A 69734-nucleotide genomic window follows, 5' to 3' on the forward strand; every position below is an offset into this window, starting at 1 on the left:
AGGGTGGTAGATTTTGCACATGCCTTGTTGAATCAAAATAGCCAAATTCCTTTCTTGCAGTTGGCCAATGCTAAGCAAATTATTCTTTAATTCAGGGATGTAAAATACCTCACTAATCACTTGAGTTGTCCCATCAATTTGAAGCCTTATGCATCCTCTCCCCATCACTGCCATTTTCATGTTGTTGCCAAGCTTCACTACATGCCGGAATGACTCATCAAGATTAAAAAACCATTGTTTGTTGCCACTCATGTGATTGCTACATCCTGAATCGAGGAACCAAACTTCTTCTCTCCTTGAATTGTGTAGCTCTACATACGCCATTAGTAGCATCTCCTGCTCTTCATCAAGCTCTGCATAGTTTGCACCTTTCTCCCAGCTAGGGCACTCATATTGATAGTGTCCCAGCTTGTGACACTTGAAACATTCCACTAGGGCTTTGTTGAATGGCTGCCTTCCACGACCCCTACCTCTTCCTTGATACATGCCTCGACCTCTGCCTCTGACTCCAACCCTCTCCTCATAGCTGACCTTCAGAGCTTGTTCTTCATTTCCATGCCCATTCATCCTTTGCTCATGGACTAATAGACTACTCTGTAGTTCATCTATTGTCAGGGTATCCAAATCATTGGATTCTTCCACAGAACATACCACATAGTCAAATTTTGTGGTCATGGACCTCAAAATTTTCTCAATGATGACAACCTGCTCCATTCTTTCTCCGTGGATCTTCATCTTGTTGGCAATTGTGAGAGTCCTGGCAAAGTAATCGTCTACTTTCTCCCCTTCCTTCATCTGCAAGACCTCAAACTCTTTCCTGAGGGCTTGGAGTTGTGCACGTTTAACCCTAGTTGAGCCTTGATATTTTTGTCTCATGGAATCCCAGATATGCTTGGCTGTATCTTTATGAAGGATGGTTTCCATGATTGTGCGATCAATGGCCTGGAAGAGGTAGTTCTTCACTTTGAGGTCTTTCAGCCTTTGATCCTCCATAGATTTACGTTGAGCTTCTGTCAACTCAACCCCTTCCACTGCTGCTGTGATTCCATTCTCAATCAATCCCCAATACTCCTTCGAGCGCAGAAAATTCTCCATCAACATGGCCCAGTGATCATAGTGGCCATCAAACTTTGGAATGGCCGGTTGCACAAAGCTACCCTCGGTACTCATTCTCACTCACTCTTTCTTTGCTACTTTTCTTCTTTCTCACTCAGTAATCTACCTTTGGTCAGGCTCCGTGGTGGAGCTCTGATACCACTTGTTAGAAACCTGTAATCTAACTCTTCTCACAACACAATATGGAGCTCAAAAGCTTCTACATTATTGAATGAAAACAATCGGCTATAAATAAGCCTAGCAATACAGGAATCATAATAGATAACAACCACATTTGCATGACCTAAAATGTGGGGCATTAGTTGAGGAATAATTCAAACCTAATCTAAACCCTAAAGACTAGGGCTTTATTAACAGACTACGTAGAACAAGATAATGAATGTGAATAAGTCAAAGTGACTTAATCACCAAGCAACAAATCCTAACATATGGTGCAGTGAAATGAAGGAGTCATTTTGTATGAAAGCTTTGGTGGAATAAAAGCAAGAACAGATCGAGAAAACCACAAAGAACTAAAGTAATAGCACTCTCAGGCCACCCCATGCCAAGACAATACAGTACTCTTTTATGCTTTATGTTACAAATTAAACTTAGACCACTCTTGTATGCCGGCTGGGAGTGAAATTATGCAGGACATGGGGATACGGGAAAGTTAGTGATGGTCACGGTAACAGCTCATCTCTCTCCTATGGATCAATCAATGGTTGCTTTTGAGCTAGGATTGATAAAGAAGAGAAAAGAAAAACAATCCGTTCAAAATCTCCATTGTAGAACATGGACCGTGGTTTCATTATGCAGTTGATTTAGGGAATCCAAAGGTACTAGATTGTTCAAATAACGAATATTACAATCTCAAGGAAAGCACGTAATCCTGAATAAAACCAGCAGGCTGATGGAACCAATATTAATTAGAAAAGGGGAAATCCTAAAAATAAGCATTGTTTCGGGTCATAATTGGGCTATAAATCGGCTTCAGTGGTATTGTAGATGAGAAATTTTGATGAGAGAAAAGAAAGAACACAGAGTACAACAAAATGCATCATGACTAAAAAAACGTACGTACAGGTACAGCACTCTTACTTTAGATCACTCTTGTATGCTTTCCAGAGTGATGGCCGGTTACCGCATACACCATCTCGATCATGGAGCAATCTATGGCTCCATATCCCTACCCACCAACGTATGCATTGGGCTCCAGGCTGTTGGAAAGTGCATATCTACTTCCTAACAATATTTTGGCCTGGTGTGGGACTGGGGACGTCGTTTTAATTCCAGATTTGGTCCGCAAGTTTATGTATGTTGTTACGCCTGCATGGGGTCTAGTACGTCTACGGTGGCGACTGTGATCGGGAAGCCCCCGAAATCTCGTTTCAAGTTGATCAAATAACCAATTCTCTTCAAAATTTGATCAAAGAACCAGCCCGTTCCCCTTCATCTACACCAATTTCTAGGCTAGCAATTGAAGCTGGCTCGAACCTTATGAGAAAGGAACAACCAAAATATATTACACTTAACCACTAGGTCGGGAACAAAAAAAAAAACAAAAACAAAAAAACAAAAACAAAAAAAAACAAAAAAGAGGTCCTTTATTAAGGTGAACTGGCGGTATATATAGTTTACGCCTGATGTCCGATTATCTTCATGTTAGGATTGTTCATGAGTTCGATCCTAGATATATGGAGGAAGGGGTCATTCCCCAAGTCTCTAACCCTGTTGTGAAGGTTTCTTTAACGTAGGAGAAGCTGGTGAGCCATTGCTCTAGGTTTGACCTACTCGTACACTTTTTCGAGGGTTGTCCAATTTCATCTTCAATACATATACCATGGTTCCGTTCAACTAGTGCAACTGCAACTACAGAGAAACCATCAAATATCGTATCTCCGCTTCTAGAAATGGAGGCCTCAAATTTGGTGTCAAAATGTTCATCAAAACTGAAGTTCTACAAAATTGCCCATGAAAAAGATAAAAGCCACTTATGCATGCATTCTCATTTTGTGAATACAAAACGAAATCAGTAAGTGTGTTTTATCATCAATTTGTCATCCCATTTAACTGAATATATGATTGAAAAATCTAGCTACTTTTGATTCTTTTGAAGGATGAACATGAGTACGGAAACAAAACACATGAATTTCAATAAAGTTTTTGATAAATTGACATTTAAAAGCTCCCAATTATGGATATAAATCCTATTTAGGATTCTTTCTGGGAGGGCTAATAGCACTTTTGAGATGATAAATAAAATAAGTTACAAGTACAACAAAGTTGCTGTATCTTGATTGCGTTTTAGAAATGTGAATTTGAGAAACACGTCAGGCATGTATTTTATTTACACTCCGGCAATACATGCTTACTATTTTGTTTTCTTTACACTTTTGTTTCTCTTCCTAATCCAAGCACAATACATTCTGGTTGAGCTTCGTCAATAAACATGCTTTTTTAATTTTTGAAAAGCGTTTGTAGGCCTTTCAGAATCAATCTTAAACAAGATCATATTGAATCCACACTTGTGAAGATATATTTAAATATTATTTTTATTAAATTTAATTAGAAAAATACCTTTGAGTAGATATTGTGACATTGTGTTATATTACTGATGAGAAAGACAGAATCACAGAAACTTAGACTTGGGCAAGAAAGATTCAACCATAGTTCACGGTGGTATTAGACATTAACATATGCATTAATAGGAAGCCATATGTCAAGCATGAAACACTAAGTGAGAAAAACTCGTCAATTTAAAGTGTAAACTTATATATATGGTCATGATATACAAGTAAACAACTAAACATGCAATGATAACAATTTTTTTTTTTTTCTTCTTCCGACCATAGTGGTCTTCAGTTTCTATGCTGAATTCCATTGCTTTCAATTTTTCTGCTCATGGTTTTGCAAATTTACGGTTAGTCCTGTTATATAACCCAGATTCACGTCATCTTTGATGGTGTGCCATCAGAATTCTAGAATGCTCCAACATTGTTGTTAAAATGACAAAAACACCAGGATCAAACTTGATCCATACCCGCTATAAAACGTGGATATGGCACTAAGCACGACAAAGTAAAGGCAAACAATGTTCAGAGTTTTTTGTATGCCAGTCATGGGGATGACTTGGATGTACAATGATGTAATATAATTTGGTGCGCAACTGTGTATACACTTTTTAATAAATGCAACTGTGCATACACTTTTTAATAAATGCAAAATAATTTGGTGCGCAACTGTGTATACACATTATGCCGTTAAGCATGTATTGTGCTTGGATTGAGAAGGGAAACAGAAACAAAATGAAGGTATTGCAGTGTGCCACAAAACTGTTAAAACAGTGTCACTTAACAACTCACCATGTCGTCTGCTTTGGCAGAAAAAATCAGTGCATCATACCTGGACATGAGGGTTAAAAATGCTCACACTTTAAAAAAGTATCTGCATAATCAATTTGACTTCATGTTGGTGGCTGCCATGTCCCTGGCTTGAATGTTTGACCAGATCCTGTAGGCTCTGTAGACCTGCAAAGAAGTTCAAAAGAGCACAATCATTAATATAGCACGCACTAGGAAATTGAATTGATTTCAACTTATCAGAATATAATCTTATGAATTTTGGGTTCCTTTCTTTTAAGATTTCGGAGCAAGAGGATTCTTCACATTTCTACTTTATTCATGATTTTAAGGTGCAAGTAGGACATACTCCGAAAGCTTTTCTTTTTCTGCCTCTTTCTCTTTGGGCAGCCTGCAAACACAATAATGTGGACAAAAGACAATTAGAACTCCTCCATTGAGAGATATGAAGTATTTAACCAAATATGAAATATGAGTGAAAGAACAAACTGGTGTGAGACTATTGGATCGAGAAGAAAATTGGTCAAACATATTTATGAACAACAGAATGCTTACACTCCCTATCAATAAGTCAAAATGTACAGCAACTTGCATAGAGTGCTCTAACTCTCAGCGTAAGTGCTTATTCCTAATATTTATAATTCATAACGCATCTGTATAAATCTTAGAAGACCCACCTCACTTCATCCATCTCATTGGTTTCTTCCTTGTGTTCGTCACCTTTAAAGATAAACAAGGAAGGGATAAGTTAAGAATCAAAATAACTTGGCACAATCTATGAAGGAACACCATTAATGCAAACGTTCAACAGGACAATACTGAATAATGATTCTGCAATCTGAAAGATAAGCCTAAAAGTAAAATCCTGATTCTAAATACATGTTACTTTTTGCATAACTTGCACTAAAGCAACAATCATTAACATATGACAGCGAAAATTTAGAGGATTGATACCGAATAAGGATCACACAATCTAACAAAGAGCATCAAAACAAAAACCTCATCCTAACCACGGTTTATCTAGAGGAAAATAAAAATAAAGTACCTTCTAAGGACCCAGGAAATTGGCGAATGAAACTTCTCAAGTCTGGGCCTCCAGCTCTACCTATACACATGAAGTATAAGTATGCATTAATCATTGCATGGGCATAATATTAAAGAGACCATAACACATTCTTGTAAGAAGCTTACCAGTATTTACGACTTTGCGTGTAGTGCCTTCTCTTGCTTTTCTTTCCTCTTCTTCTTTCTTCAGAACTTTTGCAAAATTAGAAAAACAAGTGTTTATTTTCCAAAAATAAAAATAAAAAGAAGTGTTTCTTCATATATATCTGCTGTTTCTCTTAACTTTGAAATTTATAACAAATATCCTATGGTAGTATACAATTTCTAACTATTCCATGCCCATTTACTCGATGATCCTATAAATTCACAAGTTCAACAATAATTTTGTAAGGAAAAGTTCAATTTAGTAAACCAACATCTCTATTGTTCAAAAAGAGCCAGAAAGTAGCAGCAGAAACAAAACACAACTGTTAAATATTGATAAGAAAGATGCTTACGAGCAACATTTTGCCGGACTCTTTCACGCTTTGCTTCCAATTCTATCATTTCCTGAAGGGGCAGAAAAAATTGTCAAAGTGCAGAAAATGTCTCTTAAGCGAGAAATAGATTCAATATGAGAAAAAGGGGGTCGGAATAACATCAAATTTAAGATGACGAACCCATGGTAATCTGATAATTTAATGGTGATAGAAAAGTAGTCACATTTGCACTAAAATAAAGTTGTCTTTAGTTTTTCTTTTCAAATCAAGGGTGATGAGAAGGGGAACCAACAAAGCAAAGAATTAAAGAGAGACAGATGTAAGACCTAGATTTACCTCTGTCGTTGGAGCCTTTTTCCGCTGCCCGTTGAGCCAACATATCCATTCAACTAAAACGATCAAATGGTGATCATCAAGGGAGTACAAGAAACAATAAAGCCAGAGTAAGAATGTGTGCATACTCATATGTCTATATAGTCAAAATATATATTGATGGGCAGCTATGTCATATTTCAACAGCTCAAAGAGAGTACTTGCTGATTTGATTAATAAAAAATAAATTAAAATAAAAACTGTAACCAAGTGAACCAATACTGCAAAACTGACAGAAAGTTATATTAGGCTAAAAGGAATTACCTGGAACAGAGGTTGGGTCCTCCTCCCCCTTGAATACCACCCATCTTTTCTCTTTCACTAATGCATCAAGAAGAAGGAGAAAAAAAGAAAGACAACAGAAAGAGAATTAGATGACCTTTGAATATAGTGAATCGGCCAAGTGAATTGACCACATGATAATAATCTCACACAAATTCAAATACAGCTCTATATTTACAGTATATCACATTGACTCCCCCAAACTACCTTGTATGCAATTATATCTCTGGGATCAGACTCAATAACGAATCATTACAAAATTTAGTATTTGGTATACAGAGAGAAAAGTGCTCAGCTGTTCACCAAAGGAAGAAAAGATAAACAAAATTTAAAAAAAATGTTTAGCCAAGCTAATCAAAATCTGTATTACCAAAGTTTTAGTGGACAATAGGAGATATTAAGCTTATTATCTTTCATGCTTCCAAATTGTGATTTAATCAGATTAGGCATAGTGTATATCCTGATATCACTGAGGGCAAAAGTCTCGTCCATAAGCGTCTCGTCCATAAGCAGGAGTCATTGAAGAAGAAATTAAAAGCACTATTTTCGAGAAAGATCCAGGGGACAAACTATGCTGGATTGAAGCTCTCTCATCTGTGGGTTGTCTGTTGCTTTACTCTGCGAAACTATGGGAGATGTTAGTTCAGTCAAAACCATTTAGGGAGTTTTGGAAAGATTTGCTAAAGTTGCTGCTTGAGGGAAATCTCACATTGTCCTTTCTCCAGCATTAGGATCATTGCAAGAGACACAATCTTGAGTAAGATAGATTTAAAAAATGGAATTTGCCATGGTAGGTACTTAAGAGTAGCTCTGACTTCAGACAAGCACTCCAGTAAAGATTGCATCCCCACTAGGCTCCTATCTTCATTTTCCCCAAGAAAGTTAAAGGAAAGGTTCTACTGATATGAAAGATGAATATTTGCTTGATGCATTTTGTGCAACCGCAAAAGAGAAAGTGGTATGGGACTTAGAAGATTAGAATAAGGCCTGAAATTTAAGAAACATTTGAAAGTTGGAACTGGTTCTCTGTGGATGGTTTAGGTAAGGAGTCATGTGCTGCAAGCAACAAGCTTTCCAATGGTCTTCGGGATGGAAGATGATATTACATTAAAACATCCTACTAGACATGCTAGGAGAACTAATCTGTGACTTCAGCACTGGCATCAGAAGGGGACTTCATTGGATTCTTTTGGTAGAAGAATTATTTATAACCGAGCTAGCTCTATAAATGCTAAACTTGGTTCAGTAAATGCAGCAAGATAATTGTTCCTGCACTCCAGCGATATCTGAACCTTCAAGTGACTATTCAAGCTCACTGTGTTCTAATTCATCCCAGTCATTCTGTTTAAGACAATGTTTCCTAGATTGCTTTTAACACGGGAGCTAATAGAGGTACTAAAACTAGGGGTTGTATCAGAAGTATGTTGTCTGCAGGGGATTGTATGGTACCGTCTGGTCTAATCCCAAAGACCAACACCGGTTAGTTAGAGACTTAGAGTGAGGTGAGCCCAATGGTTTTCCCTGCATGCTACCTACTTATCTATTTGCTACAGATTTCTGTCTCCTAAAGATTGTCCGGTTCGACAGGAGGCCTAGTTTCAAGCCGGGGTCTGCAAAGCTAAAAGGAATTGGTAATACTTTCTGTATGAGGTGGAATGAACAGGTGAATGACTGGTTTTCCAACTGCTATCACTAAATTAGGTCAGAATGTCTTGCTACTAAATGTTTAGTTTTGCAGTGGCAGTTTCCTCAGATGATATTTATCAGTAGTTGTGATTTCTGAGTGCGAGTTCCCCTCCTAGATTTGTTATCTGAAATGCGCTATATTCAGCTATACTTCTGTTTGTAATGTGCTCATCTTTTCCTAATGATTTCATGCATTTTCTTTGAACCCCACGAAGCTAATTTGAAGTGCAATGCAGTATAATCAAAACCCAATTGGAAAAATCCAGAGATGCAACACAAAAAGTGACCAAAATGATAATCTGAACAGAACCCAAGAAGTCAAGAACCGAATAGGAATAAAAAAGCCAAACACTTACAGACGCCATCAACTTCATCTTTTCTGGTGAAGAAACGGTTCCCGGCCTTGTCCTTTCCGACCATACTCCGACTTCTGAACAGCCCAGCAATCCTCCCCAACCACTTCGACATTTCTCTCCCCAATAAAAATCCGATCAAATGGGCTTCACCCTTAACAATCCAATCCAATGTTCATGGGTGCTTTACGACAGTCGTTTCCACTCTGCATCCTCACAAAGAATACAACTTTCTGGGTTTTTCTAACACCTCACTGGTGCAAATGACTCTTTTCCTGAGCATACAACGAATGAAACGGCAAGTCGTTTTTTGTGAACGAGAAAAGCACATAAAACGACATTTCGCGGAGACCGACTTCACCCTTCCTTGTATTGACTTGTCGGACTCAACAGGGGTTTAAGCCTCGCCGGAGATTCCACCGCCGGTCCACGTAAGCCGATCAGTTTTTACTTTCAACTCTAAAAATCTATGTCTTTTGGTTTCCATCAACAAAATCGTTTTGCAGAGATTCCAAGTTTCAATTTCGATGAAAAAAAGTTTCCAACTTTAAACCCATTTGCTCAATCTCTTGCAAAACCCAAGCAACACAAAATCAAAGCCAATGGCTTTATCCATGTGGGTCTCTTTAAAACCTTCATTTCTGCAAAACCCAAATCCTCTTTCGCCCCAAATCTCACGCCCAACTCGTCACTCCCAATCTTCACGAACCCCAGCAATCCGCTGTGGTCTGCGTGAGCTCCGAGAGCGAATTGATTCCATTAAGAGCACCCAGAAAATCACAGAGGCCATGAAGCTCGTAGCGGCTGCCAGGGTTCGAAGAGCTCAAGAAGCAGTCATCGATGGCCGACCCTTCTCCGAGACCCTTGTGGAGGTTCTATGCGACATCAATGAGCAGCTTCAAGGTGAAGACGTTGATATCCCTCTCACTAATGTTAGACCTGTCAAGAAAGTAGCCCTTGTGGTCATTACTAGTGATAGAGGTCTGTGTGGTGGTTTCAACAATGCATTGACTAAGAAAGCGCAGACCCGAATTGTGGAGTTGAGGAAATTTGGATTGGAGGTGGTTCTGATCAGCGTTGGGAAGAAGGGTAACTCGTATTTTACGCGTAGGCCGGAGATTAAGGTGGATAGGTTGATGGAAGGAGGGGCGTTTCCGACGGTGAAAGAGGCTCAGGTGATTGCTGATGATGTGTTTTCCCTGTTTGTTGGCGAGGAGGTTGATAAGGTTGAGCTTGTGTACACTAAATTCGTGTCGTTGGTGAAGTCCGAGCCGGTGATTCATACATTGCTTCCATTGTCACCTAGGGGTGAGGTTGTTGATGTGAATGGGAATTGTGTTGATGCAATGGGGGATGAGTTGTTTAGGCTGACTAGTAAGGAAGGGAAGCTGGCATTGAAGAGGGACAGTGATAAGAAGAAAGAGAGAAAAGAAATGTCGCCGCTTATGGAATTTGAACAAGACCCTGTTCAGATTCTTGATGCCATGATGCCTCTCTACTTGAACAGTCAGATTCTGAGGGCATTGCAGGAGTCAACAGCAAGTGAGCTTGCGGCGAGAATGAATGCTATGAGTAATGCCACGGATAATGCAGTTGAGTTGAAGAAGACTCTATCGAGATCTTATAATCGAGCACGACAGGCAAAGGTTACTGGGGAGTTATTGGAGATTGTTGCTGGAGCTGAGGCACTAAGAGAGTCTGAGTAATCTCTGGATCTTCCTCTTCTTCTATTTTGTTCTTTCTGTGCCATATTCTTCATGGTAAAAGTTTTGTGACTCGCTCATTTTTCAACATGCTTAGCTATAGAGTTTCTTAATTGTAATAGTTTTCTGAGTTCCAAAGTTGGGAACTAGATATTGAAAATTTATGAAAGATACCCCATTCTTGTTCTAGCAGTGAAGCAATATTTCTATTTTTCGTTTGTTCGAATTGTTGATTATATAAAGTATGGCTAGGAGGCAGTACAAATTTGTTACTGAATTCAAACTAATTCTTAAACCAAGCCCAAAACTGATAGGAATAATTGATGGTTCTTTCTGGTATTTGTAACTTAGAATCATAGTTGAAGTGATTTGTGGTTAGAATGGGAAATCTTTGTGGATCAGCGTCTCACCTCTATTTCTTTGACCAAACTTACTATTCCTTTGAAAGGTTATCACTTAGGTATATCACTTGGAAATAAAGCTAGTGCTCACTTCCTTAGCCCAGATCTTTAGCATTTAAGTGTAATATTGAATCCCTGATTGTGTCCATTGATTAGCAATGTGGAGTTGCAGACTATATCAACAGGCACAGGTATGTACGAGTTCCTTCTGTAATTAGAAAATCATTGTAGAGGAACTCAATCAGGAGAAGTAGGAATAAATTTTAGGCCTTCTTGGTGGAATGGTGGGGAACTCATATCAGGAAGTTATCATTTGGATAATAGAACTCATTTTTTTAGCCTATTTAGCCTATCTGTTCCTGAAAAAATGCAGAAACAGAAACAGAAACTTGTAGCTCCTTAATTCTCACAGCAGTGTTGAAGGTGATCGCTGAGTATATATTTTGAAGCCAAGGTGTTTCTTCAGTAATAATATAACTCTTAGGCAGCTTTCTAGAATATATGATCTTGTGAAGATCTCCTCCTCCTAATATAAGGCATTAAGACATACACTCAAATAGATTAGCATACAACATCACAATCATTTATGAGTCAGATTCTTATTTTTTTCTTGGTGGAATGCTAAGTTCGATATCTGTCTATTTCTTCATTTTCCTCCTTTGCTGATTGAAAAGTCCAAAAATTACAGCAGTAAAAGTTTTTCCAGAGACCCATTGTTCACAGTTGACTGCAGACGAAAAATGCCTAGAATAAGTTTTGCTTCAAGTTTATGGTGCTAATTTGATGTCGGCTGCACACTTTGAGATCCCACTGCGTAACTTTATGGCCACAGCTCTAGTGCACTACACTACTGAACAGTTGAGTTTCAGTAATTTTGAATCTGGCCTCTCTAATTAGTAAACAATTTTGGAAACTTTCGTAAGATTCTCGGTGCATTTAAAGAAATCTTAGAAGGTTGTATCAGTGAGAGGCATTGAGAAAGCTTACTGGCGTTTTGTCATGCCAATGGTGATTGATCTGTTTTATTCCTCTGAGATGCTACTTGGGAGCCAAATGCATTGAATGGCGGCTTATCAGTACTACATGTGCTGCGCAACAGTACCTTCAAAAAAAAAAACACGGTTTTCGCTTTCATTGAACAAGTTTGTCTTCATCCATTTCTTTAATTTCTTCTTCCCAATTACATGCCTCATTTTTTTGTCTGTCCCAAAATGTCCTATACGGCTGGAAATTTTCCACAAACTACCGAAATTCTTCCTTTGGATCTCCCCCTGTTTTTAAAGATACAATGATTTGCATGCTTTCTTTGGATCTTTTGCAGCTGATGCATATCTCTTTTCTCTTTAATATAATTTATTTATGTTCTTTTTCGTCATACCTTTCTCTGTTTCTTGATAGTAACTGAACTCTGTGCAGTAAAAATCAAGATCGGTGGCCACTGCTATTGCCTATACCACCATTACAGGCTCAGTTATTATTTAGACTGAAGTTTTCCGGCTTTCTCTAGTTTGTATGCCCCTCTGAAATAAATGTGGGTTAGATTCGTAGGATGGAAGAAGGGATATAATAATGGGTACAAATTTGTCAATGCCCCACAAATTTCTGTCTTTGCCTGAGCTACTTGAGTCACAACTATTGACTCTCTGTCATTGAGAATGAATTTAAAATCTATAGTTGGAGAATATGTTTTGATTGTTTTACAAATTTAACACGTGCATATCTGCAGTTCTGCACCAAACAGGTTTGGAAACTCAGAAAAATGGGAATAATCTGAGAAGTGGCAGAAGGCATAGAAGCTTTACTGTACGATAGTATGACACGCACTCCAACCCCACCACACGTTTGTAAGAACCAATCAAATGAGTTGATGATATAACTTGGTTGTTCCATTCTCAAATCCAAGTGGGCTTAAAAAAAAGCATCCACTAGGTAGAACTAATCAATTCAGATCCCTCATTCCTTGACTGTCATTTGTTGTGTGCATCTTTTCTACTTCTTTTTAAGAGAAAACCTCCTATCTCTAAATAGGAAAGAACTAGCATCACCTTAGAAGATCCACACTGGCAAGATAACCTTAGAAAGAAATTTGTTTGGTCATTTTTCCTTTTAGGTCTTTTTTAATTTGAGGTGTGTGCTTGCTTACAATTTACACAGAAAGTTAATAGAATAAAAATCTCTCTCTCTCTTTCTTTTTTTTCCTTCATTCTTCTTTTTAGTCTTACCACTCTCCTTCAATAGTCAGACTTTCTTGGGGACCAGAAGTAATATACATGAAAATCCATCAATTTGGAGATCAACGAAAGGCAGGTCTGTCTTTTTCATGTCACTTTTCACTGCCCTATAGTACCTGAGTCTGCTTGGGTTCTCCATAAATCTCCCCTTGGTGGAACTCTTTCAATCATCTTCAGGTAAGACCTAGTATAGAGAAGATATAGGATTCTCCTCAAAACCATTTTGTCTTCCTTATTCTTTTTCCAAGCTTTGGGAGAAGGAAGAGAAAAGAAATCCATCTGAATACACTTTCTCTTTTACTGAATTTCTTTCACCATGTTGCAGATACCCCTTTGGAATCTTGGGAAAGTTGGTGGTGCTTGGTGGTGCTTCTCAATCAGAGAAAGGTAGATTCTTATTTCCCTCATCAGAGACACCTTTATGGGTTTTGCTTTTGGATTCTTGATTAATCTTAATAATATCCCTCCTCTTTTTCTCTTTTCAACTTGTATTCATGTTTTGGTATAACAATTTCTTTTGTCTAGAGATGAACCACATCTGAAATTCTGGTATATATATCAACTGCTTTTGTTATCTTTCGACAGGTAAGCAACCACCAATGGAGGATATGTATCTATCAAGGCAGGGAAGTGGAGTTTGGAGGTCTTTGAGAGATGGAGATTTTGAGGAAGAAGATGTTTGGAATGTTTTAAGAGATAGAAAAACTTCAAACACCATGACTGGTAGATCCAAAGAATCCTCAGTTTCTGTTCCGAGACGCCTCCCAACCGCTTCAAGGATGATACCAAGAGCTAGCAGCCACAATTATGGTAGTGGAAGTAGCTGTAGCAGTAGCAACAACACTCATGAAGCCAAAATTGTGCAACAATCTGCACCTGTTCACATTCCCAACTGGTCAAAAGCATATGGCCAGGAATCAAAGAAGGGTTTCAAAAATAGTTCATGGCATAATGAGTGTGACGATGCTGATCATGATAATGAAGACGGGGATCTTGATGATGAGGATGAAGAGGAGGAGGAGGATGACTACGATTCAAAGGAACCCCCACATGAATTTATTGCCAGGAGGCTTGCAAGAAGTCAGATTTCTTCTTTTTCAGTTTGTGAAGGTGCTGGGAGGACCCTAAAAGGGAGGGACCTCAGCAAAGTGAGGAATGCTGTTTTGATAAAAACTGGTTTCCTTGAATCATTGTAACCGATTGTAGGTCTCAATTAACTCCCATGGAATCATGGAAGTGTTGTTATTGTCATGTTATTTCTGTGTGATGGTTGCTTAGTCAGAGATTGTCTTGTAGTTAATGTCCAAGGTGTAAGAAATCAAAATTTAGTGTATAGAATTTCCATGAAGTTCATCTCTTGGTCCCATCATTTGTCTTCTAATTGCACATTTCCATATGTTTGACTGTTCTATAGAGGATTTAATGAAGAGTTATTGCCCCTAAGATCACCAAGATCAATAGCATAATGTTACTGGTTTTTCTGGGTGCCATTCAATTAAGGAGTTACAGTCATTTGCTACAGATTAACATGAACTCAGCAATGTCAAAACAAGAATGATGAAAAGCATTATTACCTTTATGCAGTAGCACTTGATCACATCATCCATGAAGTTGGACCACAGAGCCAAACATGAGTGATTCATTTTGAAACTGCCAGTGACATTATGGTGATTCTCACTGTACCTTATGGATGTGCCAAAATTGACTCATCCTATTTGTTTAGTTGCAAGGGATGCCCCCAAAAATAACATCTAATTAACAAAGGTTAGGTCATTGTTGGCCTGGACATATTAGAAAATTCCATCAACATTGGCCAGACCAAAATATTTCTTTTATATATAATTGCATTACATCAAAATTCGAGTATTGTCATCCAGAAAAATCACAATCGACACAATCAACACTCTACATCCGTGATAATCCAAAAGTAATAGTAATTAACAAACTTAGCAGTAATTAATTCAGGGTTTCTCAAGTTAATTTTTCGATGAATTAACTTTCGTTAATGATTTAGTCTAGCTCTCGGTAGTGGTGATAATCACAATGTACTAGTAACTAACTAACTATATTAGCAATGTTTAATGTTTCGATGTATAGACTCTCTCTATGCTGGTAGACAACATTATATTATTAGAAACTAGTCTATATATAACTGCATGAAGTTGATCTACTATGTAAAAAACATACAATCGTCAGAAAGTTAATGCATTAATGCATCGTAAACGTTTCTGCTAGTTCAATCTATAATCTCCATACAGACAATTACCTCTAGCATGCCATATCGACAATGATACGGTAAAAAGGGTTTTAACCTTTGAATGCCCCCAATTATTGTCACCGTACGTTCTCAGCTGGCTCTCAGATCATATGAAAGAACGGCCTCACCAGACTGATGAAGTTGAGAATTGAAAAAGACATCTTACCAACTTCATGTTGTTAATTTATCTCCATATCTTTTTCTTTTCTTTAAACTTGGTCTGTTGCTTTTTAGAATAAAAGAAATGGTGCAATCTCTTTCATTTCATGGTGCAATCCCTAAAAATGATGATAATGTATATAAATCTGTGATGAGATTAGCTAGAAAACAAGCTTCCTTGAGGCTTCTTATTAATTTCTTTGCTGCTAATCATGCCCTAAACTGTTTAATCAGTATACCACTTTTGACCAAGTGTTTGCGTCTTATGTTCCTAATTAATTTTGCAACCTCCACCCATAAAAGCATGTCAAATGGTCACTTCTTTGGTTCTTTCTCAATTCTCTAGAATATATTGCTTTTCTTTACTGGAAAATTCTAGTATACGTTGATGTAAGGCCGGGACGGGGGTCCTCCGGCGAGGACTGGCGACTCAGCGACTGGGGTCGAGGACAAGGCAGGTATGGGTGCCCAGAGGGATTTTGGGTGCCCAACTGTGGACCTAGGCCCTTTCTTGTTTGGGCTACTCAAGGTGGGCCTGTGCTAGGTTTGGCTGGACCTCTGTTCAGTTGGATTGTTCAAGTAGGACTTTGGGCTGGGCCTTCCTTCTTGGGGCTTTGCAGCTAGTGAATGAGCCTGAAGCTGTTAGGATTCGCATTTGGGATCCGGGAGACTGTTGTTGGGCCCTAAATTTATCTGCATGTTGGAATTGCTTCTTTGATCACTTAGGTAGAAGATTGCTCTCTATTCAGCGCATTTTATTGCGTGAAGTAGGCAAGGTCGGTCATACTACCGGCGGTCACCTTGATAGAAGGTTACCCTCTATTCAACGTATATCTTTGCGTGGAAGCACAGTCGACCATACTATTGGTACCGTTTTACATCGCCCGGACTCTGTCTGGTGCCTCATCAAATGCTTAATTGCATCCCTTCGTATCTTTGCTATGTTTTATTTCCGATGCATTGTTGCATCTAGTATTTCTCTTGCTATTTTATATTTTGATGTAGTTTCTACATCTATCAGTTGTAATTTTTATTTTTAATATGATAAATTTTATTTTTAAAAATGACACTTGTCAATATTTAATTAGGTAACCTGTTGACCAGTTCAGAAGGTTTCCACTATATTAATTTACTAAAAATAAAAAATTAAAAAAATAAGGGTAAGCAGGTTACCACTATTGAATATTCCAGACTGTCAGATATATTCAACTTTTAATTAAATCCAACGGTCTAAAATATTCAAAGAACTTTTTTTTTTTTTTTTAATAAAAAGAAGTCAGCCCATTATATAGATTCAGCAAACAATAAAAAAACGAAACACCCCTACGGGGTCTACAGAAAGAATCGTTCCTCAGAGCACCCTAAGTTTCCTATTCTAAAGAAGAACAAGAACCCAGTATACCCCCAGTACACCCACTTTTTAGAAAGTCCACGCACCATTATTTCAAACAAAACCCTAACAACTCTGAAGCAGGAATAAAAAACCCTCAGAGCTACTGGTTTCTGCAACCAAGATAAAAAAAATTAAATAAACTTAGGAGTAGAGGATGACACGTCATCATCCACTCCATCTACATTCATCAGAGCAGCCCAAATTGAGAATCCCCAATCAAACTGAGCCCAGCAAGAGACCCATACAGTACACAGGAAGTCCACCATCCAAAAGCAAGCCCAAAGACCCCAATTCTAAGCAGAAGGCCACTCCAGGCCCAACAGTCTTAGAACCCAGACACAAACCCTAGCAATCCTAGCGACCAAACAACCGCCACCCTTAGCAGGATCGATCACCACCATCGCTGCAGCCACAGCCTTCCCCTTCGCCGCCGTTTAGCATAGGAGAAAAATCACCATGGAGTTCTTCCCAAAGGACCCAGTTGAATCCAGGTCCATATTGTGCAGCAATGGAGGCTACCAGATCCCCGTGACTACCACCGTCGAAACCATTTCCACCGACTTGCCCACTCCTGCAATCAATCTTGCATCGCCCACTCCTGCCGGCGACCCAACATCCAACCCGAGCATCAGAAGACAGAAACCCTGGCCGCCTCCCAAGATTGATAGCTTCGTCGCCGACAACGTGAATAGCAGAGGACAGAAACCCCCTCCACCTCCATGGATCGATGCGAAAATCTTCAGTACCTCCATCACCCAGAACATCAAGACCCAAAGACAGATCCAGACACGGATCCATCAAACCTCCACCGAAACCGAAAAATAGGAGAAAAAGCAGAAAAACACGATCATCAGTGTGCCCCAGATCAACAGATGACGCGCTGGAGAAGAGAAAAATTGAGGCAATAGCCATAGTTTTGGAAATTTTATCGAAGACAAGAGGCCAACGAGAAACCCTAGCAGAGCAGCTAGGTCCATTCAAAACACTTGATGTATGGCATACGTCAACATATACTAGAATTTTCCGTTTATATAAACCTATCTGGATAGTGAGTTTCATGGAAAACTTGTTCGATCGTTCCTGTGAATTGGTTCCTATTTTAGGGATTTCTTTGCATATTAATTAGGATTACATCTGCATAAATCCTCAAACTTTCCAGTTTGCTTGCCTATCTGAATAGATGAGTTTCACTGAAGAGCAGGAACTTATTAGGAAGAAAATACTTGGTTTTAAATTTTGAGTTCTTTCATGTTTCTATGTTGGTCATGAAAATTAGATGGACAGTTGAAGAGAGTTCATTTTGCTGCTGCAAACGAATTGCAGAGAGAGAAGAAAAATACTGTAGCGTTTGGACTTTGGAATAGAGGAGAAAAGGAAAATAGATCCTCGCCAGAAACTGAAATGGACAGCCAGGATTGCAACACGAGGAAACATTAGGCTCTCAATTCGTGCGAAAATGAAATGGCAAACCTCTAACTACCACTGTGACTACTTTCCAAAAATACCCAAAAATCCACCTGTCTTTTCCGATTTTACCTCACTATGAACTAACACATGCAAAGTCTAGGCTGTAGTCGCCAAGGACATGCAGAAAAATCAGAGCTAACTTAGATCCCCTAAACCAACAGCTAGTATAGGGTGTTTTGAAACATGTGAGGACAAAATAAGATGGTGCTCCGAATTCATAAACCATAGCTATCCTTTCCTTTAAAACATCTTCAGGTCAACGTCCCTTCATATACCTAACCAAAACAGTAAAACAACCAAATCCTTCTGTGATCAAAACCCTCTCTACCTTCCTCCAGAGACCCTGATCCCATTTCATTCTTGAACTCTGAAACCCCCATAATCCCAGAAAGATTCAAGGGTTTAGAGTAAGGAGAGAGTGATGAGGAGAGAAGGGTCTCTTTCACTTCCGTAGAAATCTAGTATAGGTTATTAATGTAGGGTAGATAATGGAAATATGTATTCAAAAAAAATAACCAGAGCCGACGTATATACAGTTCTGAGAAGAAGCTGAGATTTGGTTTGGCCTGTGGGTGATATTGTCTCCGTGGTATTTTTATCACCAGTATCCAGTATCATCATCATGACACACAGCGGTAACTGCATTAATGGCGGTGGTGCTGTTCTCAGCGGCGAGGGAAGGCCTTTGGAGACAAACGGCGGAATGGAGGGCAATAAGGGCCTAAAGAAAGGTCCCTGGACGGCGACGGAGGATCAAATATTGATGGACTACGTGAGGCAACACGGCGAAGGGAACTGGAATTCAGTGCAGCGAAACTCTGGTCTCAACCGTTGTGGCAAGAGTTGCAGGCTCCGATGGGCCAATCATCTCCGCCCTAATTTGAAGAAAGGTTCCTTCACACCAGAGGAAGAGAGGCTCATTCTTGAGCTTCATGCCAAATACGGCAATAAATGGGCACGCATGGCCTCTCAGGTAATAAATAGATTTGGTTTTTCTTTATTTCAAGGTTTGATTTCTTTTTCATTTTTAGCCTGCCGATGCTGCCATCGTTTTTTTTTTTTTTTTTCCAGCATAAACTTTAGCTTTGGTTGCTTTTTCTGCCCTAGAGAATAAAGAAATGGTGGGTAGTTTCCATTTCTTATGAAAACTTTGTGGTTTCTTCTCTATCTCATCTTTGTTGTTCTTGATTCAGCTACCCGGACGAACAGATAATGAAATAAAGAATTATTGGAACACAAGGGTGAAGAGGCGACAACGTCAAGGCCTACCTCTATATCCTCATGATATTAAACAATCTCAACAACAATCTCATTCCCAGTCACAACCAACCACTTTAACCATTCCCAAAGGACTAACACAGTCCAGCACAAGCACCGGAATGCCACCCACAGGCCAAAATTTTTCCTTCCAAGTTCAAAATTCATCATCATCGCAGACTCATCAACTCCCTCTCATAGCCCCTACTGACCCATATCACTCTGCCCCCTCCTCTCCCAAATCCGCCCTCAGTCATTCCCTTCCTCTAATATTTGATCACCCCACCGACTCTTCCTTCACATTCCACTGCCCCACTCCCATCCTCGGAGCCCCATTGCGGTACAAAAGGCACCCCGACAGCCGTGCCATCTCCCCTCCGGTTTCCCCAAGCCTACAACGAAGCACCTCTATTTTACGAGCCAGCTCCATGCCCGACATATCTTACAATCAGCATATTGCAGCAGGAAACATGTCCATGCCTGACATGTCCTCTTTTCAGTTTCAGCCAACACGTAATTTCAATGGTTCGTTGCCACCATTGCCGCGTTCCACCAGCGTCCCGTTTGATTTTGGGGACAGTACCAGGTCACTTTATTCGGTGAAGTCATCAGAGCTTCCTTCAAGCCGAGTATCCCAAACACAGTCACAGTCTGATCAGATAACCAATGATAACAAGCTAAATGTGGTGGCTGCCGCTAATGAGACTCATTACAGTAATGTGTTGGAAGAGTTGTTACGAGAAGCTGAGGCATTGGCTTCTGTTGCAACTCCAAGGAAAGCATCAATTGGTCTAGGGGGACGTTCTTTTGAAGACAAACATGTTTTGGATGGTTATGGCCGTTGGCTGCAAGCTACAGGTTCCACAAATAACTCTTTATCAGGTAAGTAAGTGATCTAGAAATGTCTGTTATTGTTTGTCCTAATTTCTGAAAGGAGAGACCCTAGTAAAACTCGTTCACTTTTCCTTTAATACATATCTGCAGATATGAAGTCAATCCAGGATCATCATGACCACATGAATAATTCCATGCCTGAAGACTTGTCGAAGCTGTTCAGTTTTATTCCTTCAACCGAGCCGGTCTCCGATTGGTACAGTACTGATAGTGGGGAATTCTCCAATGGCGGCCAATCTTCTGGAATAACCGAGGCTAGTTTTGAGTTTGACATGCAGCAACATATGGCTTCAATGTTCCCTGTTGTTGCCTCATCAACAGACCATGACAGAGTTCCTAACAGTTGGGACAACTTGCCAGGAATGTGCTGAGGATATATAAATATATATATATATATATATATATATTTATATTTATATTTATATTTATATGAATACCATATACATAATTATATTATAGATAATAAAATAAAAAGCTTTCACGCTTACAGAGATTCCTGTTTACTGTTTCCCTGACGAGCTTTTTATTTTTTAAATACCATGATGGTAACAAACTTGTTATTGTTCGATCAGGTGTTCTAACTAATATATGTTATTATGATCTTGTCTTTTTGATCAATAATAGATGCTACGTATATTATATATATGCAATAACTTTATTTTAATCAGCATGTGTTTGAACCTAAATTTGGTTAGCCCTGTATGCCAGACAGGTGGGCCGGACCCAGACAAGTGACATCGATCGGTCATGGAAGCTCAATGTTCCGCAAGGAAATTGCCACGGCCTGTGAAGCCGGCACTAAGGCTAACGTGGCGGCAAAATATAGCAAGTTTAGTCAAACGCCGTGGTCTTCCTAGCCGCTAAGTTTCCTCTTAACCGCAAAGTTAGTAATAGCCCCGGCCCTCAAAGTGTAATGGCAGTTTAAGTGAATATTGCGGTCTATGGGCCGCGGAGTAGTAAGTAATGTTTACACTGAAGCAAATCAAGTGGGGGCAGCAAAACTAGGTTATACCGCGGTTCACAACTGGTTAGGCCACAGAATTGTCAACATTGTGGCTAATCAAAATGACTGCAAAAGCAAAGTAAATCGCAGCTCATAGCTGTTTAGGTGGCCAGTTTAACAAGTGAAGTGGGCATCATAGTTAATTGTTAATCAGTTCTAATGGCCTTTTATGATGCGGGCGGGTCGTTTAACAAGTGAAGTGGGCACCGTGCTCAATTATTAATGAAGTTCATAAAGGTCATTAGATGCGGGCGTTAAAAAAAATTTCAGGACATGCAAAAATCGTGAAGATTAGAATTTGGGACAATCAGCTTGAATACACTGTTATGAGTTTTAATTCGTAAATAAACAGTTATTGCAATCAAATGCATGTTATAGGATTTTGATTCTCAACTTTTAATTCTTGTAATCAATATTGTCTCAATCGTTATAGCCAATAGTGTATATTTTATTTATTCAGTAGTTTTATCTTTCACTATAAAAATGACTTTTAGCATCTTTGTTAGAGGTCGTCGACTAAACGCTCAACGCGATTACACATTTTATCTCAACACTTTCCGACATGATTATCAGTCTTTACATACTTTACCTTAATGCTTTCTTTATCGGTATTCATATATCTTTTACTCGTAATTTACATTCCATGCTCTATATTTACTTGCAATTTATATTACTGCTCTATACATTTCTGCAATATATCTTCTTGCTTTATTATCCTGCACTTTATTTTCTACACTTTACATTCCTGCACTTTTTTTACCTGCATCTACTTTTTTTAATTTACTTCCTCCCGTTTACTCTATGCACATACTAAAAAAATATTAAAAACATCACAAGAGTGTTTGGATCCAATAAACTACTTTTCTAGAGTTTGTGTATTTCTTATTTGAGCTTTCATTTGTTCTGATAAATCTCTATTTGTGTATTTCTCGATCATCTGTGACAAAAGTGCTAATTGCAAGTTTAGCACGGAAATAAAGGGAGAGGCTCTAATGAGGACTAGTTGGGGACTTATTTGTGAGACTCATTATTCAATTACATTTCGGCAAATCAACAGTTAGATGTTTAGATTTTAAGAACATCACAAAAGCGTTTAGATATACTAAACGAGTTTTCTAGAGTTCGTGTATTTCTTATTTGAGCTTTCATTTGTTCTGATGAAGATCTATTTGTATATTTCTCGATCATCTGTGAGTCTGTGACAAAAGCGCTAATTGAAATTAAGTTCAACATGAAAATCAAGGGAGAGGCTCTAATGAGGACTCTATAATGAGGACTAGTTGATGACTTTTTTGTGAGACCCATTGTTCGATCACATTTCGGCAAATCAACCATTAGATATTTAGATATTTATGAGTAGATCATTTCTGCAAATTTTTAACCACATTGAAAATCGTTAAGGCATTTACAATAGTGATTTATCATTTATGAATATGAGCAGTTTAAATTTGACAGATTTAGTTCGTCTATTTATTTGATCTAGTTCGATACCGTAACGATTTTCAATTTGGTTGAAAATTTGTAGAAATGATCTGCTCATGAGTATCTAAACATCTAACGGTTAATGTGCTTAAATGTAATAGAAAAATGGGTCTCACAACCATTAATCGAAAAGTCCTCAATTAGTCCTCATTATAGTGGTCGTCATTAGAGTCTCTCCCTGAAAATCAATTCTCATGTAGTTTTTCTTTTGTAATTTCTTCTATTTTGTTAAAGGGTGGTTCTGGTTGAACCTTCAAATTTGATATTTGGACCTCCAATTTTTTTTTCCAATTATTAATAGATTTTGTCAAGTCATATGAAAAGACAAATAAGGACAAAGTGAGAAAAATGAAAAAAAAATAATAATACTCTTCTTACCTTCCCCAAATAAAACCTTCAATTAAATTAAATTTTTTTTTTTTAAATTTCCTTATATTGTCATATAGTTTTATAATTTACCTAAAACAATTAAGTAAAAATAATAATTTCTATACATGGCTCACATTTAATACAAAAGTAAATTAAAAACAATCTGATTTGAAATTTCCTTAAACTATATTCATTGAATATTATGTTATAGTTATTGCTCGATCTTTCAACCCAAAACCCATGAAATCCTTCTTTTAGCAAATTCAAAGGAATTCCAGGAACATATGAAGATCGAGAACCAACCCTCTGATTAATTTTGCTGAAGGAGAGATCTACTCATAAGAGAACAGTATCATGTGATTTTGATTCATTCTTTTTCTCATGGTTAATTGAATATAGAGATAAAAAGTAGAGTAATAGATTATTGTATCTCATGTTTAAGGGTGTTTTGGTAAAAATAAGGAGGTCCACTTAGCCTTTCAAGTATTGTAAAAAGTAAATTAAAGTAAATTAGATGTGTACTAAGTATAGGAGGTCCAAATAGTAAATTTGGAGGTCCAAGTAGAACCACCCTTTGTTAAATAATGCCAATACTAGTGTTCCTGCTCATAGTTTGTGATTAAGACTTGTATCTGGTCTCACTCGACATTTCCTTTAAATAGGAATGGAAAAACCCTAAATTACAATTAACTCCAGAGCCCCAAATTAATTCAATGAATTTGTTAATTTTTAATTTCTTCGGTATGTCTGGTTAAATAATACAAATACTAAGAAAGAAAGGGGTATCTAGTGTTAGTACGATGAAAATTAAATATGTACAAGTTTTTTTTATTTTATCAGAAGAGAAACTTCATTCATAATGAATATTGGTAGGGAGCAAAAGTCATTCTATCAACAGTCCATAACCACCACAGGTGGTCAAGTTGGTAAGAGCCTCCAGGTGTGGAACCCCCATACCCAAGTTCGAATCTCGCCGATGCTTATTGGAGTTAAATCCCAATATATTCTTGGTGGCTAGGAAGGAGGAAGCGTTCTGACAAGATCCCCCGAGCACGGATTAGTCTCTGGGCCTAGGAAGCTTTTGAGGACACTGTGTGATTGACAAATAAAAAAAAAAAAAAAAAAAAACAGTCCATATGAATGTGATAGAACCAAATTTTGCCCACACTAGACTTCAGACTGAAAGCCCATATTGACACATGTTGGAACCCAGAAGGCCCCGATTCTAAACAAAGCGCAAAGGCTGACTCAGACTTAAACTAAAAAAACTTGCACAACGTCGTTATATGGCAGAGTCAACTAAACATAATTCACTTAATAACCCATGCCCAGGAACAGTATGTCCTTGACATCTCACCCCTTGTCCAGCTAAGAAGACCAATGAACTAACCAATGAACCATATAATCTCACTTCTGCCAACACTAACTCGCCACCTAGAGTCCATCCGACTAGTCCTTTGATCGACCTAGCCTACACTATTTGTGACTCTAACCCAACCAAATTGGATTGCTAGACACTTAGACCTGGCACTGTAGTAAACCCAGCATTGCCACCACTCTACTCTCGACACCATGCCAACACCTTTGTCTCTTCATTGTCATCTCTTTGACTGTTACCTTCCCTCGCTTGTACTATCTCAAATACTCCAAAACTGGGTCTAGAAATACCAAATGAATACCTTCCTACACCTGCGTATAGATCAAATCGGTCCCATCGACTGCATCCCTATGAATTCCATTCAATCCCAATCAATCATTGATGACACCAAATCAACCTTGAGATGCTTATCCACTAACCACCATTGCTCCTTTATGCCATCGCCTCCAACCCAAAACCAGACGGGAATGACCCTCTAGAAGGCTAGAACGATGATTACATCTGCCTCAACTTCATGTGCATTAGACCCAACTGCTAACACCTGTCAAAACGAAACAACTTAGAAAAAAATAAAACCTAGAAATACTCCTACTAGACTGTCGCCACCATTCTTCCCCCTCCCCTCAAACGGGGAGAGCAAGCCAGCCAACAATCCCAACCACCAACCCAATCCTAATCCAGTGCAGTAGGGAGAACACGCCAGCCAACAATCTCAACCCAACCACGTCCTTGCTAGTCAACCACCTTCTTACCGCCACCTTTGCCATGCCTCCACCGTTGTCTAAACGCCTCCATCCACACAACCCCATTGGCACGCCAACTCGAGCCCCCAATCCTGAGATCACTCGACCCCAGCATCGCCACTACCAGCCCACCGCCACTAAACAAACGGAGGATGCACAGGTTGAGATCCGGAATCCATGCCCGATACCCCAAATCAATCCATAGGACAGCCTGGATCCATACCTAGCCAACCTATCGAACCAGTCCCAACCTAGCATCAGTCAGATCCAACGCCACCATCTCCATCTGCCAACCCTACCAACAGAGACTGAAAAAAACCTTCGACCTGCTACCGCGATCAACCCACTCACCTTCCTTGGATTGCAGCGCTCCCACTCAAAACCCCTAGGATCATGGATACCGCTACTGCTCCTAGGATCCAACATGCTCGTCCAACGACAACGCCCTGAGGACATGCTGCCGGATGGAAAGAAGAGAATTTTTTTCTTAAAAACCCTAGTGCTCCACAGCTTTTTTCTTCTTCAGGGTATGAAAACAACATGATAATTTGTGTACAAGTTGTATGAAGTACTTTAATTTCTAGAAAGAACAAAAATAAGTGTATTATTTAAATTTAAATGGTAATTTTTTAGGTAGAATTAAATTCTTAATAAAAAAAATATCCTTATTTCAGAAAAGCAAAGTTGGTTACTCAGTCATATTTTCAGAATAAATTTATCGCCGATAATCAGAAGTAGGTGTCAATCCAGCTCTTTTCTTTTCTCACCTGCTGGTGCTATTTATTTTGATCACTTGGCTGCCGTTAGGAATGAGCAAACGGGGAATTCCCCCGCCCCTGCGCCCCCCGCTCCCCCGTTCCCCGTCTGGGGATATTATCAGATGGGGGATTCCCCGCCCCGCCCCAGCAGGTAATGGGTTCCCCACCGCCGCCCCCGCCCCCGCATTGGTCTTTTTTTTTCTATTTTCTATCTTTTCAGTTTTTTTTTTCCTTTTCTTTTTGACAAAAAATAATTTTTTATTCTTTTTATTTTCATCATTGTTTTGGTCGATTGAGTATTTCAAATGCTTGAGACAGTGTTTAAGAAAGAAATTGTTTGTTTAGTCACGAGGAAGCAATACGTTTAAAACAAATATTTATTTCTATAAAACAATTTTCACAACCTGGAGATTAAATGTAAAGTAATAAAATCCCGCTGCGTCTTCTCTCTTATTTCTATAAATCCCGCTGCGTCTTCTCTCTTATTTCTATAAATCCCGCTACGTCTTCTCTCTTCTTTTTTTTTTTTTGGCAAAAATCCGGCTGCATCTTCTCTAACAGCCAAAATCACAAATCACAATTATACGATAATCCAACGGTCTGATCCTCAAGGATCGCCTAGAGGATCATCTTTACCAATTTATACGATGATCCAACGGTCAGATCCTCACGGATCGCCCTTAGGATCATCCTCTCAAAACTATATGAAGATCCAACGGTTGGATCGTCCCGGATCGCCCTTAGAATCATCCTCACAAAATTATACGACGATCCAACGGTTGGATCCTCAAGGATCGCCTAGAGGATCGTCTTTTCACAATTATACTATGATCCAACGGTCAGATCCTCACGGATCGCCCTTAGGATCATCCTCTCAAAATTATACAAAGATCCAACAGTTGGATAGTCCCGGATCACCCTTAGAATCATCCTCACAAAATTATACGATCATCCAACAGTCGGATCCTCCCGAATCGCTTTGAAGGTGTATTCTGGATGGGAAAGATAAATACCCGTATAAGTTTTCTGTTTTTTTTTTTTTAGAATAAGAAAATTATAAAAATGCCCCATATGTTGGTTGAAAAATAATAGTTCTCAATTAAAAAAAAAAAAAAAAAAAGATAAACGGGGACCCCGCATGGGTAATGGGAACCGCACCCCCGCGGGGGAAATAAGTGCCCCCGCCCCCGCCCCCGCTCCCGCTTGACAAATGCAGGGAAAACCCGCGGGTACCCCGCCCCCCCACCCCCGTTTGCTCATTCCTAGCTGTCGTTTGTGCCAATTTGTGGTAAAGGTTCTCTTGATGTTATTTTGTTATAAAAAAATAGAAGTATAACATACTTGAGGAGCAGTAGTGATAACTGAGTAGGGCCTCCCCTTGTGAAGCCCAATCGTTTCTTATGTGTCTAAGAAATTAAGTAGACAAAAACCCACAGGAACCCTTAAACCCTGCGGAAAAGAAGAAACCCTTGTAAGAGAAGAAGGCCGTCAACCATGTCGTCGGCGCCACCGAATCCTCGTCCTCAGCCACCACAACAGAAAAGGGACCTCTTGTATGACTGCGGAGGTACTCGCTTCCCCTTCTCCCTTTCTTTGTTTCTCTTGAAAATCTCCCTATAACTAAGAAAACAAAAAAGAAGAAAACCACCCTTTTGATTTTGTGATCTGAATGTGTTGCAGGTTGTGGGGAGGAAGTCCCATTGAGGCCCGGGGATAAGATTGAGTGCCCCCATTGCAATTACCCTGTTCTATTCAAGAAACGAACCCGTCGCAGTAAGTTCTATTTTTATTTTGTTTTTCTTTCAATTGCAAATATGGCTTTGTTTAGAATTCTGTGTGAGCAAGCATTATTTTTTTGGAAATCTTCATATGTTATTGATTGAGTTATTTTCCGACTAGTAGAGCAACCCATCACTCTGATAGTAATCATGTTCCTTGAAATAATTATAATAAAAAGAACAATAACAAAATCTATTCTTGATGTGTGGAATGGTGGTTTGATTGATATTGTGAGTCCTGATGATTCAGGAGAGGTTGTTGTTCTAAATTAATGGGATTTTGAAGTTGTTGTAATGACTTGCTGTTTAGATGGTTGCGAAAATATTACCATCTGTGCTGATACATGAGCATTGGTTGTTGCAGTTGTGGAGTTTCAGGCACGTTGAAGGAGAGAACTTTCATGATGTATGACCATGGAATTGGATGTAACTTGAGAGTTAATGTATAGAAGACAATGCTATCAGCTTCTGATTGGCTTTAAATGTTTTCCGATTGTTCAATGTCTCTCTGTTCTTCCCTTTTCTTGGCTGTTGAACCAGTCGTTGCGAAACTATGCTCATTTACTTAAAACATTGCTTCTGAAAATGTTTTGAGATTTACTGTCAGTTATCTATGGATTCAAATTTCCACATGAGATTATACGCACATGTGCAAACTGTAAAGGTCTTTTGCTTTTCCTCTTGAGCATTGTTAGATGGTATCTCCTTACTATCAAATGCTAGTAATTTGTGGCTTATGTGTTTATGTTGCCATCAAAGTTGAGCTTCCTAGTTTTCCTTTTAGCAACAATGAGCTTCATCATGAGATTTGGTTTCATTGGTTGCTTTGCTGTTAAGAACAGATTGAACTTTTGGTACATCCCTTCAGATTGGGAACTCTGGTTCTGCAGAAGGGTTTCTCATTTTATTCTAATTTTTTCCTTTTTTTAATTCTTTTTACTTTTTATTTTTTCGTTTTTGCCACCAAATTTATATGCTCATGGGGTTTATAAACAAGAGATGACATTTGTGGCGAATGATTTTCAAGCGTCCAAAGGGAAGGTAGGAACTATAGATATTGAACTTTGGACTGATGTTTGTTTTCTTAATCTGACTTCAATGTAGAATATTTACCTATGTCAGATAGATGGATGCCTGAGTTTTCTCAATCAATTACAGGCTCACAGCAAATAAGAGTGGTCTATAGTTGTGATGCAGTAGAGGAATGAGTGACTGACCACTCCATTTAAAGAAAATAAGGGTTCCTTCCATCCCTATATTTTCCTTTTCCCCAACAAATAAGTGCTGGGAAGATGGGGCTCTTTATAAAAACCTTTTGTTTTCCTCAAGAGTATGCATTGCTTTTTTTTTTCTTTTTCTTTTTTTTCTTCTGGTTAGTCAACGCATGATTGATTTTTCTGGCTAAACTTTTGGATTCAAATTTTGTGACTGCTCATGCTAATTCTATTTATGTCGCAACAATCACAATTGTTTTCAGTTTTCTTTGGAAATAAAAATTATGTGAATAAGAATCCAAAAATAAATACCACTTATTGCGATATTGTAGAAAACTAATTATAATGATGCGATCTATTTGACTTAAAAACTTGACTAGTCGTGACATTTTGTGAACAGTATCTGATTGGTCAAGCTCAATAGTGGAAATACAAGGCAAAAAAACAGTGAATAGTCTTGACCGGTCAAGCTCAACGGGTGGACTTGCACTGGATCACTCTGCAGTCTGCACCACCTCCATTGGAGACCTCTTTTTTTTCTTTTCCATCCAATCAGTTCTGTCGTGTTCTGCATATGAGCATGTGAGCTGAAAATTTAACTGCAAAGGATGGAAAACATATGCTCATATGCAGTTAAATTTTCAGATAAAAATGCATATTTGCATAACTTGATTGTGCTCTAGCTAGGAGAACGAAAAATCATTGCATAACTCATCAAAGCAGGAAAAGGATAACAGGTGCAGGCAACTCAATGTGAAGTCTTGACCTTACCAAAAAGAACATTTATTTGTGTTTAACAAGAAATGTTGAGAACTTGTGACAAAAGTGAAACTATATAAAGCACATATGAAATTTAAACGTAGTACACTGACTTCTTGGTATGTCGCTCCTTTCTGCATTCTCCAAAATAAACTATTTACTTACATATTGCTTCTGAAAAGTATCATATGAGGTTTACTGTTAATCGGTTATTTATTAGATTCAAATTACCGTACGAGAGAGTGTACACACAGGTGCAAACTGCAAAGGTCTTTGCTTTTCCTCGTGAGCATATATATGAACTCATTGTTAGATGGTATTTCATCACTGTCAAATGCTTAAAAATTTCATGGCTTGTGTGTATTTGTGTTGCCATCAAGTTGAGATCCTTAGTTTCCTTTTAGCTAACAATGAGCTTCATGATGAGATTTGCATTGCTTTGCTGTCACGAACAGATTGAACTCCTGGTACATCCTGTCACATGTGATTTAGAAACAGGAGATGACATTTGAGGTGAATGATTTTCAATTCTCTATCCACATGGAAGGTAGGAACTTCACATGTTGAACTGTGCACAGATGTTTGTTTTCATTCTTAATCCGAGTTTGGATGTACAGCTAATGTTTCTATATGAGAAACACATTGCTGATTTTATAGTTTTGATGCAAACAAAAGTACCACTCGGTTTCAAAAAAGAGGGATTCCAGCATCTGTTTTTCTTCCCCTCAAACACAAAAAACTGCTAGGAAAAACCGCACCGTATGCATTGAGCTTATCTTTTGTAAGTCAATACGCATGATTGATCTTTTTTTGGCTACCTAATCTCTTCAATTCAAATTTTGTGACCGCGCATGCTATTTTGTTTGTATCATGCATACCATCCATATTATGCAACATATAAGGATCCAAAGAAAGTTATGATTTATAATTTAGAGTTGCATGAAAATTAAGAGATTAGTGGCAGATTGTAACAGTCATTATTTTTAATTTTCTCTAGAAATGTAAATTAGTTTCCAAAGATAAATACCACTTACCGCTCATTGGGATATTAGAGAAAATTAAATAATTAAAATAATTGGTTATTAAGAAATGACATTTTCAGTCGGGAGTAAAACAAGCCACTGTAATTGCAAAATTAGGCTGGAGAGAAAACGGCTATAATTGTAGAATTAAATCAAGGGCATGAGTGCTGAAAATGATACCAAATTTTTTGCACTAATTGCATAGTGTTGGATGATGTAATACTGACGGTCCAAGAAGTTGGATAATGTAACTCAATGCTTCAGACTCTGTGTCTTTTTCATGTCAGTGAACGAAAATGTTCCATAATCACCATTATGCAAAAAATAATTAAAGTAAATCCTCTAATCATCAAGTTGGCCCTCATAACAAAAATAAAATAAAATTCTAAACAAAACGTTAAGGTTTGAAGAATTTTTGACCAATTTGATTTCAAAAACAAATGAGTCGAATCACATAATGCACTAGAATTTAGAATGCACGTAATATAAAAGAAAATCTAGGGTGTAACCATATTTATTTGGACAAATATATCATCCTCGAGCCAATAATGCATGCATCTAAGCTGCTTCAAATATCATTGATCACCCTGCACCACCTCCAGCTCTTTTCCTTTTCTATCTATTTGAGACCCATTCCAACTCACATGTGCAATTGGTTTGGAAAATTAATGCATTCCCCTTGGTCTCTATGTGTACAAACATAAGCACATTGCAAGTAGATTAACAGTACGGAAAAAAAATTGAATGCCAAGTAAAATATCCCATATATATATTCCAATGCAGAAATCAATCGCTTAGCCAACACATCACAAATAATTCACTCATTTGCACTCTTAGTAGGAATAACCATGCAATATTTCCATAATAACGGCATAAAGCCATAGATCCAACAGTTATCAGTAGGCATTATAAGAAAAGCAACCTCAAATTTGGGTTGCAGGAGTCGAAAGAATATACATGTTTCATACTTATTAAGGTTATATTTACAGATACTCAGCTTGGCTGCACTTAAAAGGATCCAAATGTATTTTCTCCACTGTAAGTCATATAAAGGAAACCATCCTCATCTTTGTTTTCCTCATAGATTGCCGACATCATGGCAGCTGCAATAGCCAAAAGCCAAATACATTAAAAGTAAATAAAATAAGAGAAACGGGTATTTAGAATTGAGTTGGGGATTATAATTCAAACCAGTAGGTGGCAAAATGTTCTTGACAAATATAAATATGGCTTTCTCAGCACTAAGTTTTATCCTCTTCCGGACCACATAAACAAACTGCCCAACAGTCAGATCAGCAGGAACCAGGTACCTGTTTCCATCAGAAAACATTAAACAGAATCCATTGAGATCTTTCACTGTATAATGAAAACACTGACTACTGTTAGAAAGTCAATTTGTTAGAAACTTATATTTCAGCTCCAATTTAAGCACCAACTGTTCCTATTTCTTCTGCATATTTTATTGATAGCAATCTTTTGCAGTGAATACATTGAAAATTATGGAACAACTCATGACAAAGCATATCAAAAGATCAAGAGTTGAGATGCCATGACCACTGGCCATGGAAAACATATGCAGTTAAATTTCAAAAAAAAAATAGGCATAGCTTGGTTGAGCTCCAAAGCAAAGAAGACTCGTGGCTAACTCATCAAATAAGGAAGAGAAATCCTATCAAGTGCAGGCAACTTAGTGTGAAGTCTTGACCTTACAAAGTATGCTTTGTGTTTGACAAGAAATGTTGAGAGCACCAGAGTAAAAATATATAAAGCACATATGTAATATATATGGTAAATACTTACTTCTTCTTGTCAATGTCTGGTATGTCACTCCTTTCAGCCTTCTCCACAATAACCTATTTACAACACCAGAGATAAAAGAAGATAAGCATTTCCATATAGGTCAGACAACATATAGAAAAAGGTATAAAAAGTGCAATAAAAGCTAAACGAGTTTTACATAACAGACTTTTGACACTTGGTATGGCCGGCCCCTTGGGGATGGGCTCAACTCGACCAAAGGTTCAAACATGCATTGCTTATCTATCTCTGTATAAATTAACAATTTATGAAGTTTAATTTATAATCACATTGTGCTTAGAATCTAGATCATCTTAGCTCCTAACTGCCCCTCAAGCATTTATAACACTGACTAATGACAGCCATACCGGAATTCTGTCTGGATACTTCTCCCTGATACGAGCAGCTTCTGCCTGCCTCCTCTCTGGAGAATATCAAAATACAACGAAAAGCATGTAAGAATGAATAACCTTTCAAGCTCTGATCTACTGGGAGCATATCAGAAATACAGTCGTGTTGTCTTGATATAATGCATAGTGTAGTAGGTCGTTAAAAAGATATAGGAAATAGGGAGAAAATGGTCGCTAGAACAATGGACTTTCAAGGATCATTCTTACACTTCTAAACTAGATATCTATGACATTCCTTAAGTAAATAGTTATTTCAATCCTCTTACACTCTTGCTCGCAGGGTTTGATAACCATTCACTGCACAAAATTAACACTTATTTCTCATGCATATTTCCAACTACTATAATACATTTTCACGAAAAGGAAGTCACACAATCACAATTAGAATCCAATAGAAAAGCCTACAACAATTCAACCACATGATTGGAGTGACCTTCAATACTAGCTGGACAACTCTTTTGTCCTAAATCTCAGAATACCAACCCAGATCATATAAAAAAATAAATAAATCAATCAAACCAGATCTTATAACTCAGTTACAGGAATAAAAAGCATAGAATTGGGGAAAAAGAACTAAACTTCACATAAAACCCAATACATAAAAAGTTCAAACTTCAAAAGATTGAAACTTTAATTCAATAATTCTTCTTTTTTTCCATAATATGCACAAATATTATGAAATTTGCAAGAGACCCATCTTAAATCAACAAACACCATACATAATAGAATCCAGGGTCACTCTAGATCTACCACAATCACATGCATATAAACTGTAAGCGTATACAGAAAGCAAAAGAAACGAACCCAGAGGGTGTTCCAGCTTGAAGGAGCTTTTGGCCATGGAAGATCAGAAGTCTCTCTGACAGTTTTGTAGAGCCCTGATGAGTTCAGATCACAAGAAGAAGAACCAAATAAAGGGTTTTTGATTAAAAACAAAAGTAGAGTAAGGAATTAAATAATCAAAGGAAAAATCTTTTAATAATCTTACCAAACAGAAATCAAAGGAATAAGAAATGAAAAGGGTTTGGGAAGGAATCAGAGAGAGAAAGATAAAGGGGCAACGCCACAAATGGGGGAAACTGATGGAGAGAACAAGGAAGGAACCCACTGACTTGACAACTACTTTTTTACTTCACCAACCAGATTTCACTTTTTTACTCTATTGCTTTTGCTTCTGTTTTACCTTGTCGTACTCAGACCAAAGAGACAGAAGACAGCGTCGTACGTAGGAGTATTGTCGTTTGTCCATTCAGAGACCCACGAAAACGAGAAGACTTTGTGAGACCGCGATGTGCTTCTGTTCATGCCGTATGCCAAAGTTGATTATTGGATGTAACTCCGGCATGGGCATGGCCGTCCAACCAATCAGAATCTAGTACCAGAATAGTTCATAGCCAAAGTATCCATGATTTGCTGGTGTCTTTTTCAGGTGGTTGCATCTAGGCTGGAGATTGTTGGGTTCTCGAGGGGTCTAGTTTACTAGCGTCGTGGTTGTCATGCTCATTGTGTTATTGTCACCCGAAGGCTAGAGTCAGCGTTGTGGGAGAGGATTGTGCATCGTGGCAGCATAATGTTTAATTTTCTTTGGTTGGTGGATTGTGATCTTCTCTTAGGTTGGATAGATCCCTACTCAGCTAGGATTTAGAGGTTTTGTCCTATTCTTGAGCCGGTTCTTTGGCCCTGTTCGCATGAACTATGTGTTCGGTGCCTTCTAGTTATCAATGTAATGATGAATTGTCCTCACACGTGGTCTGGCTATTTTGAAACTAGGTGCTTGAGAGGGTGAAGTGGATCGGGATGGGAGCTGCAGGTCACGACAGACGCGGTGCAGAGCGAGCTTTGGAGTGGAGTTGCAATATTCTCCACGAGGCGCCGCCGTGCCCAAATCAATTATGAGGCCTATTATGAGGCCCAATTGGGTGTCCAAAGTTTTTGAGAATGGTGCTTGGATGTGGGCCCAAGAGTGGACCAAAATTATGGGCTCTAGTTTCATATTTGGGATCCTGGCGACTTAATCCAACGAACTACATTTATGTTTGATTTTTGTGGTACTAGTGAATCTTCTAGAGTAGTATTATAGGAAGATTCAAGCTATTCTGACGTGGTGGAGTTATGGACTTATCTCTATGTACCACTGTGGGTATTACCACATCTTCTTGTTCTATCTGTAGATGACAGCAGAAAGGTATGTAATGGCCACTCTGGCTGTAGGCTTGCACAAGTTTCTTATATTTTGATAACACTCTGAAAATGCTATCTGGATGTGTTACAATTTGATTGTAATCAATCTCTATTGAGTTTCAATCTATAAAGGTATTTCCTTGGTTCAAAAAAAAAAATCCTTGAAGCAAATTTCCTATGTTATATAGATCATGAGATACCCCATAAAGCGACTCATACTTCTAAGCTTTGTATAACAAAACAAGTTTACACATAATTCCACAAACCAAAACCTCTAAAATAGAACAAATGAAAGACAACCCATCTATGTAGTGTTCTCTTCTAACTCCACCTCTTTATGAGAAACAGAAGGTGCCTCATACATGCTGAAGACCCTATAAGCAGAAATCACAGCTAAAACAAGGAAGCTACAAAGGGCCAGAGAGTGGAGAACCAAGGCCAACTTCATTCTACTGCAGAATTGTCCATATGAAGCACAAGCTTCACTCCATGAGACTGCCCTGTCACCTTTATAAGCTAAAAACACCATCTCCATCACTGCAGCCACAGATGTGACCATTAGGTAGGCTACTATCTGCACCCAAAAATTGAAATTAAAAGAACCTTAGGACAGAAAATGAGCAAGGACACAGAAATTTCAGACCGTGTGCTTAGTGGTTAGAAACTAAGAACATTGTTAAGCATTTCATAAACAAACAAGAAATTTCAAAAACTAAGATCTACTTCACGGTTATGGACATTGTGTAATTAATGCTCGAATCCTGTAGGTCTACTTCTCAAAACCTCCATGTTGAGTGACAACTTCGATATGAATTTTAATGGTTCAAATGTTCAATGAAGGGGGTTAAGAGCCCTTAATTGTGATGCAAGCATGATTATTTTCCCCAAATATCCTGTCACATATATATCGAGGCCAAACTTACAGCTTTTACCAAATGTTAAGAGCTAAATTATTTCTTCATGATGTCTAGCTACTTTTCTTTCTCCAAACTTAATTTTCATCCAACCAGATCCTATTTATTTATATGTCTACATGGAGAAAATAGAATAAGAAAAGAAAATTGAAGGGGCCAAAGAAAAAAAAGACAACTGATTAACCTGGTCAGAGACAAAGAAAAGCCAAGCTTTAGAGACTAAGCATCCGATCCATGAGGACATAGCAGCAACAAAAGCATATACAGCAGAAATGGTGCTGATGCAAACCATGTACCTGAAATTAAGACCCCAAAACAGAAACAATATTATGAAGACAGATTAAAATCCAACTGGCTAGGAAATTAATCATGGAAGTGAATGCAGTTCTTACTTGAGGCCCATGAAGTTGCCGAAGTCCAGCTTGCCATAGCCAGTGTTATCTTGGTGGTTGGTCACAGTCAACCATATAGTTGCAATACTAAGAGGAATCACAGAAACCCTAAGGGAGCAATCTAGGAGCTTCAGAAGAGGGACATTTGGAGCATTGTCATCCGAGTTTCCTCTCATTTCTGCAAGCTATAAATGTAAGCAACAACTCTGAGTTTCAGTTGTGGTATTAATATAATGATCTTAGAGAGATGACTATTAGTGTTGGTGAGACTGAAATGGTAATCTGGTCCTGGTAGATAACACAATGAGTGAGAGCAGTATAGTCCTGTGTTTACGTGGAGACTTGTTAGTGGAGAGAGGGAAAGATAGTGGAATTTGCTTTTTCTAGTACTGCAGGAATAATCACCACAAGCTATTATTATTATCCAGAACAAATGGCATGGTGACTTGCTTCTTAGAAATCAATCCACCTTCTAAGTTACATTTCTGTAAGAAGAAAAAGGACTTTGGTCTACATGACCTCATAGTGACATACTTAGCACACTACTCGCATTCAAACCAAGCTGAACTCTCACATGACTAATATTGCAGAAGGCACACCGAGTATCCGACATTGGTTTGGTACATACAATGACCACTATCCCACCTTACCGACATACCGTCTATAGTTTAGGCGTTCATCATTAACTAATAAGAATCTAGCTCGAGTATTTTCTGAAGTTATATATTCTTTTTAGAAAGTTATTGAACCATGTACATTTTTGGTTATCATTTTCAACTATCTATGCTAAATGGTCGCCAAACATATTTGCATCTCAATAGATATGATCATACAATATGCTATTGATTGTATCAGCGATAGGTTGTGCTGAATGTCATGTACCAGAGTTCCAATTTCTCATAGAACTTGAAAATATGCCAAGTCATCATCTGGATTAAAATTTGTAATCACCTTCTACCTAAAAGAATTGTTAAATTGCTCTAACGAAAATAAACATAAATGTTCTTAAGCCAGGAGCATCATTATGTTCTTAAGCCAACCTCTTTATGCTTATTTTTCTCGTTCTTTGATTGGATCACTAAATGTTCTTTGGTTCACCTACTCAAAGTCATTATACAGGCAGGTAGCTAGCTGCAACATAAGTAGCGTGTATGATGTCGCATATATAAACACAAAACAAAGCTGCATATTCATATGATCCACCAATTGGTTGCTAAGTCGGTCGAGTTCATCATCCCCATGACTCAATTGATTCAACTCGTCACAACCGCTCTTGTTAGTGAACCTTCATCGTTAAGCAAAGAGATCGCCAGAAAGTAATATAATACTTCATAGTGTATTTTTTTTTTTACAATCTAATCGGAAAAAGGAACTAGAACCATTAAGAGTTCAACCAACAATGCACTATTTTATTACGAAAAGGCAGCACCAGCTAGCACAAAGATTGGCACTCATTATGGAGCTTCATTAGCCATGGAAGACTAATTACAAACGGCCCCGGAAGCAGTTCAAAAGAATGATTACTATTACTACTACTTCTCTTGCCTCTTTTAACTTTGGGTCTCCCTCCTCATCTAAAATGGAGTAGAATCCCAGCTCACTATGCATCTCATTTTACAGATACCGTGTGAGGAACTTTACAATACTAGACCAAAAAACCATCTACATGTTCTTTTCCTCCTGAGTTTGGAAGAAAAGTTTGCAACTTGGATCAAGTTAGAAAACTGCACTCCACAAAGCATTCTCGCCTTCTCCACAGCGTCTATGGACCTCTTTGATCCTCTCAGCAGACTTGCAAATCCCGCTACAAGTCCAATCAAATGAAGCAACACAGACATTGCCAGCCTGGGCCTTCCATTCACAATCTGTGGTAACAAATAACATCATTAAACTTCTAATTCTGCATTTGGCATGCTAATATTAATTCCTACTGTGAACTATGAAACTCCATTTGTATTTTTTTCCCAGGGTTCTTATTTGTAATTTTTAACATGAAAAACTTCCTATGCATGCACCAAAGCAAGCCTAGGTACAACTCACCCACCCCCACCAAATAACATGGAAAGAGCACAGCACCATAAAACAGGTGCTGCTTTTCTCCGGTTTCTTTCACACATGTTTTTCAACCTCACCTTCATGACTTAAACAACAAAGTCATGATAATCGACATGCCATAAATGTCAAGAAAGAACTAACTTCTCATACTAACAGAGCTCAACAGGAAGGAGGATTCAATCTCACGATAAGTCTTAGAGCTTGTGCCAAATTTTAAACCAAGCTTCGGTGCTGTAGAAACTGGTAAACAGCCAAATAATAAGTGGGAAATTGAGGGGGAATGTAATCAACCCATACAGAATCCTAGATATCAAAGCTACCAGCACACATTTGGGTATACAAATCCTAGATATCAAAGCTACCAGCACACATTTGGGTATACAACAGGTCATCAGCTTATGAACAGGCATGCAATGGAGGGCTAGTGGTCCACTAAACACCACTATGCCTCCACTCAAGCCCAACCACCACACATCACTCTATCAGTTAATTTAATACTACACTCTTCCTAGATTTGCAACATTTATCACTTTTAAATTTCTAATTATTTCTTTTTTAAGAACACTAACCAAAATAGGTAATTGTGTCTTCCCCACTTTTTAACTCCTGGCTGTTAGAGATGATCTGGCATCTCAATGAACTGGGATACTATCAATGGAAAATTATGATGCATGGGTTGCCTATGGAACCCTACACTTAGTAAAACCTGTAAGCCAATGGTTTACAATCACTAAACTATTCCCATTGCCAGAGGAGTGGCATGTAGTGAAACAATGCGCTGCCATTACCTCACCATGAAGAGTCACCTCTAGTAATCCACCAATTTACCTTGTATGCTATAAGAGTCAAAGTAATCACAAGAATATGACATGAAAAATGGAAAAAAAAAAAAAAAGATGCATATGGGGTTACCAGGCGGTGTTCCACAACATAATCTTCGGTCATCAATATGCTCCACATCCAATCCCAGTAACCATGAACCCAGAGAAACATCCTCATTGACATACTTGTGTAGAACATGCCTGGATGATTGGCATAATAGATATTTCAGTAAGGTTAGATCTACTTACAGCAGAAAGGTTACCACTGTATAGAATATAGGAACTTACTGGTTGATGGAGATGTAAGTAGCCAAGTCTCTTGAGATAGCATAGAGCTGGCCGGTGGCATGACGAAAATACTTGTTCCCTTCCTCGCCGAACTTCCAGTACTCGGGCTCATGATACCTCACTCCCCTATTGATGAACAACAGAGGTAAGGAGCAGAATGCCAAAAACGTTGAGATTGAAGAAATATATTTTAATTGTGTAAAACTCACTTTTGAGCAAGGACGGGACCGGATTTCATGCATCCAATGTACACCCTGGGCTTTGACCGATGTCTAGCTAAAGTTGCTCCAAGTGTTCCTGAAATATGATGAACAAATGAAAATCAAGGAACAGGGAGAAAGATAACAGACACTATTACAGACTAGGCTGCAGCAAGATCAGAATGCATGTAAGGATGTGAACACTAGCAACTCCATGAACAGGATTCATGTTTCAGCAGTCTTTCGACATATTTGCCACGATTGCTTCACCTCATTACTCGGTATGAAAAAAACTTGAAGGGTATGTAAAGGATGAATAGATAGGTAACTTTATGGTACCAGTTACACATTATTTTGAGTGTCAATGAATATTCTCAAACTCAATTTTCTCTTTAAGTGACAGCTGTCTTATGTTTCTATACCTACAAAAGTTAGAGTTTACCTATATTTACATGTACATCATCATCAACTTTGACATAGAACTCTGCATCCCATGAAGTAACAGCAGTAGCAAAAAATATCTTGGTCTTTGCTGATAATTCGAGGTAACCCTCAACATGGTCCTGAATGCACAAAATTTATGAAGCCAAAATATGGTTAACATTTTCGATGTTCTCCCATTGTATATGTTCTTCTGTCAGATAAAGATTCAACTGAACTATATGAAAAGATAAAAGCTCTACCAGCCGCATAATGTCACCATGTCTTTTGTCCTCGGCCTCAACAGCTCTATCAAGGATACCACCTGATGTAGCACTAGAGATGGAACGAGTAATACAAGAAAAGACAAATCAGCTTCTGCTCCTTAAAACTTTTTTTTTTTTTTCACTTTTTTTTTCCCTTAAGGAAGAGCAAAAGGTTTACAGTTGATACGACAAAGATCAATATAGCTAAGAGCCAAATACCATGGTCTTCTTGTTAAAGACCAACATCTTCACTCAGTCTTTAGAAGGCTAAGCCTATATGATAAATCAAATGGAAACGTGTAACTAATAAATTGCTCTGAACTCAAATACTCACCTGTGACCTATGACAAAGCGAACTACAATTCCCTTCTCTTCCTCTAGCTTCTTTCTTTTATCGCCTATCCATATAATATAAAGAAAATGTTAGGAACTTTCAAATCTTAAAAGTACACAAGAAAATAGGTCGTCAATTAATAAACCTTGAGGCATCCAAGTAGTACGAACTGAATCTCTACGCTTTCTACTGCTAAAAGCAGTATTGATTCCGACAACCATCAAATATTTTCTTTTCTTGGTGGACTCAGAGATTTTTAAATCTCCTGCAACCGGTGACCCGTTAAGTATAGATTCCTGAGCAGCCTTTGCAGCTGCTAATTCCATCTCCAAATTTGAAATTGTTTTATCCAGTGTTCTGCATGTTGTAAGATTCATAAGATATGACATTGTGACAACATCAGTAAGATTAAGATAAGGTTAGGTAATGGCATACTGTATAGCATGATGAGTCTTTGAAACTTCCCCGTAAACATCAGTTGATTCCTGTTCTACATCCTTCTAAACAATAGAAATGAAACCAACACGTCAATTTTTGACAAAACCAACAAGTCAAGGTAAACGAAAGATAAATGCACAAATAAGAAAAGGTAATCTACTCACATTGGATGGATCACAACCAGATTCTAACTTCAGATTGTCACCATCAACCCTTGTTGTCCTTGATATGCCTTTTATTTCCGGCACTGACCACATTCTGTTAGCAAAAATTTAATTAATTAGTATATCACAAGACAGGAACTGAAATCTAGCATAAAACACACTATACTTCTAATAAAGTTCCGAGTAGTAATATCATTTTCATGGGTACGTATGTCATTTAGCAGAAGAATAGCATGTACTAATCAGAATGAAAAAATATTGGCAGATAAACAAAAAAGATAACAACGGAAAAGGAACAACAATGTCATGATTGATGCACTCCTGAACTAGATAAAATGTAATCATAACCTCATGTACAAGGCTGGAACAATTATGTCCCAATTCAAACAGTAGAATGACATGAAGGCTTAAAATTTCCATAGTTGGATCTGTCATATGAAATTCAGATCTATCTCTCCCATAATTGTAAAGTACAACGTAAACGTACACTTGCCAATTCTGAAAAAACAAAAAGAGAACTCCAAGACCTCTAATTAGAAAAAGCACTATTACAATCACCACCGACATCATCATCAATAACAACTTTAAATGCTAACAAAATTATTCACAAAAACACCAAAAATTCTTTAATTAAAAACCCAGCAAACCTTCAAAGAATCCATCGTCACCTACCAAAATTCTTAAACGATGCCAAATTTGCCAAAACCTTTCAAACCCCATATGGCAGATACCCAAAAAGTATCCAAATTTCCCATTGTTTGGCTATAATTAATCTGAGAAAACAAGCTAACCCACACCAAATTTAAATTGGCATTACAAGCCAACCATTTCAAAGATCAAATTTTTTACTTAAATTCAAAAGTAAAGATTGAAGCTTTATCTGGGTAGAATTACATTACCTATCAGAGAAGAGCATCCCAGCACAGAAACAAGCAATACAAAACAAAATGGTCCATCTTCGAGACACTGCACTCCTTGAAGCTGGCTCTACTCCTCTCAGCTTCCAAGCCATTGTGCTCATCTTCACTCTAATCCAAGCATCAATTCAGAACAACACCCATCACAAGTCAACACACTCGTTGACCCAAACTCAGATCCAAAAGCCACTTCCACAAACAAAAATGAAAACCCAAATGAAGCTTTGGCTGGTCAAGTTATATAGAAGGTTTGGTCTCTTGGGTTTTCGGGTCTCTCTCTCTCTCTCTCTCTCTCTCTGTTTGTACTTCTAAATTGATCCGAGGTGCGTGGTGAAGATGAGCAAGACCCAACAACCGTGGTGTTGATTATCGAAGGATCCTAGAAATTACGCAAAAGGCCTCGACTTGCCTTTATTTTCAATTTTCTGTCGGAAGCTGTTTCGTTTAGTTGTTCATATGTGATGGCGACATCTAAACCTCCCTATGATTTGTAAGAAAAGGCTCCAACAGTTATTACCATTGAGGATGGACCAGATAAAGAGCAACACTTACTACCGCTCAGTGAATTCCTGGCCCAAAATAGAAGTCTTATGATGAGTGGAAACGTAGACTCACACTTTTTTCTTCTGTTATTGGCTCGATGTAATGATTCATATATTATCATAAACACTGCATTTGTTGATTGCGATCAAATTCTGTTAAGTGCTTGAAGTTGTTTTTTTTTTTATTCAAAAGGCAAGTATTTGAAGTTTGAAAGTATATCTTTTTTTTCTTTCTTTATTTTTAAAATTGCATTGATTAGAAACTGTGAAAGTTGGTTCGAGTGGTGAGGATCTAAGTTAAAATTGTGTTAAGAACTTTTAACTCAACACAATAGAAATTGTTGATAGGATGATTACACTAGAACCAAACTGAACTCCTTTACGAGGACCCAATTTCAAAGCTAATGGAGGTCCTAAAATTAAGACATCATGAAGGGTCAATCATGGAGGTCCTAAAGTCTGCACCCTAAATGTGTATACTTTTGATCGAGGATCCTAGGAAGTCCTAAAGTTTGTACCTTTGCCTACAATAGTTGGACCCTAAAGGTTCTAGATTTTACACCTAAGCCGCATATTTGAGATAGACCCAAAGTGTTCCTTTCATTGCACCTAAGAGGTGCCTCAGTAAAAATTGAGTCCATGCGATGATAAAGTGGCTCAAGTGATCACTAAGTTGCACCTAAAAGTTGTTTGACCAATGACCCTTATGATGTACCTATGAAGTGCCCGACTCAAGAGATCGCTATATAAATACCCAAAGAGTACCTGATTGAAGATGACTTGTGAGATCCTTGAGAATGCACTCAAGAAGTGCATGCCTCAATCTCAACGAAGTCACTCAAACGCTTGATGCATATGTAGTATAGTCTGGACCTTTCACAAGCACCATGCAGTGAATTTATGTTCATGAGCAAAGTTTGCAGTCACAAAAAAGATCTTGTCGGGGTGAGGAAACATTGTACATGCAAATAGTATTGTGAATTGGACATTTGTCACCACTCATGTATGTCTAGCTCGATTTTCTATTTGTTCCATACGTATGATACAAAACAACTTCACGAGACCAAATGCAAGTCCAAAATCTTTATGATTTTCTTTCTGGACTCTATCAAAGTGTTGTACCAGGCTATATGTGAATTTCTACCGCCTTTGGTAGTTCACCAACTTATAAGGACATTAAGCACAAATGAAGTGTTAAACATCAAAGGGGTGGTGGCGCAGTTGGCTAGCGCGTAGGTCTCATAGCTTAAAGAGTGAGTTATCCTGAGGTCGAGAGTTCGAGCCTCTCTCACCCCATTTACTTTTTTCACCCAATACAACTAAAGTTACCACTGTACTTTTTGGTCAAAAGAAATGTTACCGCTTTTGAATCACATTGTTTTTGTCTCTTTTCCAAAGATTTTAAAATATCTGCAGTTTTTTTTCTATTACATATACTCTGTAGGAATTTCTAACATGACTCTTCTATCACATTGTCAATACTATCAACACATTTACTTACTTGGTCATTGAGTCGTTACCCAATTGTAATTTTTAACTTTGTTTTTGTGGCTCTGTTTGCTTCTCTCTGTTTGTTTTGGCCTCTCGATTTTTTTTATATGGGTGGTAAGGTTTTGAGGTAGGCTGACGAGGCAATACATAACGGAGAGTCGCTATCCCCACCTCAAAACTCCGCAAATTGCCTAAGATGATTGACTTGCCGAATATAAAAAAGAAACATAATTGTAAAGGAGGGTAGTTGTAATAATTTGTATAAAAAAGAAAAGAAAAAAATTAAAGTAATAGAAAGATAGAGGGTGTGTGTGAATAGAGAAAAAATGTGTCAATAACACCACCCTATACTTATCACAAATAAAAATATCAAATATCACAAAAAAGGGTCTAAACACTACAGAACATTAATATAAATATTGGAGGTGCAAAAGAAGTGACTTTATTTTGCCAAAATTATCGATTTTTTAGTTTTTGTCTAGCCATGAAATCCCAACACTGTTCATTTCCCATTTGAGTACTAGTTATTGTGGGCTAAGTAGGTTGACCCGGCCCAAGACAAATATGATCCGGCCCAGGGCAATATGCAACATATTTTGCTATGAAACTAATAGGGGGAATTGGGAATTATCTGATCAGATGTGGTAAATGTAAGGGGATGATACAAACATTTTGTTTCTTTTTTTCTTTTTTGTGTGTGCATATGGTTGGAAAAAGAGATGGAAACAATGGAATTGGTGAAGGAGCTAAGAAGTATAGGACTGGTAAGAATGAGAACATTTCATTGACCAAAGCTTAGAAAGAAAGGTCGAAACAATTTCTAGCTAGCTAGCTTTCTTCATGTCATATAGGAAATAAAACTTTAGGTGTGTTCTGTTTTATTACAAATTGATTTGAAACACTTGCATATTAAACTTAGAGCCCGGAAACCCTTCAAAACTAAAAGAACAAGAAATCTCAATTTAATTTGTCTAACCAGTGAAAATTAACATAGCATAAATTTTCTTCTCTTGGTTTGTATATGCCAACAAACCTTCTTTTTTTCAGGTAGAATAAGAGAATTCAATTTTGGAAATGCTTCAATGTTTTATTCTTCTCCAATTAGAGGTATATATATAGATACAAGTTGTATTCTAATACGAAACAATATTCTTATAATTACAGAGTATAAATGACCATAACTATACAGTAGGTCAACTACGTAAATAAGGAAAGGATCTCTACAGGGATTCAACACTCTTCCTTAAGTTGGAGCATAGATATCGATCATGCCCAACTTGTCGATTGAGCTGTCAAACACTTCCCTTCCCTAGATACTCATTTAGTAAGGACATCTACTAATTGTTCTTTGAGGATACAAATGGGAAACGAATAATCCTCCTATCAGATTCTCTTTAATGAAGTGGTGATCAACTTCCACATGTTTAGTCCTACTATGCTGAACTGGATTATGAGCAATCTCAATAGTAGTTGTATTATCACAATGTAAGTCCATACGCTTTAGGAGTTTAAAACCTAGTTCCTTTATAACATTTTGGATCCACAACATTTCACATACTCCATGCGCCATACCTTGAAATTCTACCTCTGCACTTGACCTTGCAACAACATTTTGCTTCTTACTTCGCTAAGTAACAAGATTCCCTCCAACAAAGGTGAAAGATGTACACCTTCGGTCAGTCTTATCACCCGCTCAATCTGCATCAGTGTATCATGTAACTCCTAGCTCATCTTTTTTCACAAACAATAGGCCTTTACCTGGTGCCATCTTCAAATACCTCAGAAACTATACACTGCATCCATGTGCTCTTTGCTAGGACAATGCATGAACTGACTGACCACACTAACAGCATAAGCAATGTCACGTCTAGTATGAGAGAGTTAAATTAGTCTTCCTACTAAACGCAAGTATCTCCCTTTATCAGTCAAGACTTGATTAGAATAAATCGCAAGCTTGTGGTTCATCTCAACTAGTATCTCAATTGGTTTGCAGTCAAGCATCTCAGTCTCTATTAACAAATCTAGAACATACTTCCTTTATAACAACGAGATTCCCCTCTTTGATCTTGCGACTTCAATACCTAGAAAATACTTCAACTATCCCAGATCCTTCATCTCAAACTCCTTTGAAAGATACCTCTGTAGATCTTCCACCTCCCTCAGATCATCTCCTGTGACAATCATATGATCAACATATATTATCAGAGCTATAAGCTTACCACCGTTGCACTTGATAAATAAGGTATGATTAGAGTTGCTCTGTCTGTATCCAAAAACTCTCATTGCTTTGTAGAATCTTCCAAACCAGACCCTCAGAGACCGTTTCAATCCATACAAAGACTTCTTTAGTTTACACACTTTTCCAAAATCATATGGTTTACACTTAACTCCTGATGGCACATCCATACACACTTTCTTCCTCCAAATTTTCATTGAGGAGCTTTCTCAACATCAATTGGTGTAAGGGCCAATCTTTAACCGCATCAAGTGAAATAAGAATCCGGACAGTATTGATCTTTGCTACTAGTGCAAAGGTTTCTTCACAATCAACCCCATAGCGCTGTGTATAACCCTTGGCAACCAGTCTGCCTTTGTATCTGTCAATGCTCCCATCAGCCTTGAGTTTCACTGTGAACGCCTATCGACATCCTACAGTCTTTTTTCCAGCTGGCTTGGACACAGTATCCCATGTTAAGTTATTCTATAGAGCTTCCAACTCTTCATTCATCGCCCTTGTCCACTTCGGATCCGCCAAAGCAACCTATACATTACTAGGAATAGATACAGTGGATAATTGATTAACTACAAGTGCATATGACTCAGACAACCTATGGTTAGACATAAAGCTAGCAATAGGATATTTAGTTTTGGCTTTTATGTCTTGTTCATATTATTTTTTGGGAACACCCTTATAAACCCTATGTGACCTCCTATGGTCTACTATTTCCACCACCCCAGAAGACTCATTTAAATTAGGGCATACCTAAGGTGGATCATTTTGAGCGAACTCTTCAATTGATGATGTAGAAGGGGGAATGTCTTATGCACCAACTTCAGATGTGTCAAAGACCAATCTCACATCCTGAGTCGACTGGTCTCCATCATACGTAGAAGTCTCATCCTTCTTGGCATCTGAGATAGGTCTCACTGTTTCTTAAGACCAGTCATCCCCAAATATAGTAGCTTTATTGTGACCGATCTCAGCCCTTTCAGGCTTATCCGTCAACGTTGAGACTGGTCTCCGTTGCCATGTCCTCCAAAACGAGCCTCCAAATTCTTCAATTCTTCAAACTCAAAGATAGGCTGAGGATTCCCTTCGCACCCTCTCTCCCCATGAAGGGAAGACTGAGAAACTCCCCCTGACTAATAAGGCTTGGATTCATGGAAGGAAACATCAAAAGACACATGAATTTTATTTATGAGTAGATCATAACAACGATAACCCTTTTGGAACTCCGCATAACTAACAAAAATACACTTCTTGGCACCCGGATCAAGCTTGCTGCGTTGATATTGGGGAATATGGACATAAACTGAGCATCCAAACACTCGGGGCTCCAGATTAGGCATAGAAGGAACATAAAGAAGCTTCTGGAGTTTCTGTTGAGGATTTTGAAACTCAATTACTCGAGAAGAAGTACGATTGATGAGGTATGCTGTTGATTTTACCACTTCTCCCCAATAAGAACAAGGCACATTCATGCCAAACAAAGAGGCACGAACAACTTCCAACAACTGTCTCTTTTCCATTCTGCCTATCCGTTTTGTTGAGAAGTATATGGGTAGGAGGTCTGATTACGAATTCCATGAGAACGCAGAAACTTTGTCATGGGACCACTAACAAATTCTCCACCATTATTAGACTGAAAGACCCTGATGGGTTGTTGATACTGAGTAGAAAACATTTTGTGGAACTTCTTGAACATAGCAAACACATAACACTCTTGTTCTTTAACAATGAAACCCAAGTCATCCGAGTACAATCATTAATAAAAGTCACATAATAACAAGCTCCAGAGATAGGAGGAATCTTGGCAGGCCCCCAAACATCAGAATGAATTTTTAAAAACTGAATGGGACTTTTATTAATACTTGGAGAAGATGACATATAATGGCTCTTAGCCAGTTCATAAACATCACAATGAAAATCAGTCTCACTGACAACCTTAAACATGTAAGGTTGTAGCTTCTTAAGATAACTAAAATATAAAATACCTAACTGACGATGCCATAACCACACAACTGCCTTAGCACTCTCTACTCCACTGGTTTGATTGGCTTGACCCAAGGGACACAACTGTTGCTCTCCACTATCTGTTAGATCCAGGTAGTAGAGTTTTCCCCTTCTAACGCCATAACCAAGAATCCACCGAGTCAGAATGTCTTGAAACACATAGAAAGACTGATAAAAGGTCACAATACATGTAAGAACTAAAATAATTTGACTCACAAATAAAAGATTATATGCCAAAGAGGGAGCAACTAACATAGAATCAAGAGTCAATGTATTAGATAAAACTACAGAACCTTTTCCGGTAATTGGAGTTGGAGTACCATCAGTTGTTGACACAACACTTTGAGAGGAAGGGCTAAGTGTTTTCAAGAGGCTAGGGTCATTAGTCATGTGATCTGATGCACCTGTATCAATTATCCATGTACTATTTGTAGATGCCTTATCCTTCATACCTGATTGTGCTACATTAGCGGAAGCATTTGGTGGACGCTCTTCCTCTATAGTAGCAACTGTAGCTTTGTCCAAGTTCTTTCGAGGTTTCTTGGTGAAATCCCACCAATCCGGGTAGCCAACGACTTCATAGCACCGTTCTTTGGGGTTGCCAGTGTCTCCATAATGAGTACAGTTGTAAACAGTCGAGCTACTAGGTTTTCTTGTGGGGCAGTGAGGAGGAAGACCCGACCTATGTTGGGCAACCAGAGCAGAGGACTCAGTAGAGTGACCTATAGCTTGCCTGTTAGGTTGCACCTTTCGAACATAAGCATAACTCTTCTCTATATTAAATGTTGGGTCCTTGCGCATAATCTCACCATGCACTTGATCATATTCTGAGTCGAGCCCACTCAGAGACACATGGACTCGCATCCAGGCCATTGCTAATGCCTCTTGAATAACTGCAGCAACGGTGTTGGTTTGAGAGGCCATGCATTGATCAATCTCCTGAAACATACCCACAAGTTCATTGTAGGAGGCAGTAAGAGACCGGCCATTCTGCGTTGCTCCAAAGCACTTCTTATTCAATTCAAAAATCCGGGTCTCATCTGAATCATCATAAAAGATCTTCTCAATAGCATCCCGAACATCCTTTGCAATGGGAAGACATATGTACTGGTTCATAAGGGATGGCTCCATGGAGTCAATGAGCTAGCTCTTCACTTTTTCATTGTCAGTTGCCCAAGCTTCATATTTACTAGAGTTAATGTTGAGTTCAATCTTGGCTCCAGTCCGATAGCCAACTTTTCCTCATGCTCCAAGTCGCATCCGCATGAGGGGAGCCCACATGGTGTAGTTCGACTCATTCATGGCAATGCTGGTAGGAAAAGCCGAGTTGTCCTGGGTAGTGGTATGGTAGTGGTTAATGATTTGTTGTTGAGGAACCTAATTTGCATCAGATCCCTGGCTGCCGGAGCCTTCAGTAATTTCTTGGATTGCTATTTGAGCAGAAAAAAGGGCAAATTTGGGACTTACAGGTTTCAAGGTATATTCTTGGTGCAGCGGTTTGTGGTGGTGATACTTCAGGTTTCTGGTGTTCTTCGAAATTCGGGATTCAGGAAATACGAAACAAGTTTGAAGGATCGAACTTGCTTTGATACCAAGTAGAATAAGAAAATTGGATATTTGGGAATGCTTCAATGTTTTTTAGAGAAATTTTAAATACACACCCCAAACTACTTAATACACATCCCTATTATTTTATATTTCAAATCAGATTTTATAGGTAGATTAAATGACCAAAATAGACATCTATATATTAGAAGAAAAATAATAATAATAATCATATCTTCCTTATATGATTCTATAATCATAAACAAGAATAAAGTTAGAAACCATCTAATTTAAATTTTCCTTAAATAAATTGTAATTAAATGGGGTGAGAAACCATATCATTTACAAAATCAATGGCATTAAATGTTTTTAAAACAAATCGATTTACGGGACTTTTAGTTTTTTTTTTCTTTCTAAAAGTTATGATTAGTCAATTTATTATCTAATATAAAAAAATCACAGGTATAAAATTTTGTAATTGTTAATTTGTTTGACAATTCAATGACAATTTCGTAGTTCCGCCATTGTGGAGAAACTACTGATACAGTCTTGGTTGAATGTTCGACTCAAAATTTTATACTTGATCAATATGGTGTTTGGTGGATGAGAACTTAAATAATACAAAACCTATTTCTAAGCATCTATTTGAAGGGAACAATAATAATTCCTTATGGATTTCTCAATAACTAATACAAGTAATTAATATGGTCAATTATAAAATACTAATATGTTAAATTGTTAATATATACTAATCAAATTAAATAGTAGCCTTAATGTAGTTAAATAATAGTGTATTTCATGGTTTTTTAGGTTAAGGATATTTTAGGTAATTTGGGTTGTGTATTTAGTAAAATATTAGAATGAGTAATTAAATGGTTGGTGTATTGAATAAGGAGTGTGTATTAAGTAATTAGGGGTGTGTATTTAAAACTTCTCTTTATTCTTCTCCAATTGGAGGTATATATACTGATACAAGTCATATTCTAATAGGAAACAATATTCCTATAATTACAAGGTATAAATGACCATAACTAAACAATAAGTCAACTACGTAAATAAGGAAAGGATCTCTACAACGATTCAACAAGAATAAGGAAGAACCAGACTAACTAGAAGACAACTCGAAGGGCAGCCAAACCAAATTAGTTGAGATTGAACACTGGAAGGGTATTGAGAGGAAGCTTGTTGACCCAGAGTTAATGAGAAGTGGGAATGCGATGACCAAAGACAGTAACAACATCAGCAGTGAAGGAAATGTCTTCAAACTTGGAAGAAAGAATGTGCTATCTCGGCCAACAAACCATTTCTAGCTCAGTAGCTCCTATGTGTTGGACATAAATTAGTAGATAAAAATGAAAATGAAGGGCACCTACTAAGCAATGTATTAGAGGCTAATACTGGTACAAATGCAGAGAGTTTTGTCCTTCAGTGAGTAATGCACACTCCTTTAATTTTAATGATACGAGCATTTTTAAGAACTTGGGTTTCAGACCAAAATGGCTATTAGAACTTGCAGAAGACCAATGCCAGCAATGAAAAGTAGGCCAATTCTTGGAATTTCTGAGAACCAAGAAAAATAGAAAATAAGTGCACTGAATGTTAACTAGCTAGTAAAGAAGGGGAAGTTTAAGGTATGTTGATGTTTGTCATACATCAACTTTTTAATAAATATATATTAAATTAAATTAATTGGTGAAACCTGTTATCCAGGTCAACATGTTAACTACTTATAATTTGACATGTGTACTTAAAAAAATAAAAAATATCATAGTAAGTACTCATTTATTGTTTTATATGTAAATCATTCAAAAACTTGTAATGAAGATCGTAAATGTAGTAATTACTTTGATTACAACTATAATTATCACTAAATACGTTCAATGTGGTTGTTTGTTGTAAAATGTCTCATCGATGATATAATTTACAAAAAAAAGGACTCTAGTTACAAAAAGAATAATTGGATTACAAGAATAAGGTCTTGAAAAGTTTTAGATCTAATATAATTATTTACCATATAAACAAAGCATTTGTTGTAGCAGTGGTAAAGTGATCATTTTTTTTGTAAATAGAATCATATTTCAAGTAATTATCATAAAAACAACCATAATTACAACGTTATAGCTCAATTGTTGTAATTTATAATAAAATGCATTGTCAAATAAGTAATTATCTCATGGATGATGAGATTTACACAAGAAAAATATTAAGTTACAAAATATAGAACTTTAATACATAATTAAGGACTCACCGCAAATTTACTTAAATATATGACGTTTTGCCATTATAGCAACACATTTGTTGTTTTATTAGTAATGTGGTTCTGAAAACTTATAATAGTGAAGTATTAACACTTATTACAACTAAATTACCACAATTCGGTTTTTTATTGGTAAAACGTTTCTCAAACTTGTTATAGTGAGATATTAACACTAATTACAACTTGACTACCACTTTTTACAATCATTTGTTCTATCATCAATTTTGTGACTTGGGGTTGGAATATTATCAAAATTACAACCTTAATTACTACTATTGACCTCTATTATCGTAAAATCAAAAGAGAATGGTTAATTTAGTTTTTTTTTTTTTCATCTCGAGACTGAGGACGGCCCTCATTCTGACCTTCTCTGTCTCCTTTCTTTTCCTCTGTTTCTTCCTTCTTCCTTCTTCCTTCTTGGTTGAAATTCTAGCGTATCAGAGTCATGGTGGCCTGACCATCGCTCGGCTATCACTCCTCCGCTGCAATTCTCTCCATCCTCTGTTTCTCTTGTGTTTGAATTTACAGAAATCTAAGCGAAGAAACCCCAAAACCCCCAAATCAGAATTCCCAAACCCTAAAATTTTCAATCTCTCTTACCACCCCAAATTCTCACCACCTCGACCATTCGTGCATGTCGTCATCGGCTACTGGAGTCGCCGGAAATGCAAAAGAACCGCCGGAGCGGTGGAAATTTCTCGGCTTCGCTAGAGCTCGTCGATGGAAACCCAAGCCATAGAATCTGTCGCGATGTCGAGAGGAGTTGAATGAGACCCGTTTAGTGGCTGGACGGAAGATTTCTGGTCGGGTCTTCTTTGCGGTTTCCGGGTTCGAGAAACGGGTCTCCAGCACTTCGCGGTTGCATGTTGTGCAGGTGGAGCGAAAGTGAGAGAGGCCTCCCCAAGTTTCACCAGTACCAGGTGGTGGGTAGGGCTCTCCCCAAGGATGCCGAGGACACCCCCAAGATCTACCGCATGAAGCTTTGGCACACCAATGATGTTCGCGCCAAGTCCAAGTTCTGGTATTTCCTGAAGAAGGTGAAGGTGAAGGTGAAGGTGAAGAAGAGCAATGGCCAAATTGTTGCCATCAATGAGGTTATTTTCTTTTCCATTCTATCGTTTGAATTCATATTAGGCTCTGTTTATGCAGTATTAGCATCTACTGTTTTGTCCTTTCACATTTTGTTGTATGAATCAAATCAAATTATGTTTATTCACTCTGTTTCAATTCGGGCATTAGGTGTGAAATGGAAGTTAATTATGTCCATTTGTGTTTTTGCTTAGTGTTGTTAACTCATTTCGCATTTTGCCTGTGTTGGTTATACACATGTTTCATTTAAGCCATAAAGAATCAGATTTTCTGTGTATATGAATCTACATTGGTCTTGGGTGCTGGTTTTTCTTCACAGGGTTTCTGAGGGATGGAGATTTTCAATTTTCTAAAGTGTGAATTGTTGAAATTCTGTTTCATATTGGATTGTCTATCTCTGCAACTTTCTTTTGTTTGATATTGTTTGCTTTTGTGAAATTTCATGTGACTATATTATCAGAACAGGTTCAGTCTGGCAAGGCTTCTGAAAAGCTGCTGTTTACGTACTTCTCTTTCCTGGGGTTTGGTGTTTTGGCCATCCTACATGGGCTGCTGACAACTTCCAGGACGAGTAGTTCAATGATTGGCAAGAGACCTATGCTGGGCAGGAAAAAGAAGGCTTGAGATACACAACTCACTGACTCAGACTTTGTAATTCTATCGTCATTTTGGGAGTTTCGTATTGTCATTTTTTCTGATTGAAATGCTCATTGTGTTTGTGACCTCAATCTTTTGATGAAACTAATCTTATTAATGAATGACAGATTTATGCAAAAGGATTCGTTGGTAGTTCCATATATCCTGAATCTGATCAATTTCCTTTCTTTCAATGTTAGATATCCTCTGCTTTGATGCTCAACTCCTTAGAGATTGTATATGAATACTCTGATAAACTGCTTTCATCTCCATTCATATTAACATGAAACATCCCTTCTCTGATAACCATATATTCCTTAAAGATTTGAAATTTAGGACAGGTAAGATTTATAATAACAAATCAGATCTCTTTTCTAATATGTTAATTTACATGACTCATATTGAGCTCCTCATCAGATCTGCATTTATCATAGTCACTTTGCCAGCAATTATAATTTACAAAATAACTTGTAGACAAGGCATGGATATGCAACTAACTCCCACCACATTAGTATGTCATTGAAACAAGCAAAATGATTAGCTAACCAACCAGACTCTTATCACAGTAAGAACAAAGCTAGCCTCAATTCATATATTCCAACAATGTTGACACAACAATGTACTTGTTTCATCGTGGTGATAATAAGATAGAGTGCTTTGGCATTTGCTGGTCTTTCAATGCCACAGTCAATGCAGAGATAAGTGATGACTTTTTTCGAATCACCACGTGGATCCAAATTGCAGTCAGGTGTAATCTTAAAGTGCTTCACCTTGAATTCACTCAAAACAACTTGAATATAGTTGTGTTACCATCTTGCATCTTTCATTGCCATTCTTTGATGGAACTCTGTGTGAACTAGAGTGGGATTGATATTCAATCACCCTCCTTGTCTTTTTTAAGTAATCTCCAGCACTTGGAATTGAATCTTGTTTCTTTCTTTGGCTTGCGAACTCTTTTCTTGTTACTCATGTACTACTTTTCCCTTGAGCAGAACAAACCAATCGCAATGAAGTGACTCTCCCTGTTATGCGTATACTTAATCTCTTGTAGTCGTTTCTAACACCAAAACCCATATCCTTTGCATAAGCATTGTAAAATGATTCAACTTCCTCCACAGTCTTAAACTCCTGCCCTTTAAGATCTTCTGTAGACAACTTATCATACCAAACTCCCTTATATTGCATTTCATTACAGTCACTTCCATTACACATTGAAGATTCATATGATCCATCCATGCCTAAAATAGAAAAAAAAAAAAAAGTTACAGAGATTGAGATTACAAACTAATATGCAACATATAATTAGATGGATTATCTATATCAAATTGAAACCTGTAGGATTATTAAAACAAAATTACTGTACTGGGAACAATATGTACGTACATAGTAGACCAATTTAAGGAAGAAACAGGGTTTGGGATTTGTAAAATAGAGTCTTTTGGGTGTTTTGGATTGTGAAGTAGATGATGGTGAAACGAAAGCTAGTTCCTAGTTTATATGGAAGATCAAAGTAAAAAGATTTTAGTTTATTGTCTCTTACATGACAATAAATGAATCAGTAGCTAGGCCTTTTTTTTTTTTCCTTTTCAATAATATTTACATTGGTTCAACTAAAGTGGGATGAGATGCATTTGAGAATAACAAATAAGATGCCTCAGTTTCCACCTGCAAGCCAACAAATAAGGTGCACCCAGATATCATATTTAATCTTCAATATCCAAAAGAATTTTTACCTTCAGATTGGACTACAATACATGCTCACATTCATCGTAACAGTTACTTTTTATGTAAAAAAGCAGAACCACCCTTTTGTCCAATCCTCGAATAGAATACCAGAAAAACTAGTAATTTTTTTATGCCCTAATGAGTTTTCTATTTCTAAACCAAGAACTATAGCTTGGATTTGAGAGCACGTTATGAAATGGGTCCTTAATAGGTTAAATTTTAGCTGATGTCGATTTCGCATGGGTCAAAGTTATGTTTTGTGATGAAATACGTACACCAACCCTAGAATCTGTGACCTTAAGGATAAGAAAGGAGAATTGCAAACCAATCAATATCAGAAGCTTAGTATGAACAGAAGAAATAATGTTCACTCAAAACGATTTGAAGATGAAGTACAAAAAACAAAAGAACAAAAGAACAAAGCACCATTAACTTGGCTAAAACTGAACAAGCGCACGCAATGCATGAATTGCATGAGAATTTCCATTGTCATGTCCAAGCCCTAAACCTCATATCCAATTACTGCATTATGGGGAGTTTTCATGTTTTGTTACTGACAAATACCTCATATAGAAATTTAGGAGTTAAGTTACGATCCAATCCATCCTCAACATCGATCGTTCGTTTTGCCTAGTTTATTTCGAGCTTATATTAAACAGAATCCACTCAGTTACTTGACCGTAGCTGTTAGACTAATTACCAATCCAATTCCAGTATCTCTCTGGAAACAAACTGTGTGCTTTTAGTAATTGTTGACCTAATGAAAGACCGGTCTCATACCCATGTTTCACACGATAAGTAAATACTTATGTTCTAAATAGACTTTTAGAGACTAACTCAACATATAGATAAAGTGAAATCAATCTTCATATTGGCTCTTGCCTATGCATATCCAGCTTTTTAAAAAAGTTTGTGCAATGAAGCAAAACTAATCACAATTTAAGTGAATATTCTCTTTTCTTGCCACACCGTTCACCATATCTACACCAATTCATCGACATGAAAGAAACAAACAAAGGTAATTGCATATGACAGAATCAAGATTCAAGAATAGCAAGAATCTTACTTCAAAAGTATGTGATGACACACGAAAAGAAAAGTCCTTTGGAAGTAACCAAGAGTCCAAGATGGTCCAACCTGCAAGAACTCATTGTGAGAATCATAAACAATAAATCATGACCTCGTCAAAGCTCTGATGGCATGGTTGGAGAGAGAGAGAGATTTGGGTACCAGAAAACTTACGAGAATTGGGAAATCTATCATTCCTCAATGCAATTCTTCATTCCTCCAGTCTTCTCCTTTTCAACTTAGGGTTTTATCAGAGCAAAAGAAAAATTTGTACTGAAGAAATTGAACGAGTTCTTACGTGCCCTTTCAATTTAGGGTTTTCTGAGAAAATCTCAAATTTTATGGCCGATATGTAATTCAGAATTTTGCAACAACAAAAAAAAAAAAAAAAGAGGCTACCAGGTGAGCAGGTCACCATCATTGAATATTCTGAACCGTTAGATATATTCTCAGTTTAATTATATCCGACGGTCTAAAATATTCAAAAAAGTTTTTTTTTTTTTTGAGAAACTGTCAACGCAATTTTATTAATAGGGGTCGTCTTGGGTACCTTGATGTATGTCATACCCTTATTTTTTTAATTTTTTTATTTTTAGTAAATTAATATAGTGGAAACCTTCTGAACTGGTCAACAGGTTACCTAATTAAATATTGACAAGTGTCATTTTTAAAAATAAAATTTATCATATTAACAACACACTCTTTCTTGATATGTAACATTGTTAAAAATCATGTAACAAGTATTGTCAAAATAATAAATTACACATAGTTGAACTACAATTATGACTTATGACAACAATTGTTGTGGTTATTGTAATTGAGTGGTCAAAGATGTAAATATCATATTTGGACAACTTTTATCAAATTTAGAACCTTGATTATCAAGTGGAGAAGCTCCTTACAATACTGAGTTGTTACATATCTTTTGGTCTAATTTTAATTTTACCATGTTCACAACACAAATGTTGTCGGAATTGTAAAATAGTTGGTAATCTTGTAAATGGTATAGTTTTTGAAGTAATTACTACAATCAGAACAAAAGTTACCTTTTTTACACCAATAGTTTCGAGTTATGGTAAAATATGTAGTCATTGAGTAATTATTCCATTAATGATAAAAATATAACGATTTACCACTTTGACAACAAATTTGTTGTTGCACTTGTTAAATTGTCCATAAATTAGTACATTAGTTTAGGTTGAGTAATTACTATAAATAGGACAAAAGTTACCACTTTTACATCAATTGTTGTGATTGTGGTAAAATGTGTAGTCATTGTAGTAATCATTTCATTAATGATAAAAACATAAAGATTTACCACTCTGACAACAAATTTGTTGTCATACTTGTTAAATTGTCCATAAATTATTACATTAGTTTAGGTGGAGTAATTACTATAATTAGAACAAAATTTTTCTTTTTTTCATCAATTGTTGGAATTTGTGGTAAATTACGTCGATTAAAAGTAATTACTAATTCGACGATGGACATTACACAATATATTACTTTCATTACGCAAGGGAGAACTTTATTACACAAATGTGGATGGGTAAAACTATGGACATTAACATTTCTCATACATGTTTTATTTTATATAATATTTACTACTCTGAGGACTCATGTAATCACTTTGAGGACACATGTGGTAATTAGAAAAAAAATCCTCATTAAAGTAAATAAGGTCTTCGTTAGAGTAAAGTTGGTTCTCATTTGAGTAATTAATTCCTAAAAGTGGTAATTGTAATAGGTTCTCATTAAAGTAAAGTAGATTCTCATTTGAGTAAATAAGTCTTAAAGTAGGTTCTCATTTGACTACATTTAAAACAAATATTATTTATTTTTACACTAATTGTTGTGGTTGTCATGAAATGCATGTAAAAAGAATTATATTTGGTTAAGGAAACTACTAATGATATAATTAATTGGTAATAAAGACTACTTAACTAATACTAATTTTGCGAACTTAGGTTAGAAGGTTTTGTTTTAATAGGGAAAAAACATAATTTTCAATTGTGTAATTATCCATTAATAACAAGCATTAATCAAACATTAATTCACTAATAAAAAAATTAATTAGTAATATAGACTATTTAACTAATAGTAATTCGGTGAACTTAGGATAGAAGGTTCTTTTAATTTTTTTTTGAAAAAGGAAAAATCATAATTGTCAATTGTCAATTGATAATCAAACATTAATTGGCTTTATTGTTTTCAATTCAATTAGTAGTTTGTGTTAACATTTTTGCTTATTGGAAATGAGTAGCATAATTAGAAAGGCTAAGGGCTAAACAAGTTACCAATTTGTTAAATATTTTGAACCATTAGATATATTACTAATCCAATGGTCCAAAATATTTAACAAAATGAGGGTATGGCAAACACCAAGGTACTCAAGAATTCTCCCTATATAATGGGCTGACTTCTTTTTATTAAAAAAAAAAAAAGTTCTTTGAATATTTTAGACCGTTGGATTTAATTAAAAGTTGAATATATCTGACAGTCTGGAATATTCAATAGTGGTAACCTGCTTACCAGGTAACTTGTATTTACTTTTTTTTTTTTTTAAGATTCCTAATTACATATCAAAAAAAAAAAAAATTAAGAAAACCCTAAATTGAAAAGGAGAAGAAGAAGATTAAAGGAAGAATATTGTCACCGTCCAGATTACTAGTCCATTTTTTACAACAATCATTCAGTTTTTGTCTAATTTTGTTCTAAGCGAAAACCCTAATTTGAAGAGGAGAAGACGATAGAAAGGAGGGAGAGCTTGATCTAGGAAGGATATGTCGCAGCACACCGGTAAGTTTTTTTTCAATTAACCTTGTTTGTAATCATTGTTTACTTCAATTTGATGTTCGGAACTGATTCGAATTTTTTAAATCTATTTGGGTTCAAGATTACATCCCAATCATCACTGGTCATCAGTAGATTCACCAGTAGATGCGATTGGAGTTGTGATCCTTCAAGTCGATCTATATAATCATGTCTTTTCAGTGTGCCACAACTATATGAGCATTGCGATCGATGATGCTCCTTTGTAATTGATGCCTACCCTCATACATGGTGGATATTCTGTACCTCATGCGTGTCCACACATATTAATGTCAATACTTCTATATATTACCCTCAATAAAACAAATTGTAATTTCTGTGTTTTACCCTCAATATATTAAATTGTCTTAATGTGACCATAATCCTTATTGGCCTTAATGTCAAATTGTCAATAACCTCTATATATGTTGGTGTACGTGTTGATGTAGGAATAACTCGTGGATCAGCTGGAAGAGAGTAAGAAGAAAACAAACAAATTGAAATAGCTGTATGTCTGCATGTTTTCTTCTAGTACTTGGATTGTCTTAGTTTCCAGTTTCCATTAGGAATTAAGTTTTCTTTTGAATAGAAGTTTCCTTGTCTAGCATATAAGGATAAGTTCCTAATCTAGTATGAATAGAATTATTAAGTTCATCGGGAAGACACAATAAACCATTCGTTGAACCATATATCTTGAAGTAGTCTAGTCTGGATTTATAGTCTAGTTGGGGATGAAAGGGAGGTTTTAACTCTAGGGACTGCTCAAATCTTTCAAAAGGAAAAAGAGAGTAGCAAAGTTCAACTTGGTCAAACCTTGAGCGGTCATCTGTAATAATGTTGTCTGATATGTACGTGTTGTAACAAAACTTGAGCTACGAATCAAACCCGTCCACCGCTTGCATACACATTGAAACTGAATGAGAGATTTTATTGGGAGCCTTACTAAGATTTCTAGGTGGAGATCTTCAGTGATGGAACTAGCAACATCCTCACTGCGTTTGTTTCTCATCCTGAATAACATACTTTGATACTTATTCAAGTAAGGCCATGTTGATGGTGGTGGTGGTCCTCGTACTGCCAGTGGGTATAGCGTACAAATAGACATGTCAATGTCTCATATGCTAGCTGATGGGCAATAGTCATTTGACTTGTTAACAATGATGCAGTGTTTGTAATGTAAGTATAGCTAGATATCATTATACTAAAACTATATTTATCGGTCTTAATCAAAGGCATGGCTAATCAGCCTTTTAGGCCATGTTGAGATCATTTCTGTAGTAGAAGTTTAGGGCTTTGGTATTGATATTTTGTTGGGACAGAATTTGGTCAATTGTTAGGCTGTAGTTGCTTTATGTTTTTCAGCCACCCTATAGGCTTCTACCAGTTGTTTAACATGATATCAATAGAGTAATGAAGCAATTAACATGAAAGTTTTGATCCTTATTTTTCACTTCTCAACTGCTTTCCGAGGTTACAAAATTTTGGAAAACCAAGTAATCTCCTAATCTGGTAGTAGGTCTAGTCTTCATTATAAATTATATAACAAAACTGACCTCATGCAAAGGCTTTCCAGGTTCGGTAGGATTTATGAAATCCGTGATTCCCATTGCTTAGCCTATGTTCACATTACGAAACTAGTACTAACTTAGCAAAGTTTTTAGAAATTAGAATCTAAATACCTTGTTGATTAAACAAAAAAAGAATATACAATTGATGAATTTATTGGGGTTAATGTAGCATGTCAAAATTGAGATGCGGTGCAACTTCCAAATTGAGGTGATAGAAGACCAGAGAAGTTCGACTTAGCATTCATGTATGTCAGGAATCGGTAACCAAAATTTCCATTGAAGCAGTAGGAATCGGTAACTCTAATCTGACATATACAACATAAACATATCGAAACTACTTTTCAACTTTTGGATAAGTCGCTATACCTATACAACATCCATTACTTGCAATCTGCAAAAGCCAAATACAATACAAACCAAATCACTACTCACATTACTTTGAGACCAAAAATATTTCAGGTTTCTGGATATTAAACTAACTTACATAACACATTGTTCCTAGGCAAACCAAAACGCAGTCAAAGAACAGATATAGAGAGAGATTCTTAAAGTACTTGTATCTATCTTGAAAAGTAGTCAAAGAAAGAGGAATTCAATACGCAAGTAATGAGAAACTAATAAACTAAAACTAGCTGAAAATTATATCATTGCACAAAACAGCTAGCTAGCCAAACCAAAAAGAGTAAAGATATGCAAATTCAGTTCTTCTAGCTAGCATAACTACCTGGTACAAATCCAACCTCAAGATTTCACATCCAAGCTGGTAGTTGCACTGCTGAACCCGAACGAAGACCCTCCTCCTTCGAGCCTTCCACCATTGAAAGCCCCAAATTCCAGTCCTCCTCCTCCAAACTTGACATCTCCACATCGCTGCCACGAGTCGCGCCTCTGGAAGATAAAGAAGAAAAACTAGTAGTGAAGTAACCTTGAGACAAAACCAATCCTTATGATGAGGAGAATGTGATGGTGAAGAGAAAAACTAGAAGGGAATATTGGTAAAGTAATGAGTCAGGGAGGGAACAAAACCCCAACGGATTAGACATTACAGGAATTGGAGTTTGAATTAGTCGGCTTCCGGCTCCGAGGATGACTAAGAGAGATTGAAAATTTTAGGGTTTGGGAATTCTGATTTAGGGGTTTTGGGGCTTCTTCGATTAGATTTCTATAAATTAAAATACAAGAGAAACTAAGGATGGAGTGAATTGTTGTGGAGAAGTGATAGTGGAGCGATGTTCAAGCAGCAATGGATCTGACACGCTAGAATTTCAACTATGGACCAAGAAGGAAGAAGGAAGAAGGACACTGGAAGAGAAAGGCAAATAAAGAACCCCAACCCTCAGTTCGAAAAAAAGAAAAGAAAAAAAACACACACACACAACTTGATTAACCATGTTCTCTTGATAGAACGAATTATTGTAAAAAGTGGTAGTCAAGTTGTAATTAGTGTTAATATTTCACTATAACTGTTAAAGGAAAAGCACATTATGTGCCTTTGTCAAAGTGACTGACGGAGAGGGAATCAAGGAATTAGTGATTACCATCAATCAGCAAGGATTATGGATCAATCAGCATTTAATGTCATCATTGTAATTGATATTTCCATTGTAATTCTCTCCTATATAAAGGGACTATGAAATGAAATGAGTAGACCAATTCCAATTCTCAGTTTACTTTTACATGTTATCAGCACGCTCAGAGCCAATAGCCAAGAGAAAGGAAAAAAAAACCTTAGCTTCGAGAATTTAAAAAAAAAAAACAAACAAAACTCTCTAGAAATTTTGTTTTGTTTTTTTTTTTTCTGCCGCCACCGTACCAAAAAAAAAAAAAAATCTCTTCCCTATCCAGACCGACCTCACCTCCCTTCCGGTCTCAATCCCAGCCAAGAGCAATTTGCTCTCTACACCCATCTTCCTCTAGGGGACACACAACAACACACCATCGGCCTCCTCCCCTGCGCATGACCTGCAACACGCTGCCCAGCCCCCCCCCCCTTGCAACAGCCTCAAGCTCACGCCTCACCTCGCCAGTCCACACGGCTGCGACCTCCAGTAGACCCTGCGTAGCCCGCGCCCACATCACCGGCAGCAACCGGATCTGCAGCCCAACGCCTCATCCCTCTGCGCGTTCCCCAGCGTTTCTGTCCCTTCTGCTGCCAGCCCACACACACAGCAACACCACAGCCCAGCCTCTGGCCACTTTCGTCAAAGAACCAGAAGAAAGAAGAAAAAGACGCAAAGGAGGAGAAGAAAGAAAAGAGAGCAAGCCCTGCGGCCCAACAACAAAAGAAAAAAAGAAGAGTAGGGACCCGGCCCAAAAGAAAATCCAGCCCCACACAAAAAGAAACAGGCTTGCGGCCCAAAATAAAAGAGCAAAGAAAAAAAACAGGCCCGGCAGCCCAGAAAAGAAAAAAAAGAAAAAGCAGGCCAAGAAAAAGAAAAAAAAACAAGGCCTCGTGACCCACTGCTGAAAAGAGAGAGGAAGAGGCCCAGTTTTTCTCAAGCACAAAAACATCGCTACGCACGCCTGCATCAACACTCGCGTGCGCTAGGATTGTTTTATTTTCTCGAAATCAAGTATGTTTTTTATATTTTATTTTATGATTTTAACTAAGCATGTGAATTTTATTTATATTTTCTATTTTTAAGCATGCTTTATACTTTATTGTTTATGCTTTTATTATATTTTGTTATTGAGCATGTTTGGTTAGATAATTTTGATCCTTTCAAACATGCCTTGTTATTTATGTTTTATATGATTATCTTTAAGCATGATTTATAAATATGTTTAAGCATGTTTTATATTTTATTGCTTATGTTTTTATTATGAAATTTAAAGCATGTTTCGTAATTTTTATTTTACTCATGATATATTATTGCTAATTATTGTGTCGCATATATTTTGTTGTATATTTGTGAAATTTGAGCATGCCATGTAATTTATTTTTATATGTGCTATGGTTATTCCTTATTTAGCATGCTACATATAAACTGCATCTTGCCATGATAATGAAAATTCATGCGCATTATAAACACATAATTACTGTGATAAAGTATTTTCACATAGCATCGAAAAAAATGTGATCATTACAAATTTTGGTCTTGCAATCTAATTCATATTTTTAGAAAATAATTCACGTGGATGTCTTTATGACTGCGTAATTTATATCTTCCCTCTTGTTTATGTAGATGGCTAATCCAACTCGACCTGAATTTGACATCTTGGACTCAGAAGGACTTGAGTACCATCGTTAGGTTTCCGATGTGGAAACTGCCTTTATGGCAAAAGACTACATTGTCACCATTACCGACCCCAAAGACGATGTACCGTCTAATAAGATGAAAGCAAATGCCTTAATGTTTCTGAGGCGACATATTGATCATAGTCTATGCTAAGAGTACCTTCAGTTGAAGACACCCAAAAAACTGTGGGATGCCCTTAAGGGACGTTTTGGGAACATTCATGACACTTTGCTCCCAGAACTGACCATTCAGTGGAATGGAATCCGCTTGCTTGACTACAAAAGGGTCAATGACTTCAAAAAGAACATGTTGCGCTTAAAGGCATGACTCAATTTCTGTGGAAGGAAAATCACAGAAGATGATATGATCGAAAGACTCTTTCCACTTTTCCTACTTCAACATTTATACTAGCGAACCAGTATAGGCTGGAATATGACAACAAAAGAATCACAACATTCAATAAGCTGATTAGCCTACTGCAAGTGGTTAAGAGACATAATGAGGTTCTCTTGAACAACAATGCCAGGCCCACTGGGACAAAGAAAATTCCTGAGGCTAATTATGGAAAAATGAAAGGTGGAAAGAACTCCAATGCAAAGGCGTTTAGAAGTGCTGGTCCCTACCCACGTGGCAACAACGCACCATGTGGCAAGGGACATGGGGGTAGTGGTATGGGCCTTGGAGGCCCTCCCCATGTATGGAGCAGAGATGGTGGTGTTGGCCCTAGTGGTCATGGAAACAAGGTGCAAAGGGCACCTAAGAACCCTTCAGTCAAACAGGATAGAGTTGGCAATGAACCATGCTATAGGTGTGGAGTCATTGGGCATTGGTACAAGAACTGCTAAGCAAGCAGCATAGTTGCAGCCACTTACAAGAGGTATAGGGAGTCTAAAGAACAAGAGGCTCACTATACAGAAGAAGAAGGTCATGACCCAGATGTCAACCTCACTATTGCAGACTTCAATGGAAACAAGGAACTTGCTCCGTCAATGAATGCTTCAGACTTTAACTGATCTGCTTTATTTATTTTCCAAAGACAGATGTGAATGCATAGTGCCTCATTTCTAATTAGACTATTGCTTGGTCTTAAAGTTTATTTCAATAATGGTTTGATGAATTAGATTTCTGAACAAGACCTTGATTTTATTATCGTTAGCTTATTAATAAATTTTGAATTTTATTCTAAAGCACTGAATTTATTCGAATTTATTTACTGCACATATTTACATGGTTCGAAATAGCACTATAAAGATGTAAAGCAATACTTCTAGTAAAAAGAAAAAAATTTAGAATGAAAAGATTATCATTCTACCTAAATAGAAATACTCTAAAGAATATGAGAGATATGCTCTATATACACCAAGAGCTAATCGAACCTTCTTAAGTTTCAAAGATATTTGTGCCAACGGTTATCATGTAGAAACACACTGTGAGAATGGAACTGAATACCTTTATATTATCTCTAATGAATGTGGAAGGAAACGCATTTTAGAGAAACTTATGAGTCAATCTAGTGGACTGTACCTCACTACAATTCGGATCATTGAATCCTATGCTATCACCAACAATGAAATGTGGGACACTGACTCATACAGGCTTTGGCATGATTGCCTAGGGCACCCCGATCGTGACATGATGATCCGTATTTTAAAGAACTCATATGGACATCCCTCCTTTCGAGTGAAAAATAAAAGAGGAGAAAAATCCACCACACTGCAAGGTGTCGGTTCTAGTACTGCTCAAATGCAGCCACTGCCCTCTAAAGTACCAGAAGCACTACCCCCCTCTCATTATGCCTCATTGACTATTTCAAAGGCATATCACTCGTTTTGCAAAGCCAGCTCTTTAGCAAAAACAGGATCGAGACTTTCCTATGCTAAAGTTACAAAACAAAACATTCCATTCTTACAAAGGATCGATACAAGGAGATATCTGTGGACCCATCCATCCAGAATGCGGACCATTTAAGTACTTTCTGGTGGATACTTCGACAAACTGGTCACATGTCGTTTTATTGTCCACAAGAAATGCTGCATTTGCAAAACTCCTAGCACAGATTATACGCTTAAGGGCTTACCACCTTGATCACCCTATCAAGTCTATAAGGCTTGATAACGCTGGAGAGTTTACATCAAAAGTATTTTATGATTATTGCGTGTATATTGGGATCGATGTAGAGCATCCTATACCCCATGTGCATACACAAAATAGTCTCACAGAAGTCACCATCAAAAGACTACAGATGGTGGCTAGGGCAGTGATTATGCTCACCAACCTGCCTATATCTGCATGGAGTTATGCAATATTGCACGCAGCTTTACTTATTCGTTTCAGACCCACTGCTAGCCAACCATTTTCTGCGTACCAGTTGGTAACTGGATATGAGCCTGACATTTCACACTTACACATATTTGGTTGCGCAGTATATGTGCCTATTGCGCCCCCACAGCACCCAAATGGACCCTCAGAGACGATTAAGTATTTATGTTGGATACGAATCCCCAACAATTATCCTCTATTTGGAACCCTTGACAGGCGATCTCTTTACAGCTAGATTTGCGGATTGTCACTTTGACGAGACAGTCTTCCAGTCGTTAGGGGGAGATAGGAAAAATGATTTTCCAAGAGAACGACAGGAATTGTCATGGTTTGTCCCCACTCTAGCTCATTTTGATCCCCGAACTTCACAATATGAAAGTGAAGTGAAAAGAATAATCGATCTTCAGAACGTAGCAGATTCGATGCCTGATGCGTTTACTGAAATCGTAAAAGTGATGAGATCACATATACCAGCTGCAAATGCCTGCAAGGTCAGAAGTCCCCAACAAGGGGCACAGTGCTCCAGATAGAGGCATTGCAACTACACTTAGTGGAGGTGTGGTTGAGGCCGTGGCTCCCCAAAGGAAGAGGGGGACGTCACTTGGTTTGATTGACACTCACCCAAGGAAGAAGAGGGCGAGTAAGGCACAAACTGATCCATTAATCATTAATGTAGAGAATCCCTCTCATGAGATTATCTCTTATTACAGTTATGTCCATGAATCAATACTGAAGGACGCTCCGATGTTTGAAATGATTGCAGAGAACAAATAAATCTCAATGGATTATGAGAGTGCGTATGAGTTGATGGAAAGATCTTCTATACACATTGATGATATATTTGCATATACTGTTGCTCAAGAAATCATAGAGCACGATGATATCGAACCACGCTCTGTTGCAGAATGTCAACAAAGAGCAGATTGGCCTAAATGGAAAGAAGCAATCCAGGCAAAATTAGATTCTCTAACAAAGAGACAGGTATTTGGTCCGGTAGTGCTAACCCCACCAAGTGTAAAGCCTGTAGAACATAAATGGGTCTTTGTTAGAAAGCGTAATGAGAAGAATGCAGTCCTGAGGAACAAGGCTCGCCTTGTGGTGCAAGGTTTCTCATAACGCCCTGGAATTGACTTCGAGGAGACATACTCTCTAGTAATGGACATTATAACATTCCGCTATTTAGTTAGCTTGGTAGTTTCTAAAGGACAGGAAATGCAGCTCATGGATGTGGTTAATGCATATCTCTATAGGGATCTTGATCTAGAGATATAGATATATATATATATATATATATATATTTATATGAAAGTAGCTGATGGCATTGCATTACCCAAGTCAAGTGACTCTAAACCACGGAGTGCGTTTGCAATTAGGTTGAAACGCTCACTTTATGGATTGAAACAATCCGGGCGGATGTGGTATACCCGTCTAAGTGACTACTCGATTGGGGAGGGATATAAGAACGATGAATTATGCCCCTGCGTATTCATAAAGAAAACGAGCTCCGGATTTGCAATTGTAGCTGTATATGTTGATGATATGAACATAATAGGTACTCTTGATGACATAAGAGAAACCGCGAGCTATTTGAAATCTGAATTTGAGATGAAGGATCTTGGGAAAACTCGATTCTGTCTAGGCCTTGAACTAGAACACAGAGTTTGTGGAATTCTAATCCATCAGTCTGCGTATGTCCAAAAGATACTCAGGTGATTTAACACGGACAAAATGCATCCTGCTAGCACTCCCATGATCGGTCGAAGTTTGGATGCAAAGAAATATCCATTTCATCCAAAGGAAGATGACGAAGAGGTGCTTGGAGCTGAAATTCTCTATCTAAGTGCAATAGGCGCATTATTGTACTTAGCCCAATGTACTCGACCAGACATTGCATTCTCAATGAACTTGTTAGCTAGATTTAGCTCAACGCCAACGCAGCGTTACTGGAATGGTATCAAGAACATTTTTCGATACCTAAAAGGAACCATTGACTTGGGACTGTTTTTTCCCTACAGAGAGACAGGAGGGACCGCAGATGGAACTACAATCCCTAAAGGTAATGTTGATGGCGAAAGTGCCACTTACTACACCGAAAAGCAAATGATGTTTTGGTTGGTTTTGCAGATACTGGGTACCTCTCTGACCCACATAAAGGTCGTTCCCAAACTGGTTATGTATTTACCATTGGGAACACGACGATAGCTTTGAGATCAACCAAGCGAACCCTTGTGGCTACCTCCTCGAACCACTCAAAGATCATTGCTCTACATGAGGCGGTTCGTGAGTGTGTATGGTTAAGAGCTATCATTACACATATTCCAGGGACTAGTGGTTTGAGTTCTACCATTGAAGAGCCTACTTGCATTTATGAAGATAATGCAGCTTGCATCAAACAGATGAAGCTAGGATATATCAAGGGTGATAATACAAAACACATATCGCCAAAGTTTTTCTACAATCGGCAAAAACAGGCTCTCCTCAAGATTCAAGTGAATTAAGTAAGGTCTGAGGAGAATGTGGCAGATTTATTCACCAAATCATTGCCTAAAGCCACATTTGAGAAACGTGTGAAAAGTATAGGAATGTGAAGACTTTCCAAGCTCCCTTGATTAATGTAAGGATCAGGGGGAGGTGTAGACGTCAGGGGGAGT

General features: G+C 37.6%; 8 protein-coding genes, 2 long non-coding RNA genes and 1 other non-coding gene across 15 annotated transcripts; 6 read left to right on the top strand and 5 right to left on the bottom strand.

Annotated features, from left to right (window-relative positions):
- Positions 1–4410: 4410 nt before the first annotated feature.
- LOC112166264 lies at positions 4411–9072 on the bottom strand. Of its 2 annotated transcripts, none has more exons than XM_024303058.2 (9): positions 8698–9072; positions 6638–6694; positions 6338–6390; positions 6020–6071; positions 5649–5714; positions 5503–5562; positions 5135–5177; positions 4807–4848; positions 4411–4625 (listed from the first exon to the last, which is right to left on the bottom strand). In XM_024303058.2, the coding sequence occupies exons 1-9, from the start codon at positions 8807–8809 to the stop codon at positions 4562–4564; spliced, it is 549 nt and encodes a 182-aa protein (XP_024158826.1). In that variant the 5' UTR covers positions 8810–9072; the 3' UTR covers positions 4411–4561. The 2 variants fall into 2 exon arrangements, with proteins under 2 accessions (XP_024158826.1, XP_024158825.1); XM_024303057.2 differs by having other exon boundaries at positions 5503–5558; positions 5645–5714.
- On the top strand, positions 9065–10586 carry LOC112166263 (ATP synthase gamma chain, chloroplastic). The gene has a single exon (XM_024303056.2). The coding sequence runs from the start codon at positions 9297–9299 to the stop codon at positions 10398–10400; it is 1104 nt and encodes a 367-aa protein (XP_024158824.1). The 5' UTR covers positions 9065–9296; the 3' UTR covers positions 10401–10586.
- Positions 10587–12753: 2167 nt separating this feature from the next.
- Positions 12754–14398, top strand: LOC112167297. 2 transcript variants are annotated; one of them, XM_024304305.2, is made up of 3 exons: positions 12754–13206; positions 13355–13416; positions 13615–14398. In XM_024304305.2, exon 3 carries the CDS (start codon positions 13629–13631, stop codon positions 14223–14225), a length of 597 nt encoding a protein of 198 aa, XP_024160073.1. In that variant the 5' UTR covers positions 12754–13206; positions 13355–13416; positions 13615–13628; the 3' UTR covers positions 14226–14398. The 2 variants fall into 2 exon arrangements, with proteins under 2 accessions (XP_024160073.1, XP_024160072.1); XM_024304304.2 differs by lacking the exon at positions 12754–13206 and having other exon boundaries at positions 13213–13416.
- Positions 14399–18526: 4128 nt separating this feature from the next.
- On the top strand, positions 18527–20949 carry LOC112203700 (transcription factor MYB101). Its single transcript, XM_024344625.2, has 3 exons — positions 18527–19278; positions 19499–20444; positions 20547–20949. The coding sequence occupies exons 1-3, from the start codon at positions 18928–18930 to the stop codon at positions 20825–20827; spliced, it is 1578 nt and encodes a 525-aa protein (XP_024200393.1). The 5' UTR covers positions 18527–18927; the 3' UTR covers positions 20828–20949.
- A 6633-nt stretch (positions 20950–27582) lies between these two features.
- Positions 27583–28630, top strand: LOC112167220. Its single transcript, XR_002923653.2, has 3 exons — positions 27583–27756; positions 27870–27962; positions 28332–28630. It is a non-coding gene; the product is annotated as an uncharacterized LOC112167220 (long non-coding RNA).
- Positions 28631–31793: 3163 nt separating this feature from the next.
- Positions 31794–34311, bottom strand: LOC112168301 (autophagy-related protein 8C-like). Its single transcript, XM_024305422.2, has 6 exons — positions 34158–34311; positions 33974–34047; positions 33128–33183; positions 32763–32815; positions 32154–32272; positions 31794–32065 (listed from the first exon to the last, which is right to left on the bottom strand). The coding sequence occupies exons 2-6, from the start codon at positions 34008–34010 to the stop codon at positions 31971–31973; spliced, it is 360 nt and encodes a 119-aa protein (XP_024161190.1). The 5' UTR covers positions 34011–34047; positions 34158–34311; the 3' UTR covers positions 31794–31970.
- Positions 34312–35547: 1236 nt separating this feature from the next.
- On the bottom strand, positions 35548–36995 carry LOC112165176 (CASP-like protein 2D1). The gene is made up of 3 exons (XM_024301610.2): positions 36657–36995; positions 36449–36560; positions 35548–35924 (listed from the first exon to the last, which is right to left on the bottom strand). The coding sequence occupies exons 1-3, from the start codon at positions 36830–36832 to the stop codon at positions 35655–35657; spliced, it is 558 nt and encodes a 185-aa protein (XP_024157378.1). The 5' UTR covers positions 36833–36995; the 3' UTR covers positions 35548–35654.
- A 1017-nt stretch (positions 36996–38012) lies between these two features.
- Positions 38013–43004, bottom strand: LOC112165175 (probable beta-1,3-galactosyltransferase 2). Of its 2 annotated transcripts, none has more exons than XM_024301609.2 (11): positions 42542–43004; positions 41643–41736; positions 41476–41537; positions 41186–41397; positions 41041–41104; positions 40704–40776; positions 40463–40583; positions 40030–40117; positions 39821–39946; positions 39624–39733; positions 38013–38521 (listed from the first exon to the last, which is right to left on the bottom strand). In XM_024301609.2, exons 1-11 carry the CDS (start codon positions 42661–42663, stop codon positions 38373–38375), a joined length of 1221 nt encoding a protein of 406 aa, XP_024157377.1. In that variant the 5' UTR covers positions 42664–43004; the 3' UTR covers positions 38013–38372. The 2 variants fall into 2 exon arrangements, with proteins under 2 accessions (XP_024157377.1, XP_024157376.1); XM_024301608.2 differs by having other exon boundaries at positions 41476–41540; positions 42542–43002.
- Positions 43005–44307: 1303 nt separating this feature from the next.
- Positions 44308–44397, top strand: TRNAM-CAU. Its single transcript is given in 2 exon segments — positions 44308–44345; positions 44362–44397. It is a non-coding gene; the product is annotated as a tRNA-Met (tRNA).
- An 8548-nt stretch (positions 44398–52945) lies between these two features.
- On the top strand, positions 52946–54493 carry LOC112166235 (60S ribosomal protein L18a). 2 transcript variants are annotated; one of them, XM_024303025.2, is made up of 2 exons: positions 52946–53722; positions 54183–54493. In XM_024303025.2, exons 1-2 carry the CDS (start codon positions 53492–53494, stop codon positions 54339–54341), a joined length of 390 nt encoding a protein of 129 aa, XP_024158793.1. In that variant the 5' UTR covers positions 52946–53491; the 3' UTR covers positions 54342–54493. The 2 variants fall into 2 exon arrangements, with proteins under 2 accessions (XP_024158793.1, XP_024158794.1); XM_024303026.2 differs by having other exon boundaries at positions 52947–53722; positions 54178–54493.
- A 322-nt stretch (positions 54494–54815) lies between these two features.
- LOC121053146 lies at positions 54816–57630 on the bottom strand. Its single transcript, XR_005810903.1, has 3 exons — positions 57321–57630; positions 57145–57215; positions 54816–55591 (listed from the first exon to the last, which is right to left on the bottom strand). It is a non-coding gene; the product is annotated as an uncharacterized LOC121053146 (long non-coding RNA).
- Positions 57631–69734: the final 12104 nt, after the last annotated feature.

This window comes from Rosa chinensis, chromosome 5, assembly GCF_002994745.2.
Source record: "Rosa chinensis cultivar Old Blush chromosome 5, RchiOBHm-V2, whole genome shotgun sequence".
Lineage (NCBI taxonomy): Eukaryota > Viridiplantae > Streptophyta > Magnoliopsida > Rosales > Rosaceae > Rosa > Rosa chinensis.

Excerpts from the sequence above, each read along its gene's own strand:
- LOC112168301 (XM_024305422.2), bottom strand. The coding sequence starts at position 34,010 with ATGGCCAAAAGCTCCTTCAAGCTGGAACACCCTCTGG. Across the intron at positions 32,816-33,127 it reads AGTATCCAGACAGAATTCCG|GTTATTGTGGAGAAGGCTGA; the intron begins GTATGGCTGTCA and ends TGTTGTAAATAG. Across the intron at positions 32,066-32,153 it reads GAACATTTTGCCACCTACTG|CTGCCATGATGTCGGCAATC; the intron begins GTTTGAATTATA and ends TGGCTATTGCAG.
- LOC112165175 (XM_024301608.2), bottom strand. The coding sequence starts at position 42,663 with ATGAGCACAATGGCTTGGAAGCTGAGAGGAGTAGAGCCAGCTTCAAGG. Across the intron at positions 40,118-40,462 it reads TGATGTACATGTAAATATAG|GAACACTTGGAGCAACTTTA; the intron begins GTAAACTCTAAC and ends ATCATATTTCAG. Across the intron at positions 39,947-40,029 it reads GGTCCCGTCCTTGCTCAAAA|GGGAGTGAGGTATCATGAGC; the intron begins GTGAGTTTTACA and ends GTTCATCAATAG.
- LOC112166264 (XM_024303058.2), bottom strand. The coding sequence starts at position 8,809 with ATGTCGAAGTGGTTGGGGAGGATTGCTGGGCTGTTCAGAAGTCGGAGT. Across the intron at positions 5,715-6,019 it reads AGTCCGGCAAAATGTTGCTC|TTCTGAAGAAAGAAGAAGAG; the intron begins GTAAGCATCTTT and ends ATTTTGCAAAAG. Across the intron at positions 5,178-5,502 it reads ATTTCCTGGGTCCTTAGAAG|GTGACGAACACAAGGAAGAA; the intron begins GTACTTTATTTT and ends TTATCTTTAAAG.
- LOC112166263 (XM_024303056.2), top strand. The coding sequence starts at position 9,297 with ATGGCTTTATCCATGTGGGTCTCTTTAAAACCTTCATTTCTGCAAAAC.
- LOC112203700 (XM_024344625.2), top strand. The coding sequence starts at position 18,928 with ATGACACACAGCGGTAACTGCATTAATGGCGGTGGTGCTGTTCTCAGC. Across the intron at positions 19,279-19,498 it reads GGGCACGCATGGCCTCTCAG|CTACCCGGACGAACAGATAA; the intron begins GTAATAAATAGA and ends TTCTTGATTCAG. Across the intron at positions 20,445-20,546 it reads CACAAATAACTCTTTATCAG|ATATGAAGTCAATCCAGGAT; the intron begins GTAAGTAAGTGA and ends ACATATCTGCAG.
- LOC112167297 (XM_024304305.2), top strand. The coding sequence starts at position 13,629 with ATGGAGGATATGTATCTATCAAGGCAGGGAAGTGGAGTTTGGAGGTCT.
- LOC112166235 (XM_024303025.2), top strand. The coding sequence starts at position 53,492 with ATGTTGTGCAGGTGGAGCGAAAGTGAGAGAGGCCTCCCCAAGTTTCAC. Across the intron at positions 53,723-54,182 it reads AAATTGTTGCCATCAATGAG|GTTCAGTCTGGCAAGGCTTC; the intron begins GTTATTTTCTTT and ends TTATCAGAACAG.
- LOC112165176 (XM_024301610.2), bottom strand. The coding sequence starts at position 36,832 with ATGAGAGGAAACTCGGATGACAATGCTCCAAATGTCCCTCTTCTGAAG. Across the intron at positions 36,561-36,656 it reads GGCAACTTCATGGGCCTCAA|GTACATGGTTTGCATCAGCA; the intron begins GTAAGAACTGCA and ends TCTTAATTTCAG. Across the intron at positions 35,925-36,448 it reads TTTTCTTTGTCTCTGACCAG|ATAGTAGCCTACCTAATGGT; the intron begins GTTAATCAGTTG and ends TTTTGGGTGCAG.